Raw genomic sequence first — 72,089 nt, 5'->3', positions numbered from 1 at the left:
TATAAAAGAATTCACTGGAACACATTATTTAACTAATATAGTAGTTATAATCAGAATAAATACATATACGTTAACACTATAATTAACTAGGGTGGTTGCTTCACGATAAAAAAAAAGATTAGAATTAATCATTCACATGATAGATCAATTTCTCAAGGCCAATAATTTCTCATGAGTATTAGATAAGATATTCAGGGGCGAAGCAAACGACTACGTCTAGCAAACTTTAACATACATCAACTCAAAATAAATCTATATTGACCAATCTGATTATTTTCGAGTTCAAAGGATTCAATAAACAATTTACGCTCCGGCAAAACCTTTACCGTGGAACAAATCCATATATACTGTGGTTATAACTAATTATATAATTACACACTAAACAAAAAGTCACGGCATTTAAATTGCAACATACAGGAAGATGAAAATATATATACATGACTTCTAGCCCTTACCCACTTCATGATCAAAATAAAATAAAACACTATTAAGGACTTAAATTAATTGTTCATAGTTATATATATCTTTCTTGAAGCCCATTGCACCTATCTTAAAAATTAACATAGAAGCAAGGACAATTGGCAACATAAAAAAAACGAATGCTATGCCAAAAACAACAGGGTAACTTTCAATAAGAAGGAGGACACTTGAAAAATCAATCATGTTCATAGCAATCAAACAAATTATACTCTTATTGAAAAGCTAAATAGGTAGCATTATTACTAACTTTTATCATATATCAGAATTCTTTTAGTTTCATAAAAAGTAGCATCAATGTGCCTCACCAGATTTCTAGTAAAATAACAGTGTCGTGGCAGCATTTACAGAGCTTGCAATTGGTTTATGTAGTTATAGCTTAAGTCTACAATACACTACCCTAAAGTATGATACATTCTTTAAGTCATAATACACATATAGAATCAATTGCAACCATATAATGACCCAAAAGTTAATTTATACTAGACAGACATGAGTCAAAAGCATACATTAATACCAAATTGGAACAGCTCCTATTTTAGACTCAGTGGGTTCACAGCCAACACGAAAGCACAACATAGAAGCACAATTATAACATTAAGATCACCCTTTGGGTTCACTAAAGATTAAAGGAAAAGAATCATGGTTTAACTGAAAATCACAATTTAGTCTAGCATGCATATTTTTAGGTAAAATTTCCCTAGTTTTGTGAATATTGACAATTGCAGGTTGGTTCTCTAATCACGGTTACTAGCACCTTCCCCATAGAACACAATTAATTAAACACCCAGTTTTAATAATCCACCCAAAGGAATAAACCAGAAATTCAATCGTTAACATTCCTAATTTTCACCTCAAAAATCATCAATTTTCTCTCAAACCCTAATTCCTCGTAATCTCACAAACTCATCCTAATCATGCTAAATTCATCCTATAGAATTATACCCTTAATAATATTGAAAATTAGTCTCACCCTTACCTGATAATAGAAGAAATCGATAGTCTCCCTTTGTTCTTCTCTCTTTCTGACTTTTCTCCCTTTTTCTCCAAAAATGTACGTATTCTGTTTTCTAACTTTTGTTGTCTATTTATCTCTCCTAATTACTCTTCTCACTGCTAATTTACTCATCTCCCAACACAACCCCACTTTTAATATTTTTATTTTATTTCTTATATCTTATTTTATTTAATAATAAAATAAGTCACACCAACATAACAACTTCACAACATCAATATACTTCACATCAATCTAGAAAATCACATAATTTATCTATAAATCATGCAAACTATTTAAATTCTTAAATCATATATATATATATATATATATAAATATATAAATCCTCATTAAATTAAGTAAATAATTAAGACGGGCGTTACAACTCTCCCCAACTTATAGAATTTTCGTCCTAAAAAATTTACGTCAAGCAAACAACTCTGGATATGACTCCAGCATCTCACTCTCTAGCTCCCACGTCAAGCTTTCGCTAATCGCTCCATCCCAAACGACTTTCACAAGAGGTATCTCTTTGCCTCTCAACTTCTTCACTTCACGATCTTCGATCCTCACTGGTGAGGTTTCAACCGTAAGGTTGTCTCTTACGTGCACATCATCTCTTTGGATCACATGGGACGGGTCTGGAACATACTTCCTCAGTTGCGACACATGAAACACATCGTGCAAATTTGATAAATGCAGTGGTAAGCCAACTCTATAAGCCACCGTGCCAATTCTCTCAGATATCTGATAAGGACCAATAAACTTCGGAGTCAACTTCTTAGACTTCAATGCACGACCAACACCGGTCATCGGAGTAACTCTCAAGAACACGTGGTCCCCTTCTTGAAACTCAAGGTCTTTTCTACGCTTATCATGGTAACTCTTTTGTCGACTCTGCGACGCTTTCATCTTTTCTTGAATCATTTTCACTTTCTCAGTAGTTTGCTGAACAATTTCTGGTCCTAAAACTACACTTTCACCTGTTTCAAACCAACACAACGGAGTCCTACACTTCCGACCATACAAAGCCTCGAAAGGTGCCATCCCAATACTTGAATGATAGCTGTTATTATATTTGAACTCTATTAACGAGAGATGACTATCCCAAGTCCCACCTTGCTCAAGTACACAAACTCTCAACAAGTCCTCAAGTGACTGAATCGTTCTTTTCGACTGACCGTCTGTCTGAGGATGATAAGCCAAACTCAATCTCAACTTAGAGCCTAAAGCCTCTTGCAAACTCTTCCAAAATCTAGAAGTAAATCGTGGGTCTCTATCTGACACAATGCTCGAAGGAACACCATGCAGCTTCACAATGTCTCGAATATAAATATCTGCCAACTGAGCCACAGGAAAACTAATATTAATCGGAAGGAAGTGTGCCGACTTCGTCAATCTGTCAACAATCACCCAGATCGCGTCATTCCCTTTAGGAGTATTTGGCAAACTCGTCACAAAATCCATGGATATACTATCCCATTTCCATTCTGGTACATCTAACGGTGTCATCAACCCAGCAGGTTTCTGATGTTCTACTTTCGACTTCTGACAAATCAAACAAGAATACACAAATTGTGCTACATCATGTTTCAATCCTGACCACCAAAACAGCTTCTTTAAATCATGATACATCTTTGTAGCTCCTGGATGAATGCTCAAGCTACTCCTATGACTCTCTTCCAGAATCATCTTTTTTTTTTATTTATTATTTTTTTTATTTCATCATTGTCTAGAATACAAATCCTACATCGGAACCTCAACACACCTTGATCATCGACCTTAAAGTCACCATCTTCAGTTTGATTACTAGCAACCAACAAGTCCACAACTTCACATCCACTTTCTGCGCCTCTCTGATACTATCCAAAAATTCATTGTTGATCTTCAACATCCCCAATTCACACTCCTTGGCGACATTTCGCAAACCAAACTCAAGTCTCTGAACTGTTCAAGCAACTCCATCTTTCTCCTTTACTAGCAAGACTGGCGCTTCCCAAGGTGAAACACTCAGTCTTATAACTTCTTATCCAGCAATTCCTCCAACTGTTTCTTCAACTCAGCTAACTCAGATGCCGACATACGGTAAGGTGTCATAGACACATGCTTCGTTCCCGGAACAAGGTCATTGGAAAATTCAACTTCTCTCTTCGGCGGCAGACACTTCCTGATGTGCCGGTAAGATCAAACAACAATTCTCTTCAGGAAAACTTCGGGAAATCCTTACACAATTTGCAACTTATCACTCACTGCTTGATTCTCAATAGACAGTGACGCCATCAACGAAAACATCAAAATTCCATCTCGTGCTAACTACTTCAGCTGCTTAGTAGACAAAAACCCTGCTCCACTTTCTTCTTCGGTGGAAGAAAAGTACATCGATACTAAAACAATTAATACGAACATGGTTGTACTCCAACCAGTTCATACCAGGTATTGGTTCTCTACATAACAATCAACAATAAGCACAACTTAAATACAGCACAAAACTGTAAAACGACACAACTCGACTCACTACTTGGCCGGATGGACCGACCTGCTCTGATACCAATTGTAACACCCCGTTTTCCCAACATAAAAATTTCATTTAAAATCAGAGTATTTAATTCATAACGGAATGCCACACACTACTTTAACATCTCAAAACAGATAATAATAATTATCCTTTAAATTCAACATCATGAAAAATCTTAAACTGTTGCAGCGGAAAATAGTTCAACATTTAAAAGTCTTGGCACGCAGGCCTTATTGAAAAATCTCATAAATTAGTTCATAAACGAGACACGTAAGGAATAGAAGTAAAAGCAAGCCCCCATCCCGTTACGTATCAGAGCACCTAGACACCAACTGAGAGTCCACTCATGAACGCCTCTAATCTTTATTACCTGCACATTACCCACGGTCGAGGCAACATATACGCAGAAGGGGTGAGATTTCATAATCAATACATTAAGCATATAATCCAATAAAATGCATTTAACAACTTAAACATTAATAACATATCAACAATTAACAATTAGCATATTTTTCATTTCATAACAAATACAATCATCAAATATCATTACTAATTTTCATCACAAATCATAATCAACTTAACACTCAACTTGACGACACAACTCATCTTTGACCATGCAACTCTATCAACTCAACAACAACTTGACAACACAACTCATCTTAGACCTTGCAACTCTATCAACTCAACAACGACTTGACAACTTAAACATCATGAAACTTCTTGATATGCAAATGCATGTGGTACCAATCAACAACAAAATGAGCATAATAGGCTCCTCAACGTGTGAGCACAAAGGCTGCCGGGCCTAAAGCCCCCAACTTTAATGAGCACAAAGGCTGCCGGGCCTAAAGCCCCCAACTTTAATGAGCACAAAGACTGCCGGGCCGAAAGCCCCCAACTTTAATGAGCACAAAGGCTGCCGGGCCTAAAGCCTCCATCTTTAATGAGTATGCAATGGACTCAGCTCCTACATCCTAGACATCTTGAACTTCTTAAACAACTTATATGATATTAATGGTCAACAACAACAATTAGCAACAAGTGCAACATATAACAACTCTTATATAACACATCTTAAAATCACACAACTTCAAATAGCACATATTTATATAACTCATCTTTAAATTACACATCTTTACACATCATCAAATAATTCATCACCTAAAACTTATTTTTCGAACACGTTTAAATAATTGTAAAAATTATATCATTATCATTATCATTCTTATAAAAGAATTCACTGGAACACATTATTTAACTAATATAGTAGTTATAATCAGAATAAATACATATACGTTAACACTATAATTAACTAGGGTGGTTGCTTCACGATAAAAAAAAAGATTAGAATTAATCATTCACATGATAGATCAATTTCTCAAGGCCAACAATTTCTCATGAGTATTAGATAAGATATTCAGGGGCGAAGCAAACGACTACGTCTAGCAAACTTTAACATACATCAACTCAAAATAAATCTATATTGACCAATCTGATTATTTTCGAGTTCAAAGGATTCAATAAACAATTTACGCTCCGGCAAAACCTTTACCGTGGAACAAATCCATATATACTGTGGTTATAACTAATTATATAATTACACACTAAACAAAAAGTCACGGCATTTAAATTGCAACATACAGGAAGATGAAAATATATATACATGACTTCTAGCCCTTACCCACTTCATGATCAAAATAAAATAAAACACTATTAAGGACTTAAATTAATTGTTCATAGTTATATATATCTTTCTTGAAGCCCATTGCACCTATCTTAAAAATTAACATAGAAGCAAGGACAATTGGCAACATAAAAAAAACGAATGCTATGCCAAAAACAACAGGGTAACTTTCAATAAGAAGGAGGACACTTGAAAAATCAATCATGTTCATAGCAATCAAACAAATTATACTCTTATTGAAAAGCTAAATAGGTAGCATTATTACTAACTTTTATCATATATCAGAATTCTTTTAGTTTCATAAAAAGTAGCATCAATGTGCCTCACCAGATTTCTAGTAAAATAACAGTGTCGTGGCAGCATTTACAGAGCTTGCAATTGGTTTATGTAGTTATAGCTTAAGTCTACAATACACTACCCTAAAGTATGATACATTCTTTAAGTCATAATACACATATAGAATCAATTGCAACCATATAATGACCCAAAAGTTAATTTATACTAGACAGACATGAGTCAAAAGCATACATTAATACCAAATTGGAACAGCTCCTATTTTAGACTCAGTGGGTTCACAGCCAACACGAAAGCACAACATAGAAGCACAATTATAACATTAAGATCACCCTTTGGGTTCACTAAAGATTAAAGGAAAAGAATCATGGTTTAACTGAAAATCACAATTTAGTCTAGCATGCATATTTTTAGGTAAAATTTCCCTAGTTTTGTGAATATTGACAATTGCAGGTTGGTTCTCTAATCACGGTTACTAGCACCTTCCCCATAGAACACAATTAATTAAACACCCAGTTTTAATAATCCACCCAAAGGAATAAACCAGAAATTCAATCGTTAACATTCCTAATTTTCACCTCAAAAATCATCAATTTTCTCTCAAACCCTAATTCCTCGTAATCTCACAAACTCATCCTAATCATGCTAAATTCATCCTATAGAATTATACCCTTAATAATATTGAAAATTAGTCTCACCCTTACCTGATAATAGAAGAAATCGATAGTCTCCCTTTGTTCTTCTCTCTTTCTGACTTTTCTCCCTTTTTCTCCAAAAATGTACGTATTCTGTTTTCTAACTTTTGTTGTCTATTTATCTCTCCTAATTACTCTTCTCACTGCTAATTTACTCATCTCCCAACACAACCCCACTTTTAATATTTTTATTTTATTTCTTATATCTTATTTTATTTAATAATAAAATAAGTCACACCAACATAACAACTTCACAACATCAATATACTTCACATCAATCTAGAAAATCACATAATTTATCTATAAATCATGCAAACTATTTAAATTCTTAAATCATATATATATATATAAATATATAAATCCTCATTAAATTAAGTAAATAATTAAGACGGGCGTTACAACTCTCCCCAACTTATAGAATTTTCGTCCTAAAAAATTTACGTCAAGCAAACAACTCTGGATATGACTCCAGCATCTCACTCTCTAGCTCCCACGTCAAGCTTTCGCTAATCGCTCCATCCCAAACGACTTTCACAAGAGGTATCTCTTTGCCTCTCAACTTCTTCACTTCACGATCTTCGATCCTCACTGGTGAGGTTTCAACCGTAAGGTTGTCTCTTACGTGCACATCATCTCTTTGGATCACATGGGACGGGTCTGGAACATACTTCCTCAGTTGCGACACATGAAACACATCGTGCAAATTTGATAAATGCAGTGGTAAGCCAACTCTATAAGCCACCGTGCCAATTCTCTCAGATATCTGATAAGGACCAATAAACTTCGGAGTCAACTTCTTAGACTTCAATGCACGACCAACACCGGTCATCGGAGTAACTCTCAAGAACACGTGGTCCCCTTCTTGAAACTCAAGGTCTTTTCTACGCTTATCATGGTAACTCTTTTGTCGACTCTGCGACGCTTTCATCTTTTCTTGAATCATTTTCACTTTCTCAGTAGTTTGCTGAACAATTTCTGGTCCTAAAACTACACTTTCACCTGTTTCAAACCAACACAACGGAGTCCTACACTTCCGACCATACAAAGCCTCGAAAGGTGCCATCCCAATACTTGAATGATAGCTGTTATTATATTTGAACTCTATTAACGAGAGATGACTATCCCAAGTCCCACCTTGCTCAAGTACACAAACTCTCAACAAGTCCTCAAGTGACTGAATCGTTCTTTTCGACTGACCGTCTGTCTGAGGATGATAAGCCAAACTCAATCTCAACTTAGAGCCTAAAGCCTCTTGCAAACTCTTCCAAAATCTAGAAGTAAATCGTGGGTCTCTATCTGACACAATGCTCGAAGGAACACCATGCAGCTTCACAATGTCTCGAATATAAATATCTGCCAACTGAGCCACAGGAAAACTAATATTAATTGGAAGGAAGTGTGCCGACTTCGTCAATCTGTCAACAATCACCCAGATCGCGTCATTCCCTTTAGGAGTATTTGGCAAACTCGTCACAAAATCCATGGATATACTATCCCATTTCCATTCTGGTACATCTAACGGTGTCATCAACCCAGCAGGTTTCTGATGTTCTACTTTCGACTTCTGACAAATCAAACAAGAATACACAAATTGTGCTACATCATGTTTCAATCCTGACCACCAAAACAGCTTCTTTAAATCATGATACATCTTTGTAGCTCCTGGATGAATGCTCAAGCTACTCCTATGACTCTCTTCCAGAATCATCTTTTTTTTTTATTTATTATTTTTTTTATTTCATCATTGTCTGGAATACAAATCCTACATCGGAACCTCAACACACCTTGATCATCGACCTTAAAGTCACCATCTTCAGTTTGATTACTAGCAACCAACAAGTCCACAACTTCACATCCACTTTCTGCGCCTCTCTGATACTATCCAAAAATTCATTGTTGATCTTCAACATCCCCAATTCACACTCCTTGGCGACATTTCGCAAACCAAACTCAAGTCTCTGAACTGTTCAAGCAACTCCATCTTTCTCCTTTACTAGCAAGACTGGCGCTTCCCAAGGTGAAACACTCAGTCTTATAACTTCTTATCCAGCAATTCCTCCAACTGTTTCTTCAACTCAGCTAACTCAGATGCCAACATACGGTAAGGTGTCATAGACACATGCTTCGTTCCCGGAACAAGGTCATTGGAAAATTCAACTTCTCTCTTCGGCGGCAGACACTTCCTGATGTGCCGGTAAGATCAAACAACAATTCTCTTCAGGAAAACTTCGGGAAATCCTTACACAATTTGCAACTTATCACTCACTGCTTGATTCTCAATAGACAGTGACGCCATCAACGAAAACATCAAAATTCCATCTCGTGCTAACTGCTTCAGCTGCTTAGTAGACAAAAACCCTGCTCCACTTTCTTCTTCGGTGGAAGAAAAGTACATCGATACTAAAACAATTAATACGAACATGGTTGTACTCCAACCAGTTCATACCAGGTATTGGTTCTCTACATAACAATCAACAATAAGCACAACTTAAATACAACACAAAACTGTAAAACAACACAACTCGACTCACTACTTGGCCGGATGGACCGACCTGCTCTGATACCAATTGTAACACCCCGTTTTCCCAACATAAAAATTTCATTTAAAATCAGAGTATTTAATTCATAACGGAATGCCACACACTACTTTAACATCTCAAAACAGATAATAATAATTATCCTTTAAATTCAACATCATGAAAAATCTTAAACTGTTGCAGCGGAAAATAGTTCAACATTTAAAAGTCTTGGCACGCAGGCCTTATTGAAAAATCTCATAAATTAGTTCATAAACGAGACACGTAAGGAATAGAAGTAAAAGCAAGCCCCCATCCCGTTACGTATCAGAGCACCTAGACACCAACTGAGAGTCCACTCATGAACGCCTCTAATCTTTATTACCTGCACATTACCCACGGTCGAGGCAACATATACGCAGAAGGGGTGAGATTTCATAATCAATACATTAAGCATATAATCCAATAAAATGCATTTAACAACTTAAACATTAATAACATATCAACAATTAACAATTAGCATATTTTTCATTTCATAACAAATACAATCATCAAATATCATTACTAATTTTCATCACAAATCATAATCAACTTAACACTCAACTTGACGACACAACTCATCTTTGACCATGCAACTCTATCAACTCAACAACAACTTGACAACACAACTCATCTTAGACCTTGCAACTCTATCAACTCAACAACGACTTGACAACTTAAACATCATGAAACTTCTTGATATGCAAATGCATGTGGTACCAATCAACAACAAAATGAGCATAATAGGCTCCTCAACGTGTGAGCACAAAGGCTGCCGGGCCTAAAGCCCCCAACTTTAATGAGCACAAAGGCTGCCGGGCCTAAAGCCCCCAACTTTAATGAGCACAAAGACTGCCGGGCCGAAAGCCCCCAACTTTAATGAGCACAAAGGCTGCCGGGCCTAAAGCCCCCATCTTTAATGAGTATGCAATGGACTCAGCTCCTACATCCTAGACATCTTGAACTTCTTAAACAACTTATATGATATTAATGGTCAACAACAACAATTAGCAACAAGTGCAACATATAACAACTCTTATATAACACATCTTAAAATCACACAACTTCAAATAGCACATATTTATATAACTCATCTTTAAATTACACATCTTTACACATCATCAAATAATTCATCACCTAAAACTTATTTTTCGAACACGTTTAAATAATTGTAAAAATTATATCATTATCATTATCATTCTTATAAAAGAATTCACTGGAACACATTATTTAACTAATATAGTAGTTATAATCAGAATAAATACATATACGTTAACACTATAATTAACTAGGGTGGTTGCTTCACGATAAAAAAAAAGATTAGAATTAATCATTCACATGATAGATCAATTTCTCAAGGCCAACAATTTCTCATGAGTATTAGATAAGATATTCAGGGGCGAAGCAAACGACTACGTCTAGCAAACTTTAACATACATCAACTCAAAATAAATCTATATTGACCAATCTGATTATTTTCGAGTTCAAAGGATTCAATAAACAATTTACGCTCCGGCAAAACCTTTACCGTGGAACAAATCCATATATACTGTGGTTATAACTAATTATATAATTACACACTAAACAAAAAGTCACGGCATTTAAATTGCAACATACAGGAAGATGAAAATATATATACATGACTTCTAGCCCTTACCCACTTCATGATCAAAATAAAATAAAACACTATTAAGGACTTAAATTAATTGTTCATAGTTATATATATCTTTCTTGAAGCCCATTGCACCTATCTTAAAAATTAACATAGAAGCAAGGACAATTGGCAACATAAAAAAAACGAATGCTATGCCAAAAACAACAGGGTAACTTTCAATAAGAAGGAGGACACTTGAAAAATCAATCATGTTCATAGCAATCAAACAAATTATACTCTTATTGAAAAGCTAAATAGGTAGCATTATTACTAACTTTTATCATATATCAGAATTCTTTTAGTTTCATAAAAAGTAGCATCAATGTGCCTCACCAGATTTCTAGTAAAATAACAGTGTCGTGGCAGCATTTACAGAGCTTGCAATTGGTTTATGTAGTTATAGCTTAAGTCTACAATACACTACCCTAAAGTATGATACATTCTTTAAGTCATAATACACATATAGAATCAATTGCAACCATATAATGACCCAAAAGTTAATTTATACTAGACAGACATGAGTCAAAAGCATACATTAATACCAAATTGGAACAGCTCCTATTTTAGACTCAGTGGGTTCACAGCCAACACGAAAGCACAACATAGAAGCACAATTATAACATTAAGATCACCCTTTGGGTTCACTAAAGATTAAAGGAAAAGAATCATGGTTTAACTGAAAATCACAATTTAGTCTAGCATGCATATTTTTAGGTAAAATTTCCCTAGTTTTGTGAATATTGACAATTGCAGGTTGGTTCTCTAATCACGGTTACTAGCACCTTCCCCATAGAACACAATTAATTAAACACCCAGTTTTAATAATCCACCCAAAGGAATAAACCAGAAATTCAATCGTTAACATTCCTAATTTTCACCTCAAAAATCATCAATTTTCTCTCAAACCCTAATTCCTCGTAATCTCACAAACTCATCCTAATCATGCTAAATTCATCCTATAGAATTATACCCTTAATAATATTGAAAATTAGTCTCACCCTTACCTGATAATAGAAGAAATCGATAGTCTCCCTTTGTTCTTCTCTCTTTCTGACTTTTCTCCCTTTTTCTCCAAAAATGTACGTATTCTGTTTTCTAACTTTTGTTGTCTATTTATCTCTCCTAATTACTCTTCTCACTGCTAATTTACTCATCTCCCAACACAACCCCACTTTTAATATTTTTATTTTATTTCTCATATCTTATTTTATTTAATAATAAAATAAGTCACACCAACATAACAACTTCACAACATCAATATACTTCACATCAATCTAGAAAATCACATAATTTATCTATAAATCATGCAAACTATTTAAATTCTTAAATCATATAAATATATATATATATATATATATATATATATAAATATATAAATCCTCATTAAATTAAGTAAATAATTAAGACGGGCGTTACAGTTATTCCTTATTTCCATAACTCACCGTGCTTCAATTATTTTTTCTCCATAAATCACCATGAATAAGAAACTGCAAAATCATGAATTGGGATAAGAAATAAGGAGTTATATAGTTTGGGCCGATTTCTTGTAAAAGCCACACAAAACCTTCTTCAATTTTGCAGTTCTAATTTTTATTGTTGAACTTCTTAAAAAAAATTAAAGCTAAAGATTGATGTTGTGAAAACTCGAGATGAAATTATATAAATGTTGCTGAGATTGAATTCCAATTCCTTATTTCCATGATTGAGATTGAAAAAAAAAGAAGGAGTTGTTGCTTGTTGATTACTTAATTTGTTGAAGTTGTTTTATTTCCAGATCTAAGTGTAAAAGGAAGAAGAAAATAAGACAGAGAAAAGGAATGGTTGGCAAAGGTACATAGGCTGAATAAAAATGAATTCAGCGGTAGTTAACTACCGCTGGGGGCATTTAAGTATTTTACTTGTGTCATTGTGAAGTTTTCAGTGTTAGAAAATCAATTTTCTTTTAAATTAACTCTTTTTATTGTAAAGTGTGTATCGGGTACGTTGGCCAAAAGGACAAAAATTTCTTGTAAGTGAGAGAGAAGAAAACCATTTTTTTGTCTTTTTGTACACCTGTGACATTGTGGTTGGACAATGTCACATGACATTGGCACCCCAATGTTACTCAAGTGCTATCCGTGTATTTAGTTCTTTAAATCATCAAATATGTGGACATCTTCTTTTCATAAAACTCAGCTTTAATTTGAGACAAAAATGATCAAATTCTTTTGACAAAAAAAAAGAGAAGAAAATACTTGATTTATAATGTTGTTGATGAAATATTTAGTAATAAAATTAGAATTAAATTGTCCAGTGAGCATAGCTTAGTTGGTAGGACAATACATTATTATATGCAGGGGTCGGGGTTCGAACCCCGGACACCCCACTTATTCACCTTATAAGGTGAATTCTAGCCACTAGGCTACCTGACCAAAAAAAAAAAAATAGAATTAAATTGGAAATTCACCTTATAAGGTGAATTCTAGCCACTAGGCTACCTGACAAAAAAAAAATAGAATTAAATTGGAAATACACTGGTAGTGAATTCTAGCCACTAGGCTACCTGACAAAAAAAAAAATAGAATTAAATTGGAAATACACTGGTAACTAAACGTTTGATGTCATAATTTGGATCTATAAAAAAAAATCAATATTGAATGGTCGTGTATGTTTTTTTTAACAAAGTTAGATAAAAAAAAATGGGTTTATTTGTTACATCCTAAACGTTTGATGTCATAAACATTTTTTTGGATCTATAAAAAAAAATCAATATTGAATGGTCGTGTATGTTTTTTTTTAACAAAGTTAGATAAAAAAAATGGGTTTATTTGTTACATAAAAAAAAACAAATTAAAAGATAACATGTTCATATAAAAAAACCAATTTAAAACTGAAAAACTTAATCTGGTACAAACGTTAATTAATTTTAAAGGATCTGACAATCTATTTGGTGTAACTTTTAATATTTCGCTAAACTTTTATTTTTTGGGAAGAATGGTAATGGAGAAAGAAAAGGGGACACGACGTCTCCATTCAAAACCCTAAGACATTAAGTATACGAGTCATCTCTAGCGGCTTATCCTCTTAGGAGCATGTGGGTGTCATGGCATCCATTAGGTTAATTTATATATACTAAACTAGGTTGTGCATATGCTCATATGGCTAGGATCCGCCACTGGTGATATCTCTAATATATGCAATATTTAACTCATTTGATGCGCCAACATCATGGATAAAAAAGATGTAAGTGGAAAATTCGGGGTTTGAACCCCGACCTCTGAATATTACAATGTCTCTATCAACTTAGCTATTCTCATGAGATATATGATATTTCATGGGTAATTTAGAGTTCCAACTTTAACCCCTGCATACAATAATAAAACGAGTAAATAGGCAATTACCCCCTTGAAATTGTAAGTTTCGTCAATTACCCCCCTGAAATTAACAAAACTTCAATTGCCCTCAAAATTGCACAACGTTAATCAATTTACCCCCTTCATCAAATTTTTCTGTTAGTGAACATGACGTTTTGCAAATACCCCCCTGAAGTTTTGCACTTATGTGCAAAATGCCCCCCAAACTTAAAAATTTATATTTTTTTTTTATGTGTAATGAGAACTATTGCCCCCCGAACTTTGATCTTCTATAGAGATTGATTGAAAATCCATGATTGTTTAGCCAATTATACCAACAATACATTCATGAATTGTCTCCAAGGTCTTCCAAGCGACACTTTCCTAAGTAACTCTTAGTGCCACTGCTTGTGCCCCTAACTCTTGGCGGTGTTTGTGTACATACAATGTGTCTTGGTAACCATGAATTTCACGTGAAGTGCCACTGATAGGCTAGTTTCATGACCAGCGGTGAATTTTAGGTTTCATCTCTCTCTCTCTCTCTCTCTCTCTCTCTCTCTCTCTCTCTCTCTCTCTCTCTCTCTCTCTCTCTCTCTCTCTCTCTCTCTCTAGCCTATTCAATTATATTGATGCATATCTAAAATTGAATTCCGCTCATATTCAATTTTTGATAGGTTTTGATAGCATCTAGATTTGAATTCCGCTCTTCTTCTAACAAGTTTTGCTTACTCCCATCTGAACTTCCCAAAATACCACTGCGTGGTTAACTCACGCTGCGTGGGTTAACTCACGCAGGAACATTCACCGGAAGGCCAGACAAGTTATTCTTTTTCATCGTATGAATCTATTGCTGCTTTTTTTGTATCGTATTGTTTCCTTAATTTGTTTGTCTTGTTTTTTGTTTGGGATTATGCAGATGGAAACAAATATAAAGGGGGCATATATATGGTCTTCAATTATATGGAAACAAATTTGTTTGGGATTACTGTCCCCATTCATATACTAATTATTGTTATTTGAGAACTGCTAGCATCAGAACAAATCCATTATATGTTGAATCTTGTTACATAGTACCAATTTTGTGAAACTAGTTCTCTCTTTATTTGGATAAATTCTTATTTTTGATGATGGGTTAGACTGGAAGAGCACAGCAAGGTAGTGGCTGTGTGAGTGATGAAGAAGAAAGAAAGAAAGAAGGGCGTTGAAGAAGAAGAGCACAGCAAGGTTCTACCATACCAATATCATTTGAAAAACCAGCGTGAGTTAACTCACACGGGGGTATTTTGGGAAGTTCAGTTGGGCGCGAGTGATTTTTGTTGGGTAAAGAGCATAATTCTCTAGATTTTGTATTGGGCCCAATTGATCCTCATAAAACCGGCTTGGTAAGGCAATTCTGTAGTTCAGTTGCTGCAATGAAGGCAACCTACATACCGCAATTACGCGACTAAGGACGGACCGCAATAAAAGTGAAATTTCCATCAGACTTTAATCTCCGAAAGAAAGGTGATAAACTAGTTTTAATGTTATTTTTCGTTGACTGGAAATAGGTACTAAAATATACATGGACTTACATGTTGTGTAGCGGTAACTTGTTTAGATATAATGAGAAAAACAAAAGAGGAGAATGAAGACTTTTGCTTATGTTGTTGTCTATGTCTCTGTGTGTTCACAGTATTCAATATAACATTGTTTTGATATCTTTGGCAAATTTTAGTGTGAAAAATGTCAACTTTTGTAATATACACCCTCTGGTCACTATTATAAGCAAAAATCAACATTTTAGATTATTCATTAAATGAATGAATCTAAAAATCAAAGTTTTACTTATAATGGTGACCGGAGGGTGTATGATGTTTTCTATGTTCTCTCTAATTACTAAAAAGAAAAACAGTAGTGTAACTATATTAAATTGCACGATGTTTTCATTAACATGTTAATTTCTTATTGCAATATGATTTTAGTTAAGTTGTTTAAATAAATTACAGATAAGATGTGTTAAATTTACTGTTATTTTTATGATAAATGACATTTGTACAATTATTTCGTACCTCTCTCATACTCACATTGTGTTATAACTCTTTTTCTTTCTCTCTATTGTTTTTAGGGTAATGTTAACCGGTGCCCCCGGGGCACTGGTTAAGAAAGAAAAGCATAAAATGTGTTATTTTCATTTTAAAATTTCAATTTTTAGGTTCCTTAACCAGTGCCCCCGGGGCATTGGTTAACATGACCCTTTTATATGCAATCACATGCTTAGCTTAAGCATCAATTATCTTCGGTTGAAATTTGGATTTGTTTTTGGTATCAAAATTGAATATGATTGATATAATGATATGATTTGTTTTTGGTATCAAAGATTTTGTAATGTTATAATTTTTCAATGTAGTGATTGAGTTGCGATAGTGAAGCTGTTTGATTTTGAAGCTGAAGGTGCAACAACACTCAACAAGATGAATGTGTAACTATGGTTAGGAGTTTGTGCTGATGTTCCATTCCTAGAAATGGTGAAGCAACATTGTACAAAATTAATGTAAACTAGCTTTGAACATTTTTTTTTTCAAGGAAAATTCTAGCTTTGAACATGATATATAAATAAACACAAATTTAAAGAATTTCTTGAATTAAATTGAGGTATAATGATTTGTCTGAATCTCTTTCTATGATAATATTAACATAAATAAATAAATATCACCCTATACTCATATGATACATATACAATGCTGACATAAATATGTCATTTCAAAATGTAAAATAAAAATGCTGTTTTAGCCATTGCCTAGATTTTGTATTTGAATTTTCCATTCCTGTTCTAAGTCAGTAAAATTGAGCTAACAGGGAAATGAAATAATCAGAATTCCCAAAATTTCATGTTCTCTTCAAACCGAAAACTTCCGGTTCCTTCCCACATCAGTGAGTAGAGGAAAATCATATGTACGAGTTTAGAAGTAGTTATCGTTAAATTTAAATGGTTTTAATGATATAAAAATCACGACTGTGAAAAATCTTTACATGTGACGGCGCATATAAATTAAAATCATATAGGAAATGCAAGATGTTACCTGAAAAATATGATAACACATCATTCAGTTTTGTAAGGGTCTTTCCTTCCAGCAAGAATCATTGAAATCTGAAGTCCTCTACTAAATGCTTGATTGAAGAGCAACCGGGTTTGGAACTCCGACGCAAATGGGAACCACGATAAAACTGCTGTTGGCATGAAAATTATCAATCCCATTATATATTCATATGCTCTTGAAAGTTCTCTCACTGAAGCCCATAGTTTCGCCCACTTCAAGAGTCCTCTACATGTTTGTGCAATCTTGATTGCAAACGAGAAAGAAAAAAATGTTATAATTTCAGGGATTAAAATCATATTTAAACCGCAACTTCTGTTGCAGAGACTAAAACAAAAAGAAGCATATTTACATATCATACAATAGCAACTCGGAAAAATGAGCAAAAATGGTTGTTAGCTATGTTGCAGGAAATTTAGCTTACCAGAATAATGGCCCATCCAGAGGGCATGAAGGCAAGAACGGAAGCAAACAAATCTGATACAGTAAGCGCACACACAACAAATAACACTGCCATTACTGACAAGAAGCCGATAAACAGAAGTGCCTTGAGAATACGGAACTTGAGCTGAAAGTTGGTGCCAAATCTTCGTTTACCCATGGAAACCATCTGATGCCCATAAGAAAATTCATGCAAACATCAGAAATTAGATTTTTTATACTATAAGTTTGACTATGCAACAGCTACAATGGTCTATACTAAAGCTCGTCTTGCTTGATTGAAAATAAATGTTTTATGACTAAAATTTGAACTAAAATTTGTATGTTATTATGTTTTAATTTAGGCAAATAGGAATGGTTTTGCATATACAAAATCACATACCTTTAAGACGATAAGGATTATAACCAAAACTGCCCAAGAAAGTGCAAATACCTACGATAAAAAAAAACCTGAAGATAGTTAGATAGTGGGGTAAAACTTGCAAAAATTAATGTAGAGCAAAGAAAATGAGTTTTTGTACCCGAATATTTTTGCTACGATGAGCAATATTCAGGTGGTAGACGATTCCATATTGATAGATAAAGAAACGGCATGCAAGAACAATCTCAAGTATTTTCCCTCTGACATTTGAGTATTTCAGGTGTTCATTTTCTTCATCCCACCAAGATTCCCAGCTTTTATCAGATGGAAAACCAATACCACCCTGGTTTCCCATCCACCGCTTCCAATCTGTCCAGTCTTCCACAGTTTTTTGCCAATCAAAGCCAGAAGGATTGAACAAGAATGGAGCAAATAACCAAGAAATGGCCAAAAACCACATTGAGATTGTGATAAGGAAATTAAGAGCCGATCTTCGGTATGATTCGCCATAGACTTCATAAACGACTAACAGTATAAATATCTCGAGGCCCTTCACAAAGTGACTTCGCGAGTACATTCTGTAATTATCAGCAAACTTTGCGTGGAAGACGACGAAACCATGACCAGTTGGTCTATATTTAGAGCCTCCATGCAAGAGCGTTCTTCCATAATAATGAGCTTTCGTTCCAAGCTGAAAAGTAAAGAACACAGAGGCTAAATGCAGTTGCATGATAATGAAATCACCCAAGGCAGTCCAAAATCCCTTTTCCAAACCAATTTCCATAACGATGGGAAGCACCAGCAGCAAGCCTAACTGAACAATTGACTGAGATGCCAAGGCTTGTTCGAGGGCTTTGCTTTGATGTAAGTCTAGACTTTGAATAATTTCTCTCTCAACTCCACTCAGTACCATATATAATCGACCGTATAAGAACACATACCCAGTCAGCACGGTTATCTGAAAGATGTGTCGCATAAAAAAAATGTATCAGCATAAACACATTTTAATCAATGAAACATAGGATTTACGTGCTTTCATAATCAATTAAGTCCTACTGATATCATACTTAGTCGTGTAATGGTATTCGTAATTGTGTTTTACCTCACTCAAGTTGTATGAAAAATGGTCTATGACGTAGAAGTTCATTGAAATCAATTTATATAGCCCAAAACACAAAAGAATCAATTTACAAGTTAATTTATAGATTTGTATTATTCTTTATTTTGAAACTAGGCAGTGTATACTCAAATTCAGCAAAGTACATTCCACGAATGTAACATTGATATTAGTAATCACAATACGATCCTCAAAAGACAATTTAATAAATTACCATGATACTGAAATAGAAGCCAACTGTGGTGAAGTATAATGACAACATTCTGAAGAAATCAAACCGTCGTCCAAGACGATAAACATCACGGCAAAGTGTTTGTTCTCCATTTCCACTTGCTACCTTAGACTCGAAGAGTGAAATCTGATTCAGGCCAACCTCTACCCCCTTACCAACTTGTATGTACTCATGATGTGTAATATATCCTTGGCGTAGAGTTGAATTGTACCCTACAGATGTTAAAAAGCACATTAAATGAAAGTTTCCATTCATCGAATAGAGTGTTTCTACACAACCTTGACGTACCTGCAAATATATCCTCGCTTAAGTTGATAGTTTTTGATGCTTTGCTTATGCCACCTCTGGTAATGTGGAAGATTCTGTCAAATATATCTGGATGACCATAGTGAAATCGGACCCTGCAAATTCAGCAACGTGGATTACCTAACATATATAACAAAAATGTTTACTATGCAAGGAATAATACAAGAAAAGGATGTTGACGAAAAAAAATATATTTTTTATTTCTTATTTTCTTAAGTTGTGTTGCACAATCCTATAGTCTTTGTTTATGTAACCGAGCTGGATTGAGCACAGGATTGCAAACAGATAGGATTTGATCATGACCGGCCATTATATTAGCAGAATTGTGGGATTGCACAATCTATAGCAATCTAGAGTTGGACTGATAATTAACTTATGTGAGTAATAATCAAAGGAAGGGGATAAGTAGAAAAGACCCTATCTATAGAAACTTTCACTTATCAAAGCAAGGATACTGCCATTGCTGGTAATGCCACAAAGCTTACAACTACTTCCTCAATGCCAGATTTTACTATTCTTGAAGTATTCAATGTTTCTAACCACCCTCCAAAGACTCCAAACATTAGAGAAATCATATGGATGCCTCCCATTATGCACTGGACTAAATGCAACACAGGTGTTGCTGCTCATGGCTCTTCTGGCATAGCAGCATGCTCTTCATAACATAGGTGAAGATTTTAGAGATATCAATGCAATGTTCAAAGGGTGTTTCACTTACAATATTGGCCTAAAATATGCTCTTCATGCTGAATTAATTGTTGTCATGTATGATATTGAAATTGCTTAATCCTAAAACTGGCTCAATCTTTGGATTGAAACTGATTCTTTGTTAGTCTTATCTGCTTACAAATCTCCCCAAAATGTTCTTTGGCACATTTATAGAGAAGGAAACATTGTGGCAGACAAACCTCCTAATCTTGGTTTAGGATCCAATGATTTCACTTGGTTTAATCATAATAGGTAAGGACTCCTTTCTTTTAGATGGGTTTTGGTATGGTCCTTCCTTCTTTTGTTTGCTGTTATCTTCTTTTTCACACACACATGAGCGCACGCGCGCGCACACACACATATATGTATGTATGTATGTACGTACGTACGTATGTATGTGTGTATGCATGCATGCATGCATGCATGCATGCATGTATGTATGGATGTATGTATGTATGTATGTATGTATGTATGTATGTATGTATGTATGTATGTACGTACGTACTTGCATTCAGTATTCCCATTTAAAATTAATAGAAATTTAAATAAATTATTGATAAAATATGTTAAAAATTAAATCCCGAAGGGTTTATAACATTATAATAGCTTGCGTGTAAATTCAAATTTGAAAGCAGTAAATAAGGATAAAATTGGGACTTACTTTAAAGGATTTGCCAAAACTCGTTGGCCAATGGTCGCAAAGCTGCTTTCCTGGTTTGACATAAACCAAGCGAGTGAAGAAACACTGCAAAATAAGAAACATGATGAAAGAAAATATAATAAATAACATTTTTGATAATAAAAACATGTTAAATACAAGACTAAATACTGTAACAACTAACATCACAAACCTTCCAGTAAATATATGCTCTCTTAAACCCAATATAGTTGGTTTCCTTTGCCCTTTATGTGCATGAAATTCTTCCAATACATTTCTCATTTTGAAAGCTTCTTCATAGTAATTATCCTTTAAAAAAGTGTAAAGAGGAAATGAGCATTGAGTTATACAGAAACTACTTCCTAAATATCAATATTTTTTCCAAATTCAAGGCCAAGGAACAGTTACCTGATTCATGTCTATGGTCTGCAAAGCTTCTCCACGGGTAAATATAATGGCATGATTTTGGTTTTCAGATTTCCCTTCACCAATTTCCGTAGGAGGACCAGGAAGCTTGATGCGATATATTTCCTTTCAATATAAAAGAATCATTATGTCAAACCCTTAAACCAACTTGACCAAACTCAACCCAATCTAATTCGATAATACATTGATGTTAAAGTATTTCAATAATCTGTTACCGATTTTTAATCATGGAAATAGTATTTGTTTCATCGCTTGTGTATCTGCTTCTTATTAGCTTGTAGATAACCAAATGACTTATTGAAAGACGTTAATACTAGACTTATTTAAAGACTATTTAAAAATTTAGGCCAGTTATAAAAGAAATCTATCATAGGTGTTTGAACATGCCTATTTTCACCCTACCAATAAGGTAAAGACCCAAATTCAATTTATAACTTCTTTTAGTAAATAGTACTCAAGAAAAAAGTAAAACGTCAAGACAAGAATTTTTTTGTTAGTACCTGATCATACTTCTCCCCTCCCTTCACAAGAACGGAGTAATAGACCTTTCCCCCTGATTCGTCATTTGTTTCATCTATGTAAGCAACACGAAGGGCTGAATGCCTGCATGGAAAGTTCCATTTTACCATCATCGATCCGATTTTTAGTTTACAAGGACCTTACACAGTTGACCAAAATAGTTGTATAGACTTACCTGACCATCAGATTGAGAATATTATTGTAGCAGCTTCTGTCAAAAGTATTTTTAGACTTTTTTTGAGAACCATACACTTGACAAGAAACAACATAGGTGAACTTTAAATCAGCCCAAGCTTTCGCTTGTTCAAGAAGCCTCCTATCTCTTTCATTGTAATCTACTGTCTGGTTGCCTTCAGAAATACAGTGTATAATTATTTCTTAAATGAATGGTTTCCGCCAAATCTTGGGATTTGAATTAAAAAAACAGCATGTTAAAGAGAAAACAAATAGAAAAAACAGCATGTTAAATAGTGAACTGACCATTTTCAATGAGGTACTGATGGATCAAGGATTGCTGATAGTACATCATTCCTCTCACTACAAGAAAACAAATAGAAAAATTCGGATAATTAACATCTAAGTTGGAATATCCACACACACAAATATATATATATATTTGTGTGTGTGGATATATCACATTCACACTCCGATCAAGACCTGTTCGAGAGAGTGTCTGTCCTCTGTAAGATGCCCACTGACGAACATACTCCTCCCTATCTTCTTCAAGATTTTCACTTTTTATGCGCTCATCAAAATTGGCCCATTCATCTGCATTGCATTAATGTATGGAAATAATATGAGTGGAAATGCGTTAATGAAAAAGAAATGACAATGAAGAATATAAAAGCAATACTCACCAGGATATATCTTTGTTAGGTAGAATAAAATTGAAATTCCATCTTCATTTTCCTCTTTGAGTTCATCATTTGAATATTGAACATTCTCTTTGTAATACGGTGTTAGAACACTGAAGCAGAAATCAGAGAAATTATACAGTGTTGGAATATTTTCAATTAAGATGCAATTATACACAGTGCTGATTAACCACAAATCCGACAGAACCAGATATGAGAGTAGAAAGGAAAAACAGTGCTCATTAACGAAAATAAAAAGATAAAGATGATGCATCAACCCACTGCATTTGTTCACGTTTCAAGCTCGACGAGCTCGTGTTATGCGGTGTGTAAGATATAGCAATGACTAACCTAAAGGACAACATATCCTGAACTTTAGGAGCCTTTGGCATATTCATAAATAAGGAGTTTGCAAAGAATGTAATACGGCTGCGGGCTTCAATATTTTGGGGCACATCTATAGCTGATTCTTTGACTGTTAAAAGCAAGTGAAGCCTAATAACCTAAAGAAATGAAACGAAACGAATCGGATAATAATAAGTCACAGCTTATTTGAAAAGAATAATGTAATATGTTTAGTCGAGTATGGATTTCAAGAGAATATTACCTTCTCCATCACTGATCTCTTCTCTGTAAAAGAAGTGTCAATGTTAACAAACTCCTTAGGTGATTGTAAAATTCTGAAGAATAGAAGAACCAAGCAAATATCATAACCATTATATATTTTAGTTTTTTTTTTTTTTAATTTTTAAATACACTAATATCTATCCAACTCAATATTTCAAACATACTCATGGCCATCGACCATAACATCCTTGATGATAATTTCAACAATATCCAGCAGCACATTGACTATCTGAGACTGCAGATTGCTGTCTTCAGCTCGCTGCCAACATAAAGGGGGAAAAATATTATAAGACCTCAATAACTTCATCAGGAAGTAATGGAACTATAGTAACAAAAATATGGTAAAAAGTTACCAATAGAGATAAGAATTTCTTCAACTTCTCAATGAGTGAAGGCAACCCGCTCATCTTGAATTCTTTGACAAATACTTCGTCTTCTATGCATTCTTCAACTTTGGCGCATATGAGCTCTATGAAACTATCTCATACAAGAAACAAACCAAAAATCATGAGGATTATATTAAGAAAAAATCAAACGGGCAAACAGAGGCTATCAAGTATTTTTTTCCGATACTTACTGCCTATCTTCTGCACCTAGCAGAAGGCTCAGTATGATGTCCTTGAGAGTCTCATAGCATTCGACAACTGCTGAGTACATATAACCATCACTCTTGATCTTTTTAAACAATTCAGCATCTTCGTCCTTCTTATAATCTTTCGCCATGTCCACAGCTATAGGAATCTATCACATAATCAAAGCGGTTTAGGAAAAAACCAAAAGACACTTCAAATCAATTAATGTAAACAAGTGTTGTCAAACATCGGCCATAGTGGATTTCTTGACAACCACCATGACCAATTTCTGAAGGATGGTAGCGACATGGTGTTTTATGCCTTTAAGTCATGGTCGTCTATCTGCAATCGATAACACTGATATAAACTACTGGCCTTACAGAGCAACTCAAATGACATACCTTGCTAGCAAGCAAGAATGGAGGCCACTGGATGACAGAAACATCAATTGAACTGTATGGAACAAGAAGCAAATCTCTGTCCCTGGAATGTTAGTAGTCAAGAGATATTATTAAACACTTGAAATTCAAGTATCTCGAGAAAGATATTTTAGCGAAGAAGCGGTTTGAATTTGAACCTGTTACTGATGAGGTCTTCCTCTCTCATAGAATTTATAAACTCATTCCAAACCTGAGAGAAGTATGCAATATTATCCCGTTCATATGCATCATCCTGCAAAAGAAACTCCATTGTTAAGAGTCCTAGTAAATTCTAACTAGCATCTATGTGGTCATATAATTTCATCATGAATAACTACAGCATGTTGAAACATGAAATGCCGTACCGATTCCTCTTGTATATTCTTTCTGTTTCTTCCAGTCAAAATGCTTTCACTGAATGCTTTTGCTACAGATTGGAATCTGGATCGGAGCATTCCAATGGTCCTTATCTAAGAGATGCAAAGTTATTTAAGAAGAAACTTCTCGAGGATATAAATCCCATAAGAAAGGTGGAAATTACAAGGATGTTATGTAACTTATTGCAAGTGATTAGCTACGCATACCTCACCCAAATGGCTGAAGGCTCCAATAATCCCACCAAACAAAGTGGCATAAATGGCATACCATATTTGAGTATCCATAAAATAAACCTATATTAAAGAAACATTTAAAAACGGAATGAATTAAGTCAAAAAAATGTTGAAAGCACTGGAAATAGATAAAGTTTGTCAATCAAAATTGCTGTTTCACAACTCACCAAGATAATTGGAGCCCATATTGAAATGACAACACTTAAATTGTGCATAGCTGTAACATTTACAGAATGTGATTTGTTGAAATAGATATAAATTTATAACAGAATATCAACATAGAATGTGGAAATTAAGTGTTACCATTCTCTGGAAAGACTTCGTGCCACTGGTAGTTATCTATATGCATTGCCATGATCAATTTTGTTGGTTCAACAAGGGGTGATATCTATTTAATGCATAGTTTAGTAGATCACCAAAACAAAAATGATGAATAAAATTTAAAATAAATATTAGGTGAGAATCTGTGCATTTTAGTCTATCTATAAACGGTGCTTGATTTGGAAATAGTAGTGGACTGAGATGTGTGACGAAAAAAAAACACGATTTACAGACATAGTACCTCCACGTAGTAACTGAATGCCAGTTTGCTAACCAGAATCATGATCCAGAAGAGGGTGTACCTGCCAAAACAATATGTATTTTATAGCCGAAATAGTATAAAGAGAGGAAATTGATAAATATTTCCCAATAATAAATGGACCCGACTAAGAGTAAAACATGGTTCACTTGACGCAAAAGGAATGTTTCCATCTTGACATTCTACGACGTAGTCCCATTTCCCACGCTTTCATTTACTGTATAAATGGTACTGAATTGAATTTGCCAAACTTTATCACTTACTTGACTAGCGAAAACATGCTCTCGTGCATTCCCTGGCCAACATACAATTTTGGCTGAAGTAAAAGTCAAAGTTAGATAAGTGAAGCTCTGGATAAAGGTAAAATAGTCTAAAAACATAAATGCTTGTGTTTCTGACCTGAGCCCACCACATTAAAAGCGTAACGATTTGCATGTTCGAGCGCTCCAATGTTCTCCGGATAGGTGGAAGGAAAAAAAGTAGTGCAGCCACTATATTTGGAATCATATAAATCGCAACAACCCAATAATAAATTGACTGGGTCCCGAAGTCCCCAGTTGGATTCTTCAGAGATCTGCTAAAACTGACTGGCAAAACAACAACCCAAACTACTGCTACCACAAACTTCAGAAAATACCGAAGCAACTGAGTAAATTTCATGTTCCTCATTGCATTCAAGATAAGAATAATATCAATAGTTACTGCAATTAGACGATACATGAAAAAATGTTAAAAAAATCACAATAGAAATTGCACTTGATACTACATAAAGAATAAAGATACCTAAAGACACTTGATACTACGTAATGGCACTTGATCCCACAAACTTCGTTTCTGATTTTAATGTTTTTTTTAGCTGAGTGTATGTTGTGGATATTTCATTTAAGGATGTTTCCTGATATTGTTTTCCACACTTTGACATTTTTCCTGCTATTATTGTTTTCTGCTATTGTTTCCTACTATTGTCATGACCTAAGCCTTCAGGTTGAAGCAAACACATGATATGATATGATACTATTATACTATCCAGTTTTTTATCAGGTTGCATCAAATACACGAATGAATAAGACATAATCAAGCCTAATCCTATCATGTCATTATCAAGCTCTCTTATCCTATTTGTCTCTAAAGGGTATTTTACCCCTCAGTATTGTTTTCACTCCTTTAAGTCACCTTGTGTTGACAAAAGTAGATTCAGAAAAAAAAAATAGATATATAGGAATTGAGTACCTTGAAAAAAATTGAGGATAGCATATGTTATAAATATACTAGAAACATTTTTAAACACATCATCATCAGTGATCACTCCAATAAGTCCAAAGTTACTCCATGAAATTATAATCATAGCCTGTAATAAATGATTGTCATAAATGAAAGAAAATTTGCATGGTAAAATTCCAAGTCTTAACCAAATACATTGGTTTTCAGGTAAAGGCAACATAAAAAAAACTGCAAGTCCAAGTATTAAGGTTACCTGTAAAGCCAATATGAAAAAAATCCACATTCGATCAAAACTCCTATAAAGATGCAAATACGTCCGAACTTCAACAAAATTGGTTTTAGGCTTCTTCTTCCCAGCTGCAGTGCTGGTTTGGCCTCGGGCCTGCCATATGAATTTGTACTTCATAAATGTCTCTAACAAAGTAATGTAGGTGCCAATTGAAAAAAGATTATAGAAACCTATCAAAGAAACTAGAACAAGTCTAATGCTTCCCAAAAATACCAAAAAAGTTTAATTCAGTTGAACCACACAACCATGTTAATTTATGTATTCACATTGCTTGTTAGAAATATCAAAGCATTTCAATGGCTTCACTTATCAAATGCCTTCACTTATCAAATAGTAGTTTTACGATTCAGGAAGGTTAGCCGCAATCAGAGGCATCGCAAAGGTGAGGAATCGACCAACGGTGCTTACAGATCATATCTTTCTATTCATATCCTTTTGTTTATGTTTAGAATAGCATGAGTACTAATTTCATAGGGTTAGGTCATGTAGATGACCCTCTGTGTAACTGCTTGAACTATGCATCCTATTGGTCTTATTGAATACAATCTCTTTCCTTAGATTTTCATTCGTTAAGAACTTGTCCTTAATTCTTTTTGTGTGTGTACGAATGTCTATAAACTGATCCAATTTCAGCCTACCGCTAACCCCCGCTGATGCAACTTGCACTAGTCATTATTCGTTCTATTTGCAATAATTATTCCTTCTAATTTTTGTCAATTTATTCTGTCCCTTCTAATACCACTGACATGAGCTTTAGGGGAATCACGCATGAACTAATTACTTTTTCTCTTTATTTGCGTCAACTTAACCATTGCTAAGTGCAACCCCCTTTTAAACTCACAGTTTCAAGTAGGAATTTCATTACCATTGTAAAGATGAACTTTAATAAATATTACTACTTGACGACACATTTGGTACACTTGCTAAATCCATTATAATTTCTTAAAATCTCTGATGAAATTTAAAAAACACAGTTATTTTGCCAAACACAGCATTACCATCCAAATTTCTGGTGGATGTCCATCAAAAGGATGGAATTTAATAATATATATCAATTTTTTGATGAATAAAGTGCATGACATGCTCACACAAAACAGACCAATTTTCATTTACTTTTAACTATATCCAATACCTGCGTGTTGTGAGTAAAGTATTTGGCAGAATAACATACACAAACAGAATGCATTAGAAAAGAGAATGAGAAAATAGATATAGACCTGATTGGTGGTCTGTGTCTCATCTTTATGCCTGAAAAAATTTGAGTAGAGATTCATTGGCCAACCAAGCTTAAAACATTCGTCAGACCTGGAAAAGGAAATATTTGAGCTTATTGTTATCCAAAGAACGTAAAAACAGTTTCTAGCAATGCTTTGAGTATTTTATTATACGATATAATTAAAATATCAGTGGAAGATTTACCAAAAATATTCATTAAGATCATCATAGTTTCTCCAGTTGGAATGACTTGCCTTGCCTTTGTTACTTCTTTTTGCTTCCTTTACCCCCAAACACAGAAAATGAGTTTAAGTAACAATTTGAAAACATGCATAAACGGCTAATGAATCATTGATGTAGCATACATACCATCATTAAAACATCATATAGTGGTGTTATAACTTGTCTCAGAAAATAATTATCATCACGCGTTACTATTTGGCATGCATCCCTACTCACATCATTGGCATTGCTATGTAAAATCCCAAAGAGTACATCATTGCACATCTTTGGGAGGAGAGAAGAAAAAGTAAAAGACTTGTTATCATAGGAATGACATAAGAATGTTGAATAGTACGGCATTAATAATGTTTGAATTATGGTTATGGAAAACTTACATGATGGAAAATATAGCAAAGACATTCAGGCATAAAGCGAATATTTGAAGCTTCTCCCCATATTAGAAGATAAAGTGCAATGTAAATCAGTTCTAATTGTTGTCTGTCTTGACCATCTGAATACCTATTGTTAAACAAATTGCATATACCGAAATGAGTCAGAGTGAAATTTAGGATACACACATTCACTTCTATAACTCGTAAATCATTGTAGTACCTAATATTTGATTTACAACGCACATAATGACACCATGACTTGTAATTCTTGAAAGTTGTAGCCATCAACTTCTCTACAGTTTCTTCACGGATCTGCAACAAACTTATTTTTAGTACTCAATAAGATGATTGATGAGTAGAAATAAAATAAAAAAAAAAATTAAATTTGTCCCTACCCTGGCCGTCAAATATATTACGTTAAAACAGAAACTTTTTGAAGAAATAATAATTTACCTCATCAGATGCAGTCCTATTCCTTATGTCTGTGTTGGCAAGTAATAGTATAAGGTGCTCCCTTTGATTTGCCACGTTTCCTTTCTTTTTATTCCAAAATTCACAACACATAAAAATTAAATATTACCCTGGATGTCCAATATATTACGTTGAAAAGCATAAGTAAAAAACAGAAACTTTTTGAAGAAATAATAATTTACCTCATTAGATGCAGGCCTGTTCCTTATGTCTATGTTGGCAAGCAATAGTATAAGGTGCTCCCTTTGATTTGCCACATTTCCTTTCTTTTTATTCCAAAATACACAAACATTAAATTGGATTATTCACCAATTATGTACATGAAAATTACATATAAACAAAAGAGATATCCAAATTGAAGGGTAAACTATACAGAGAAGAGAAATATTCATTACCTGAAATCCAAAAATGGAGGCAATCCAATCAAGTATATCATTTACATTTTTAACCCTCTCCATAGGCATTGTAGAACCATCATTATCAGGTCTTGAGTGAATGATAGGAATTGGAAGATTATCCACCTTACTTAAAACAGCAATTGCAGCTTTGATCTATAATTTCATTGAAAAGAGGAAAAAAAAAACACAAACAAGATTATAAACTTAAGTTATAGGTAGACAATATTATTAGCAGAAGCAAGAAGCAAAGATGACGATGCATGTATGCAACATACAAACCTTGGGAAGTTTCATGATCTCCGGTTCAACACCGATAACATGTAACGGAAGGATATTATAATGCTCATACTGTCCATTCTTATTCTCAACATCTGCAGCATATCTTTTTGTCTGGTCAAAAAAATAACATTCTCAGGACATCTCCGTGATATTTTTATTTAAAAAAAAATTGGCGAAGGGGGCAAATTTTCATCAACTAAAGTGGCCCTCCCCTAATCGCTATTTTACAACCTTCCCCATGAGGGGATTTAAACCTTGATGTTTTAAGGTCGGACTGCTATCACTGAGATGAGACCTCATGGACCCACTATGTTTTGATGTATTGCACAAATTTAAGTTATGGTAATATAATCAAGAAAAGCAAACCTTCTCCTGAATATTTTGTGGACCTAGCATAGTCTTCAGTGCTTCAAACAACACAGTTGCAATCTGAACATTCTTAACCATTTCCTCCCTTCAAAAGCGACAACAGAAGAATAAGACAAATATAAAATTATGTGATTCACACCACATGAGAGAGCAAGTTTAAGCAAGATCAATCAAGCCTTACGGTTTTTTAGTATTTTCACCATCCCGGATTCTCTTCTCGTAGAAATATTGGTAGTAACTCTCTAGCTCTTTGGCATCACTTCTTTTATTATTATATCTCTGGGTAAGCTCATGGTCCTGCCAGCAAGATATTTTTTTAAAATATTTAATATATCACCAACTAGCGCTTTCTTTCTTTTTTCTTTTAGAAATTAAGATATGAAAAATGTTGTTGCTCATAAACTATATTTACATATGTTGAGTTAATCTAGCTAGCTGGTTATTATTATCCATAATAAGTTATTAATATATTTTCATACGTTATTCTATCAATTGTTGCCTATTAAACTTTTATACTTTTTCCCAGCATTTTCCATCACTTTTTATATATTTCCCAACATGTGGAGCCTCGACTCTGGAAACTTTAGCATCTCATGCATTTGTAGCTAACCTGCACAAGTGTAGTTTTAGAAAGAATAGAATGGCGTATTTGGGGCATTTCATAATGGGTCAGGGGGTAGCAGTTGATCCCTCAAAGATCAAATGCATTCCATGATTGGCCAACTCCGCGTACGGTGAAAGGAGTAGCGGATTTTTCGGCCTCACAAGCTATTATCGGAAATTTGTCAAGGATTATGGGAAGGTGGCGAAATCCTTGACAGAATTAACCAAGAAGAACAATTTTCATAGGGAAAATGAGACAACTGAAACTTTACAAACCCTTAAGAGAAAAAGACGCAACCACTGGTGCTTGCCTTACCAAACTTCACCATACTCGTTGAGGTAGAATGCGATGCATCAGTCAAGGAATTGGGGCGGTGCTGATGCATAATATTTCCACATTCAGTTCAATATATTTCCCAATTTTCTTTTTTTTACTCTTCCTAATGAATTTCCCAATTTTCTTTTACTCTTCCTCTGTATTTCCACATTCAGTTCAACATATTTAACGAACATTCTTAGCTTTGTGGTGATCTAAATTCCTATATGCATCACAGCTATCTGTTGGGACTTTTCTGTTGAAGATTATTGCCTCCTTTTATAAATTATCGCAAAACACCTCAAGCATAATTGTGAGCCTTATTCTAGTTTGTATTAAAATGATAAAGTGAAAATAATATCATGCTGAATTTGTACTATTCAATTATGAATGAATAAATTCACAAGACACACATCATTACCAGTTTGTAGACAAATAAGAAGTAACATACAACCTTCAAAATATTGAAGAATTGCGATAAATTCAAATTAGTCTCTTTACCCTTTCGAGTTTGTGCAACAGGTTAGTCTTGAATGCACGAACACCACTCACATTTGACATTGGATCCATTTTATAAGCCATTTCGAATGCATGAAAGCGACCTAATTTCACAAAGAAAATATATCAGTATACTACACTCTTCTGCAAACATAGGTTGACAACATCTTTAACATGCTTATTAAGTAACTAGTTAGGTTTCCATTTCTGTTTTCTCATTTCTGCTTATCTACTGGAAATTCGAAAATGTGCTTCCATGTTGCTCTACAACCAAATCTTTACCGATTAATTACTTAATGTATTAGGAAAGTGCTGGATTCTTCTCACAATTTGAATCAGCTTCTTTTGATCAACTCCAATGACCATGGAAAAGAATTAACATAGGAAACTATATTTTTTTAAGCATGATGATACCTAATCAGCTTCTAATCTTTTTCCAACGCATAAAATATTTCTTCTTTATATCGTTCCCCCCAAAAAAATTATAATCATGCAATAATAAGTGATACAAACTTTAGATTTCAAGTGTTTTCAACTTGGTCTAGATTATAGATTTTTACAACTCTATATTAGGATATTCAACCCCTAACTCCAATCAAATTTATTCTTCTTAAGAGAATTACACAAAATGGTCAAGAAATCCACACAACATATAATATAAGTTATTTAACTTCAAAACTCAACACACTCAGAATTCAGAAAGATAATTATTTAAAAAAAAAACAAAAAATGGCAGAAACAATTGAAAAAATTACTCACAATTGCAAAAACAATTGAAACAGACATAAATATTGAAAAAATTATAATCATGCAATAATCTTTGACACAAATTTTAGATATTCAAGTGTTTTCTACTTGGTCTAACTTAGATTTTTACAACTCTTAATTTACATATTCAATCACTAACTACAATCAAATTTATTCTTTTAAAAATTAAAACTAAATTGCACAAAATGGTCAAGGAAATCTACACTCATAAAGATAATTAAACAAAACAAAAACAAAAAATGGCAAAAGCAATTGAAAAAAAAACTCACAAAGATAAGCAACTCTTGGATTCTCCTCCTCAATCTCACTAGCAGCTCTAAGAATAGGCACAATAGATGAAAGTGAAGAAGGAACAATCTCACTATCCACAATATTTTCTTCATTTGGCAACTCATCAACGGTCCATCTTGGTTTCCTTATCATCCGCTTTTTTCTACTCGTACTAGCCATGTTTCTGCCACACCTCAAATAGCAAAAACACGATCACAAATGCAATGTAAAAGTTTCTTCTTTTCTCATTATTGTTCTTGTTCTTGGAACAAAAACCAAAACAGCATTTGTGTGTTGAGTGACGAGTTAAGGAAACTAAAGTTGTCATCTTTTATAAATGGGGTGGAAGAACTATACAAAAAGATTAATACTTTGATTGAGAAAGAGGTTCTGGAATTGCTTTAATAGCAAGGTAAAAAGAGGTTCTGGAATTGCTCTAATAGGTAAAAAGAAAAAGCTATTGAATAAAAAAATAAGAACGGAACAGGAAAGAGATATTGATTGATAATGTTGTTTTTGTGAGTGCTATTTCATCTTTTTGGTGACAATAAGCAAATGTTTACAAGACATGGATTAAGGCTAGTGTTACACTCATACATATCATCACAACAATGCTTTTTTGTGTTTTTTAATATTACTTTTTTGAGAAAAGTTTGGTCTTTGGGTTTGACGAATTGGTTTTGAATCCTTACATAAAACCGTACCAAGGTAAAATAACATTGAACTAGCCAATTCTTTCACATTAAAGTGGGGAAACCGTAGGATTGAACCTGATAACTAACTACACATCCAACTTGGTTTACCAACGTAGTGTCTACTGTCTAACTGGCTCCGGGACAATAGAAAGGTAGAGAAATAGAGAAACTCTATAATTTGCTTAAAGAAAGTTGTTATTGTTTGGATGTCTTAGAAATCACAAAACCGACTTGTGAGGTGAGGATGAGAATTACCCCACTTATCAATAACACATTTTATCCGAATAAAACCAAATAAAAGAGAATAAAAACAAATAAGAAAGAAGATGAATTCCTATTTTTTCTTATTAAAACCAAACAAATGTGAGTTAACGTGTGGGAAACACTTTGAGTGACATTTGTTGAATTGCATTAATAATTGTTGAGAATTGACTCAAAATTTAGAATCAGAAATCTGCCAAAATTGGGACACGATTTGGAGAAATCGGGCCATGATTTTGGGTGCAGTTTCAGGAGTTTTGCTTCGTAAAAAATTGGGGCACAATTTGCGAAAATCGGGCCACGATTTTACGTCGAAGGAGAAAAATAAAAACGTATTTTCAACATTATATTTGTTCCTAATTTTGAGGGTTTTATTTCTCTATAAATTTAGTAGAAGTAGTAGAAAAACAGGGTTTAGAAGCCAACAACAAACTAGGGTTTATAGAGTTTTCTCTTAGCAAACAAAACTAGGGTTGGGATTGTAAAGAAACTCATTATAGTGGAACGGAGAGGTGTTCTCTCCCCTAGAGTAGGTCAATATTGGACCAAACTGGGTAAACAAATTCTTTTTATTAGAGAATGAAGAAAAGAATAATAAGTCACCTAGTGAGATTACTTGATATACAAGTAACTATGTTTAGCTTAGTAAATAATTGAGATTAGCTTGTTATTAGGAGCTTTGTATACATGTAAATACTCCTTGTACTTGTTAATTCATCTATGAGAAATGAGAGTTTATTCATTTTGCACATTTCATAACATTGTATTGTTAGCCTTTAAATTTAGCAGGCTCATTTAATATGGTCAACATTTGTTTGACCATCAACTTTGAAGGAATCGGAGAGCTTTCTCGTTTCATTAAAGGAGTTCGAGGAGACATCAAGCCTAGCACGTATGGTCAAGATTTCGACAGAACAAGACCGTAAAAGAAAAGCGCGTCGAAGTGAAGCATCCTAGGCAGGAAAGCACGATTTCAAGCATTAAGGCGGTTTTCAATAGTGGAAAACATGGGACAAGCAGCTGTCCAAGATGGAGGAAGTGCTGATCATGGGCTTAGTGATTCGCCATCTAGTTTTTAGTATAAAAAGTAGTTTCCAAGCCGGAAAGTGGGTCGCAAATCATATACAAAATTCTATAACACTCAAACTACCGACGTCTAGGGAAATGAGTTATACAGAACATATGTAAACTGATTTGTAGACCGCCCCTTTTATTTTAATGCATTGCATTATACCTTTTCCTTGAGTTTTCGTGCGTAAACTTACTTTTTATCTTACTTTATTTTAAGTTTTTTACTTGCAAACTCAAACCTGTCGAGAGACAGTGCCTTTTCATTCAAACCTGTCATGCTCTCTAAGCAACCTGAGTGCATTTCGTGACCTTATTTAAAACTTTTTCCTATAAAAAACCTTTGCACAACGGTCTTGAGATTTCTAGTTTGATCTCTCTTGTATTAATCAGAACTAGCCCCCATTTGCCAAAATCACAGGCAAACAAATTGGCACGCCCAGTGGGACCTAGTTTGTGCAATTGATTTTCAAAAACTTTTTCAAAATCAAAACCGTTTTCAAAAACTTTTTCAAAAATCCATCTCTTTGAAGAGATCCGTTTTTAGGATTTTGTTACTATTTTTAAGTAACTTTATTGCTAAAAACACCAAGTTGTTCGTGTATGGATTTGAGAAGTGGTAAAACTATGCCTCGTGCCGGTTCATCATCTTCACAATCATCTTCACAAGCACAACCTTTACAAGAGACCTCTCCTTTGGGAGATTTAAACGTGTCAAACCCTGTGGGGGCAACCATGGCTATGCCAGCTCGACAAAAATGGGAGTAACCACTCCTTCGACCGTTTCTACGTCCACTCAAATGACACGACCAGAAATGAGAACAGTTATACCCCCATTCACCGCTGGTGTTCCTTCGACTACCAACATGCCAAGTACTAGTGCTCCTTCAAATAGGCCTAGGCTTGATGATCGAAATGTAAATGTACAGAACATTTTGAGGGAACAAACGTATGGTATGCCAACTTCGATGATGGCAAATGTACATAATAGTGTTGTCGCTTTTGCAGACCAAGCAAATCCGTTCACAATGCACAACGTACATAGTCCCTCAAGTTCTAGCATTTTTGGTCGGAATACTCTACCACCGTTGACAACAGATTCGATGAATTTGTTAAGACAACTAATGGATGAGAATAACCACGAAATGGTTAATTTGTTAACACAACAAATTGGTACCGTGTTTAATCCTTTAATAAGGGACACAAACCGGAGTTACCAAGCCTTAACCACACAAATGGGGAGAATAACAGATTTCTTTGCACCCCCACAACCGGTTACACAAATACAAAATCAACAACCGTTGCGGTTAGTTGAACAAATGGTTCAGAGGCAACAACCTGTGACTCATCCCCAACCGGTCGAACCAGTAATATAGGGTCAACCTGAAGTGATATTGATAAATCGAAATGATAATGCCGATGAAGTTGTTCGGAATGTTCGACAACAAAACATAGGAGTACATAATAATATAGCCAATTTGGTCGAAAATATAAAGGCTCAAAACGGTTTAAATATTGTCCTGCATGAGCCAAACTTTGTTCCTCCTTTGTCGGAATTGGTGTTACAATCTGAACTTCCAAGGGGTTATAAAATTCCTAAGTTCACCAAATTTGCAGGGGATACCAGTGAGTCCACTATCGAACATATCACAAGATATTTGACGGAGGCATGAGACCTAGCAAATGATGAGAATTTAAGGTTGAAATTCTTCCCCAATTCTCTAACAAAGAATGCCTTCACATGGTTTACTACTCTTGCACCGCATTCGATCCAACATTGGACTGAATTGGAAAGGTTATTCCATGAACAGTTCTACATAGGCCAATCTAAAATTAGTCTAAAAGAATTAGCGAGTGTTAAGAGAAGTTCTACTGAATCTGTTGATGATTATCTCAATAGATTATCAATTCAGTTTCACCACAAATTGCTCAAACATTGGTTTTTCATGAATACGCCATTGATGCTTGGTTAGATCTCAAAGAGCATTTTCTAAAGCTGATAGAATACGCATTGCTACACTTTGATCCACAATCAACAACTTGAAACAAGGTTCGAAATCAGTTTTAGATTACTTTACTGAGATGCGTACTATATGGGAGGAGTTGAATTCTCATAGACCTATGTTTCACTGTACTTGTCCCCATCCTTTCCATTGCGCCCCCATGAGAGAAGCTCGTAATTTCAGACATGAGGATCGGGTCATTCAATTTCTTACTAGATTGAATGATCAATTTGCAGTTATTAAGACTCAAGTTTTGATGATGGATCCTCTTCCATCAATTATAACAAGGTTTAGTCCTTGGTGATTCAAGAAGAAAGCAATAACCATTTAGTAGCTTCTTCCATTGATGAGCATGTTTCTTTGGTGAATGATTCTAATTCACGCAATAAGCCTCAAGGGAGGGGAATAGGGTATTCTAATGGACCAAAACCTCCTAGGCATTGCAGTTTTTGTGGGAGAAATAATCACATAGTTGATTATTGTTATGCTAAGCATGGCCACCGTAATTTTCTGAAGCGGGCACCTTCTATCAATGCTTCAAGTAGTACTAAAACAAATGAAGCTACACCAGGATGTTGCATTGATGCATCTTCACCTAGTTCTAGTATTTCACAGGAAAAGTATGATCAACTTGTTAGTTTGCTTCAATAAGTGAATTTGCTTCCTCCATCATCAACACCTCCTACCAGTGCCAATCATATCATTTCACCCTCTATGTCAGGTATATCATCTATCTTCTCTTGCTTTTAGACTCAGGTGCTAATGACCACATAGTTCCCTCCACACACTTTTTTTCATAAAATTATCCCTTAGCTTGTTAATTTACCTAATGGAACTTCTGTTCTAGTTCAATATGCTGGTACCATTCAGCTTTCACCTCAATTTTACCTTTATAATGTCTTGTATTCTCTTTCATTCAATTTGAACTTCATTTCAATTTCTAAACATTGTCAGTCTTTAAATTGTCATGCCATTTTTCATGATAATAAATGTTTCTTACAGGATCTTCACTCCCAGAAGATGATTGGTTTGGGTGATCAGATTGAAGGTCTTTACAGATTAGCTTTGGATTCCTTTAATCTTCCTTTATGCAATAATTTTTTTGTCGATCATTTTTCCACCAATACAAATTTAACCATTCCTTCTTCCGCATTATGGCACTTCAGGTTATGTCATGTATCTCATAAGAGATTATCTCATATGTCTCACCTTTATCCTAGTCTTACTTTTGATCATAATGCTACTTGTGACATATTTCATTTTGCAAAACAAAAGAAATTACCCTTTCCATCTAGTTTGTCAGTTGCTTCCAAAGAATTTGAACTTTTACATTTTGACATTTGGGGTCCTTTGTCCACTACTTTTGTACATAATCATAGATATTTCCTTATCATACTTGATGATTACAGCAGATTTGTTTGGATTATTGTTTTAAAATCTAAGTGTGAAGTCTCTCAACATGTCAAAAACTTCATTTCCCTCATTGAAACTCAGTTCCATATCACTCCCAAAGCTATTCAAACTGATAACGGCCCTGAATTTTTATTTTCAATTACTTTATGCCTCTAAAGGTATACTGCACCATAGATCATGTGTTGAGACCCCCAACAGAATGGTAGAGTAGAAAGAAAACACCAACACATTCTCAATGTAGGTAGAGCCCTTCTATATGAATCTAAACTTCCACCTTGTTATTGGTCATATGTTCTCCTGCATGCAACTTTCATCATCAATAGTGTAACTTCTCCTAACCTTCATAACAAATCACCTTATCAGTTACTCTACAACAAAATTCTTGACATTGATTCTTTCAAAGTTTTTGGTTCTTTATGTTATTCCACTACTCTTCAAGCACAAAGATCCAAACTTTCACAAAGAGCTAGAAAATCTGTGTTTCTAGGTTACTCTGTTGGTTTTAAAGGATCAGTTCTTTTAGACATCCACTCTAGAGAGATTCACATATCTTGACATGTCAATTTTCATGAACATATATTACCATATCCATCTAATCCTTCATCCATAACCACTACTTGGAACTACTTTTCTTCAGATTCTTGCACTGCAAGTAATCCTTTGCCTGATAACTCAACTACTCTTCCCACACCTATTATAGACCCTGACCCACCATATACTGAACCTACATCACTTACACCACCTATTTCTCAACCTATTATCAGAAAATCATCCAGAACGATAAATTCACCATCACACCTACAAGACTATGTTTGTAATCATGCATCTTCTTCATTTCCTGCTTTATCTGTCAATGTTAAATATCCTATTTCAGATTCCCTGGCATATACTAACTTGTCTCCATCTCATTGTGCTTATTCTCTATCCATTGATTTACACATTGAGCCAACAACCTATGATGAAGCAAGCAAACACACTTGTTGGTAGCAGGCAATGCAAGCTTAGCTTACAGCTCTTCAAAATACTGGCATTTGGAAACGGGTGGATTTACCACCTAATATCAAACCTATAGGTTGCAGGTGGATATAAAAAATGAAACATCATGCAGATGGCACCATAGAGAGATATAAAACAAGATTGGTTGCTAAGGGTTGTAATCAAATTGAGGGACTGGACTACTTTGACATTTACTCACCAGTTGCTAAGCTTACCACAATGAGAACTGTCATTGCCTTAGCCTCCATAAGCAATTGGCATATTCATCAACTAGAGTGAATAATGCATTTCTTCATGGTGACTTACAGGAAGATGTCTACATGATTGTGCCTCATGGTGTCCCTACTACCAAACCTAATCAAGTCTGCAAAACTCATGAAATCTCTTTATGGACTCAAGAAAGCTAGCAAATAGTGGTATGAAAAAACTCACTTCCCTCCTTATTAACCATCAATACACACAATCCACATCAGATCATTATTTGTTTATCAAACACATTGCTACTTCTTTCACTGTGCTTTTAGTGTATGTTGATGATGTGATCATTGCTGGCAATTCATTGCATGAATTTCAACACATCAAAACCATTCTGCATTCCTCCTTCAAGATTAAGGATTTGGGTCAGCTAAAATACTTCCTTGGTTTAGAGGTTGCACATTCTTCTCAAGGCATTTCCTTATGTCAGAGAAAGTACTGGATTGATTTTCTTACTGATTCAAGAGACTTAGCCTCTAAACCAGTCTCTACACCCTCTGAACCATCATGTAAGCTTCACCAAGACTCTAGTGCACCTTACAATGATGTCCCTTTATACAAAAGATTGATTGGTAGGTTGATTTATCTCACTAACAACAGGCCAGATATTACTTTTGCCACTCAACAACTCAGGTAGTTCTTATATTCTCCTACTGAGAAGCACTTCACTGCAACTACTAGGATAGTAAGGTACTTGAAGAAGTGTCCTAGTCAAGGTCTCTTCTTCCCCAGAGATTCACCTTTTTGCATTTCAGGCTTCTCTAATGCTGATTGGGAAGGGTGCATAGATTCCAGAAGATCCATATCTAGCCAATGTTTCTTCCTTGGGAAATCACTAATTTCTTGGAGAACTAAGAAACAATTGATTGTTTCTATATCCTCATCAGAAGTTGAGTATAGAGCATTGGGTGCAGCTACTTGTGAACTTCAATGGCTCCTATATCTACTTAAGGATCTACATGTTTCACCTATCAAACTTCCTGTGCTTTATTGTGACAATCAAAGTGCCTTACACATAGCTGCTAATCCTGTTTTCCATGAAAGGACATAGTTGCTAATCCTGTTTTCCATGAAAGGACTAAGCATCTTGAAATTGATTGTCATCTAGTTAGGGAAAAACTTCAAGCAAGGTACACATTGTCTGGTCATATTTTTTGTTGGATATTTGTATGTTGACTTCAGTTTTGCCTAAAACAAATATTCACTTTAGATGTAGAACACAATGTTCAAACATCCAGGCTTGGTATGTATGTTATGTGCCTTGCCTATGTTTACGCACGTGTTCGCTTGATTTAAGGAATCCACGCCAGCATGTGTTGGTGAAAACCGTGTGCAGTTATGAAAGGATCAGAACGTATGTGATTTCCTAAGGAAGTGGTAACGACTTAGGAAAGTCTTTTGAAGGTGATCATAATGTTCCTATTAATGTGCCTACTTTTTAGGAGTTTCCTTATCTGGTCATGTTGACTGAGTAATGAATCACCGGTTTGATATGAAGCCCGATTATGTTTATGACCCGCTTTACTTCAGTATTTAAAGGAGACTGCAAGACCTGAAGAATCATTCAAGCCATCATTTCAGAAGTATAGTTTATCTAGGGTTTTGAGTCTCTTGTTTGTGAGCCTTTCGTGTATAATAATGATGCATGTTTAGGAATGTATTTTGAGTTGTAAATTGTGAACTACTCCGAAGCTTTTAAACAAGGAGTTAGGTAGTCTGTGAACTGCACCAAAGCTTTTAAGCACGGTTGCAAGTTGTTGTGTCTTGAAGGTAACTTCATTCTATAAGTGTCTGTAATATGAGAATCACAAGGTTTGTGATCAGTTGTAAGGGAGTGAGATGGGATCTCAGATCTAGGAGTTCCTAGGTTGAAATCTTGTTGGGGTAGGTCCTAGGTCATTAGTGCAAACGTGGTTTGCTGAGAGCTTTTGAATACGGACTGCACTAGTGGATTTCCTTCCTGGCTTGGTAGCCCCCAGAGTAGGTGACGTTGCACCGAACTGGGTTAACAATTTCTCTGTGCCTCTTTTCTTTCTTGTCTGTTATTTTGTTTTATTATGTTTATGTTAGTTAGCTTAATGTTCTAAACATCGTGTACAACATCTGCTTTTCTGTGCTTTGTGTTGAAACATCACTTAGAACATCTTAAGTCTAACGTGCCAGAATTTCAATTGGCATCAGAGCAGGCACCCTGCCTGTTATTGGGTGAGATCCAGAGGAGATTTATTCTGGTAATATGGAGAAAGAGGGAGGTTTTGTTAACAGACTACCTTTACTGGACGGAACCAATTATGACTACTGGAAGTCACGTATGAGTGCCTATCTCAAGTCTATTGACAGCAAGACTTGGAAAGCTGTGATGAAAGGATGGGAACATCCGATTGTTCTTGACAAAGATGGCAATAAAACCACAGTTTTGAAGCTAGAAGATGAATGGACCTTACCTGAAGATGAACTGTCTCTTGCAAACTCCAAGGCCCTAAATGCTTTCTTTAATGGAGTGGACAAGAATATGTTCAGGCTCATCAAAAAATGTGATGTTGCCAAAGATGCTTGGGACATCCTTAAAACAGCACATGAAGGTACTTCCAAGGTAAAAAGCTCAAGGATTCAAGTCCTGACGACCAAGTTTGAAAGTCTGAGAATGCAAGAGGATGAGACTATACAAGAGTACTATATGAATGTTCTTGAAATTGCCAATTCGTTTGATTCTCTTGGAGAAAAACTGTCAGATGAGAAGTTGGTAAGAAAAATTCTCAGATCTCTGCCAAAGAGATTTGACATGAAAGTCACAGCCATTGAGGAAGCGCAAGACGTGTCCAATATGCAGGTGGAAGAGCTCATAGGTTCTATTCAAAACTTTGAACTTGTTGTTGATAACAGGTCTGAGAAGAAGGGTAAAGGCCTTGCCTTTACAGCAAACACAACTGATGATGAAGGACTCGAAGAGAGTGTGGAGGATGAGAATATAACAGAAAACTTGGTGATGCTCGGAAGACAGTTTAACAAGATTCTCAAACAGGTAAACAGCAGACCTAGAGGTAATGGGAAGAACATCAGATGGAACACTGACAGGCAACAAGGTAATCAAAGGGATGATAGAAATGAAGATAAGAACAGCCGTTACAAAGGAGTGCAATGTCATGAGTGTGAAGGTTGTGGTCACATCAGAACTGAATGTGCAACTTTTCTCAAGAAGCAAAAGAAAGGGATGATTGTGTCCTGGTCTGATGATGAGGGAACAGATGGGGATGGTGAGAGTGATGTTGCAAAACGTGTCAATGCTATGACAGGGAGAATAGACTCTGAATCAGAATCTGAAAATGAAGATCCTGACTATGAGAAAGTTATTGTTCCGTACTGCTATCAAGAGATTCATGATGCAAACACTTCCACGCGTCTGATAGAGCAGGAAGAAATCATTAATCAACCTCAGGAAGAAAGAACTGGTCATCTAGCCCAAATCACTAATATAAATAAAGAGGTAATGTTACTCAATTCTCAACTTGATAATGTCTTCAAACAAGTTAGAATGATGACCACTGGAACTGATGTTCTAGATAGGCTGTTAGAGGGTCAAGTGATAGGCAAAACAAATGGCATAGGCTTTACACATGAACACCTGAAACAGGAACAACAAAACAGTAGTTATGTTCAGGCTTTAGAACACTATCAGAAGGTCAAGAAGGGAAAACCATTTAAGAAAATTAAATTTGTAGCATCAAGTAGAACTGGTAATATCACTGGTAAGGGTCTAAAGTTGGAACATTCTGTAGAACATCCCAAAACTGAGTTAGCAAAGGAGAATCTCTCTTGGAGGTGTCACTTTTGTAATAGACAGGGTCATAAAAAACCCTTCTGCTATGATTTGTATGGAGCTTCTAGACTATATCAACCTAGTCCAACCTTGAGAGGGGTCAAGAAAGAGTGGAGACCTAAGTGTCTAGGACTAATAGCCCATACCTCCCTAAGAGCATCTTCTAGTGAAGATTGGTATTTTGATAGTGGGTGTTCTCGTCACATGACAGGGGCGGACAACTTTCTAGGAAATGTCAGACCTTATGCCAAGAGCTATGTCACCTTTGGGGATGGGGCTAAAGGAAAGATTGTTGGTATTGGTGACTTAGTCAGTGAAGGATCCCCAAGACTGAATAATGTTTTGTTGGTCAAAGGGTTGGCAGCCAACTTGATTAGTATTAGTCAGCTGTGTGACCAGGGGCTAAGTGTAAATTTCAGTAAAACTGAGTGTCAGATCCTAGATGGAAAGGGTAAGGTGAGTATGAAGGGTACTAGGTCAAAGGACAACTGTTACTTATGGACCTCTCAAGAACAGGCTCTCTTATCCTCATGCATGTTGAGCAAAGTTGATGAGGTTAAACTTTGGCATCAAAAACTAGGTCACTTGAATATGCAAAGAATAAAGAAAGCTATCTCTCTAGAAGCAATCAGAGGTATACCCAAACTGGAGATCACTGATAGAAGCATTTGTGGTGAATGTCAAGTTGGAAAACAAACTCGAATGTCTCATCCTAGGTTGGAACATCAAGGAACCTCAAAAGCTCTTGAACTTCTTCATATTGATTTAATGGGACCCATGCAAGTGGCCAGCATTGATGGAAAGAGGTATGTTGTAACACCTCGTTTTCCCAACATAAAAATTTCATAATAAAAATCAGAGTTTCTCAATCATAACGGAATGTCACATTCTTTTTTTAAAATCATAAACTGAATAAATAAATATTTACCCTTGAAAATCCAACAGCGTAATTATTTTAAAACTTCGCAGCGGAATAATTCAACATCTTAAATAATCTATGGCACAAGGGCCTCAACATAAAATCTCATAAAATCTTAGTTCAAGAATAATTCTTGAAAACTTCTAAAATAATACGTAAGGAACAGAAAGTAACAACAAAATTCCCATCCCGTTACGTATCAGAGCACCTAAGACACACACTTGTGAGGAGTCCACTCACGACCGCAAGTAGTCTTGGTTACCTGCAAGTTACCCATACGAAGAGCAACATTTTCAAGCAGAAGGGGTGAAATTTCACAAACAACAATATTAAGCATATAATTCATCAATTACATTTAACAACATAAACATCATCAACATATCATAATAATAATCATGTAACATCATGTCATCATCATAAACAACTTCATATTCAACTTCGTAAATTAATCTTTAACTACTTGACGACTTTGACTCGACTATGCAACTTCAACTCGACAATGCAACTCTTAACATCTTAAATCATCATGACAATGCAAATGCATCTGGTACCAATCAGGGCATCAAGCCCTCAACTTAATTAAGCGTAAAAAGGCTCCAGGGCATCAAACCCCCAACATAATTGAGCAAAAGCTCCTTGGCATCAAGCCCCCAACATAATTGAGCAAAAGCTTCAGGGCATCAAGCCCCCAACGTAGTTGGGAAAAAGCTCCAGGGCATCAAGCCCTCATCTTTAAATGAGTATGCATGGACTCAACATCTTACATCTTAAACATCTTGAACATCATGAACATCTTATATGACTCCAATAATTTGGACGACATCTCACAACTTTACAACTTAGACCGACATTTACAACTTTATGATATTAATAGTCGACAACAGCAGAACAGCAACATAGGCAGCATATGACAAGTCTTATATATCATATCATCATTAAAGAATGAATTGCATCAACATGATCATCATAAGTAATACTTAAGGTGCATATTTAACAACATCACATTACTATTAATATTAATCATCTTAATTCAGGTCTTCTGGACAGCTTCTAACGTCATCAATAACTTTCATTTCCTACCCCAAGGTCATCTCAAGACTACACGTGCGAAAAGGATCGCAAGGCAACAATTCAAGGCAACCTACCACTAGTTAGACTCATAACAGCATAGGTTAAATACTCTTAAACACCTTAGTTAAACTCACAGTACACAAGCTTTGAAGTTTGGAGACAATCCATAAGTTTTGGTTTAACTTAGAAATAGTTATGCCGAATTTTCATAAAGTTTTACTAAGACCCACTTGGAGTATTTTCATCATAACTCAAAATCTAAAAATCATTTTTGAGCCAAACCAAGACCATTAGAAAGCTAACACAATTATCTAAAACTTTCATGTTTACACCGAAGGCAAATTCAAAACGGAAAAGGGTGAAAAATGTGAATGTTTTATAAATTGGCCCGACAGAAAATCGGTGGCCGATTTTGACAAATCGGGGGCCGATTTTTGCAGAACTAAAACTGGAAATTCAGATCAGAAATTGGTGGCCGATTTTGGGCTTCTCAGCAGTTCAAAAATTACTTTAACAATGCGTTTCTCTCTTAAGAATCACTCTTAAATCCCAATTTTCATCAACCCAAATTCCAAAATTGATAGAAACCTCTACCCATGATTATTCTACGAGCTGAACACCAACTGGACATGAATTTGATAGTGTAACACCCCGTTTTCCCAACGTAAAAATTTCATAGTAAAAATCAGAGTAATTCAACTTAAACGGAATTCACATTCTTTTTCTAAAAACATAAACTGAATAAATAAATATTTATCCTTCAAAATCCAATATCATATTATTTTAAACTTCGCAGCGGAATAATTTCAACAACTTAAATAATCTTTGGCACAAGGGCCTCAACATAAAATCTCATAATATCTTAGTTCAGCAACAATTCTTAAAAGTTTCATAAGGTAATACGTAAGGAATAGAAAACAATAGCAAAGTCCCCATCCCGCTACGTATCAGAGCACCTAAAGACACACTGTGAGGAGTCCACTCACGACCACGCCTAATCTTGATTACCTGCCAGTTACCCATACGAAGAGCAACATTTTCAAGCAAAGGGGCGAGATTTCTCAAACAATAATATTAAGCTCATAATTCATCAATCACATTTATCAACTTAAACTTCATTAACTAGTTTCATTAATCTTCCTACATTAGTCATAAACTTCATCTTATATTATCATAATAAATACTCATAAACATCATATATCATCTTAATCATAACATCATATATATCATCATAAATATCACAAACATCATCACATATCATCATTAGTAAACATGTAGCATCTTATCATAAATCACATAGCATCATATCATAAACAACTTCATAATCAATCATCATAAGCAACTTCATAATCAATCATCATAAACATCATAATCATTCATCATCTTAAGCATCATAATAATTCATAAAGCACTTCATTAATAGCTCATCAACTTGACATCTTAACAACTTCGACTCGACTATGCAACTTCAACTTCTCAAATCATCTTGACAATGCATCTAGACTCGACTATGCAACTCTTAACGTCTTAGACCATCTTAAATCATCATGAAATGCAAATGCATGTGGTACCAATACAGGGCATCAAGCCCTCAACATAATTGAGCGTAAAAAGGCTCCAGGACATCAAGCCCTCAACATAATTGAGCAAAAGCTCCAGGGCATCAAGCCCTCAACATAATTGAGCAAAAGCTCCATCGTCGTGGTTGAGTAAAAGCTCCATCATCGTGGTTGACCAAAAGCTCCATCGTCATGGTTGAGCAAAAGCACCATCATCGTGGTTGAGCAAAAGCTCCATCGTCGTGGTTGAGCAAAAGCTCCAGGGCATGAGCCCTCATCTATAAATGAGTATGCATGGACTTAACATCTTACGTCTTAGAAACTTCATGAACATCTTACAACTCTTTGACTTAGACCGACATTTACATCTTAAATAAGATCGACATCAACTAATGATCTAGACATCCTTCCTTTCCTACTCCAAGTTCATCTTAAAACTACACGATCTTTAAATAGTAACACATCTTTATATAACACTCTTTAAATCACATATCTTCAAATAACACATCTTTATAAAATAAACACATCTTTGAATAGCATCATTATCAAATACACATCATTAAATAGCACTTCAGTTATACATCATCAATTAACACAACAATTTCACATCATCACATAATTCACCGATCACATTTAATTAAATAATTCATCAATTAATATCTAACCAATTCAAAAAGATATGATAATGAAAACAATAGACATTTATTCATGCTTTTAATCAATTCCAAGATAGAGTTACGTAATTGATAAAATAAAAATATTAAAATCAAGTAACAATTAGAATATCACATGGAATTTAAATAAAATAGACATGGCAACAAGGAACTAGCACGACAATATGAATTGAATGGAACAGCAAGCAACGAAAGAACAAGCAGCAAATATATGGGTCACGACTGGCAGTAAGGATCAAAAAAACTTTTTAATTGAAATTGAAACAGGGAAGCAACATCAAGTAATTGATTTGGATTCGCACGACACAGTTATGATTTTCCAACAATTAAAACTGAATTAAACAGCTAGGAATTCATATATAATACGACAACAACATTAAGAAGTAACACGCGGGAGTAGTAAGATTAAAGTACACGGCAAACAATTAGAGCACGAATTTAAACATAGATTCATCAAAAGAATAAGAAAACAACGAAAAATAACAACCCTTCACTACCCACATGAGTACACAACCCTAATTTCTCATAATCTCACAAACTCCCAACAAGTCTTCGAGTGACTGAATCGTTCTTTCCGACTGACCATCTGTTTGAGGATGATAAGCCGAACTCAATCTCAAATTAGAGCCTAAGGCCTCTTGCAAACTCTTCCAAAATCTAGAAGTGAATCTTGGATCTCTATCTGACACAATGCTTGAAGGGACACCATGCAGCTTCACAATGTCTCGAATATAAATTTCTGCCAACTGAGCTACAGGAAAACTAATATTAATCGGAATGAAGTGTGCCGACTTCGTCAATCTATCAACAATCACCCAAATAGCGGCATTCCCTTTAGGAGTATTCGGCAGACTTGTCACAAAATCCATGGATATACTATCCCATTTCGATTCTGGTACATCTAACGGTGTCATCAACCCAGCAGGTTTCTGATGCTCCACCTTCGACTTCTGACAAATCAAACAAGAGTACACAAATTGTGCTACATCACGTTTCATTCCAGACCACCAAAACAAATTCTTTAAGTCATGATACATCTTTGTAGCTCCCGGATGAATACTCAAGCTACTCCTATGACTCTCTTCAAGAATCATCTTCTTCATCTCATCATTGTCTGGAATACAAATCCTACCTCGAAACCTCAACACACCTTGATCATCAACATTAAAGTCACTATCTTCAGTTTGATTACTAGCAACCAACAAGTCCACAAATTTAACATCAACTTTCTGCGCATCTTTAATACTTTTCAAGAAATCATTATCAATTTTCAGCATTCCTAGCTTAACACTCCGAGACGATATTTCACAGACTAAGCTCAAATCTCTAAATTGTTCAAACAATTCAAACTCTTTAACCATCATAGCAGACATATGTAGAGTCTTCCTACTTAAGGCATCTGCAACAACATTAGCTTTACCCGGATGATAATTCAAACCAAAGTCATAATCTTTCAACAATTCTAGCCACCTTCGTTGTCTCATATTCAATTCCTTCTGATCAAACAAATACTTCAAGTTCTTGTGATCACTAAACACCTCGAATCTCGAACCGTACAAGTAATGTCTCCAAATTTTAAGCACAAATACAACTGCAGCTAATTCAAGATCATGCGTAGGATAATTTCATTCATGAATTCTCAATTGTCTTGATGCATAAACAACCACTTTACCATCTTGCATAAACACACCACCTAAGCCCAACTTGGAAGCATCACAATACACCACAAAAGGTTCTTCGGGCTTCGACAAAATCAAAACTGGGGCCGTCGTCAACCGCTTCTTCAATTCATTAAAACTGTTCTCACGCTGAACATCCCACACAAAGGCTTTTCCTTTACAAGTCAACTGCGGCAACGGAAGTGCCAACTTAGAAAACCCTTCTATAAATCCTCTGTAATAACCAGCTAATCCCAAAAAGCTTCTAATCTCAGTAACCGACTTAGGAGTTTCCCATTGTGATACTGCATCAACTTTAGATGGATCAACTGCAATACAACTCCTAGAAATAACATGGCCAAGAAAACTTACCTCTTCAACCAGAATTTACACTTAGACAACTTAGCATAAAGCTTCTTCTCTTTCAGCACTTGCATAACAATCTTCAAATGCTCAACATGTTCTTCTTTAGACTTGGAGTATATCAAAATATCGTCGACGAACACAACCACGAAGCGATCCAATAATGCATGGAAGATGCGATTCGTATACTCCATAAACACACCAGGTGCATTACTATCACCAAAAGGCATCACCTTATATTCATAATGTCCGTAACGCGTCCTAAAAGCCGTCTTCTGCATATCTTCATCTTTTACTTTAATCTGGTGGTAGCCCGACCTCAAGTCAATCTTGCTAAACACACGTGCACCCACTAACTAATCCATCAAGTCATCAATTCTTGGAAGTGGATATCTATTCTTTATAGTTACTTTTTTCAACTATCGATAGTCAATACATAACCTCATACTACCATCCTTCTTTTAAACCAACAATACCAGCGCTCCCCAAGGTGAAACACTCGGTCTTATAAACTTCTTATCAAGCAAATCCTCCAACTGTTTCTTCAACTCAGCCAACTCAGAAGCTGACATACGATAGGGTGTCGAAGATACAGGCTTCGTTCCCGGAATAAGATCAATAGAAAATTCAACCTCCCTCTCTGGCGGCACATGAGGAATCTCATCAGGAAAAACTTCGAGAAATCCTCACACAATTTGCAACTTATCACTCACTGCTTGATTCTCAATAGATAGTGACGCCATCAACGAAAACATCAAAATTCCATCACGTGCTAACTGCTTCAGCTGCTTAGTAGACAAAACTCTGCTTCACTTTCTTCTTCGGCAGAAGAGAAATACACCAACTTACTAAAACAATTAATACGAACATGGTTGTACTCCAACCAGTTCATACCAGGTATTGGTTCTCTACATAACAATCAACAATAAGTACAACTTAAATACAGTACAAAACTGTAAAACGACACAACGCGACTCAACTACTTGGCCGGACGGACCGACCTGCTCTGATACTAATTGTAACACCCCGTTTTCCCAACGTAAAAATTTCATAATAAAAATCAGAGTAATTCAACTTAAACGGAATGTCACATTCTTTTTCGAAAAACATAAACTGAATAAATAAATATTTATCCTTCAAAATCCAATATCATATTATTTTAAACTTCGCAGCGGAATAATTTCAACAACTTAAATAATCTTTGGCACAAGGGCCTCAACATAAAATCTCATAATATCTTAGTTCAACAACAATTCTTAAAAGTTTCATAAGGTAATACGTAAGGAATAGAAAACAATAGCAAAGTCCCCATCCCGCTACATATCAGAGCACCTAAAGACACACTGTGAGGAGTCCACTCACGACCACGCCTAATCTTGATTACCTGCAAGTTACCCATACGAAGACAACATTTTCAAGCAAAGGGGTGAGATTTCTCAAACAATAATATTAAGCTCATAATTCATCAATCACATTTAACAACTTAAACTTCATTAACTAGTATCATTAATCTTCCTACATTAGTCATAAACTTCATTTTATATTATCATAATAAATACTCATAAACATCATATATCATCTTAATCATAACATCATATATATCATCATAAATATCACAAACATCATCACATATCATCATTAGTAAACATGTAGCATCTTATCATAAATCACATAACATCATATCATAAACAACTTCATAATCAATCATCATAAGCAACTTCATAATCAATCATCATAAACATCATAATCATTCATCATCTTAAGCATCATAATAATTCATAAAGCACTTCATTAATAGCTCATCAACTTGACATCTTAACAACTTCGACTCGACTATGCAACTTCAACTTCTCAAATCATCTTGACAATGCATCTAGACTCGACTATGCAACTCTTAACGTCTTAGACCATCTTAAATCATCATGAAATGCAATTGCATGTGGTACCAATACAGGGCATCAAGCCCTCAACATAATTGAGCGTAAAAAGGCTCCAGGGCATCAAGCCCTCAACGTAATTGAGCAAAAGCTCCAGGGCATCAAGCCCTCAACATAATTGAGCAAAAGCTCCATCGTCGTGGTTGAGTAAAAGCTCCATCATCGTGGTTGAGCAAAAGCTCCATCGTCGTGGTTGAGCAAAAGCACCATCATCGTGGTTGAGCAAAAGCTCCATCGTCGTGGTTGAGCAAAAGCTCCAGGGCATGAGCCCTCATCTATAAATGAGTATGCATGGACTTAACATCTTACGTCTTAGAAACTTCATGAACATCTTACAACTCTTTGACTTAGACTGACATTTACATCTTAAATAAGATCGACAGCAACTAATAATCTAGACATCCTTCCTTTCCTACTCCAAGTTCATCTTAAAACTACACGATATTTAAATAGTAACACATCTTTATATAACACTCTTTAAATCACATATCTTCAAATAACACATCTTTATAAAATAAACACATCTTTGAATAGCATCATTATCAAATACACATCATTAAATAGCACTTCAGTTATACATCATCAATTAACACAACAATTTCACATCATCACATAATTCACAGATCACATTTAATTAAATAATTCATCAATTAATATCTAACCAATTCAAAAAGATATGATAATGAAAACAATAGACATTTATTCATGCTTTTAATCAATTCCAAGATAGAGTTACGTAATTAATAAAATAAAATATTAAGTTGTGGGGTTGTTTTATAAATTTAGAGAGTTTAAAGGTAGAAAGGGGGATATAAATAGAAGAGGTTAGGTTTAGAAAAGTTTTACACAGAACGTACGTTTTTGGAGAAAAAGGGAGAGAAGTCAGAAAAGAGGGGAACAAGAGAGAGATAGCTGCGATTTTCATCAAACAAGGTAAGGGTGAGACTAACTTTCAACATTATTAAGTGTATGATTCTGAAAAATGGATTTAGCATGAATTGGGATGAGTTTTGTGAGAATTAAGGATTAGGGTTTATGACCGATTTTGATGATTGAACCATAAAAACTTGTTAGATTGATGTGGAACTTGTGTACAGACCTTAGATATTCTATAGGGGGATAATTAGATGCTGTTGGATGATAGAACCATGAGATTTGATGAAAATTGAGATTCTGAGAAAAAGTGATTTTAAGTGTTTTTGAGAAATAAGTGATTCTGGAATAAGCTGTTTTAGAGATTTGAAAATATGATTTTTTTTCAGTAAAATATAATAGGATTTGTCGAATAGAACGCGTAGGCGAAAACAGAATTGGAATCGGGGTAACAGTTAGGTTTTTACGGACGAAACGGTAAAACCGGGAAAAAAACCAGAACTGCACAGAGCTGCAGCGCAGGTGGGCTACTGCCTTCCCATGTCTGGGCGTTGTTTTCCACGCCTGAGCGCAGCAAGGCAGCCCCTCATGGGTGACTGCTTGTTGTGCTTTCGTTGCGTGCTGTCAGAACTTCGATTTTTGCGTCTTGCGTCTTTTTCACCCGTTTCTGTTTTGAATTAGCTTTCGGTGTAAACATGAAAGTTGTAGATGTTTGAGTTAGCTTTCTAATGGCTTTAGAGTGACTAGAAAATTATGTGTAGATTTTGAGTTATGATGAAAATAGTCCAAGTGGGTCTTCAGAAAACTTTAAGAAAACTTAGCATAACTAATCCCAAGTTAGTCCAAAAACTTATGGTGGTTTCCCAACTTCAACTTAAGTATTAGGGATTTAGTTGAGGTGTTTTATGAGTATTTGGCTTATGTCTCATTGATCAAACTTGATTTGCTTTTGAAGAATGTTTTGGACTTTGATAAGAATGTAATTGATTAATGTATATGTGGTTATTGTTGTTGATATGTTGGAATACATTATGTGAGTATTGTATGATACATAATATTATTATGTTTTATGATGTTAAGTTGATATGATTATTCCTTTAATGATGATATGTTATTCAACCACTGTTATATGCTGCATTTGTCGTTGTTTGCTGCTGTTGCCCATTTAATGTCACAAAGTTGTATGAGTCGGTCCAAGTTGTAAATATCTAAGAAGTGGTCCATGTTAATGGAATTATAAGAGATGTTCATGATGTTGTCAAAGTTGTAGGAAGATTGAGTCCATTGCATACTCATTAAAGATGGGGGCTTGAGACCCGGCAACTTAATGCTCAAACTACGTTGGGGGCTTGAGACCCGGCAGCTTTTGCTCACTTTGTTGAAGAGCCTATTTACGCTCATATATGTTGGGGGCTTGATGCCCTGAATGGTACCACATGCATTTGCATATCAAGAAGTTTTTACGAAGGTTTAAGATGTTAAGAGTTGCATTGTCAAGTTGAGTCGCATCGTCGAGTCAAGTGTTGAGTTGAATAAGATGTCTGATGATTTTAAGATGATATTTGCTTATGTTTTAAAGATGATATTTGCTTATGAATTAAAGATGATATTTGATTATGATTTGATATGATGCTAAATGATAAATGTTTGATATGTTAATGAGGTTTTATGTTGTTAAATGCATTTTGATGAATTATATGTTTAATTTGTTGACTGTGACATCTCACCCCTTCTGCTTGAAAATGTTGCCCTTCGTATGGGTAACTTGCAGGTAATAAAAACTAGTGGCGGTTGTGAGTGGATTCCTCACATTGTGTCTAGGTGCTCTGATACGTAACGGGATGAGGCTTGCTTTTACTTCTATTCCTTACGTGTCATTTATGAACTTTTTATGAATAAATATTGAATCAGAACTTATGAGATTTTTATGATGAGGCCTGCGTGCCAAAGACTTTTATTAATATGTTTAACTAATTTCCGCTGCGAAGTTTCAGATTTTATGATGTTGAATTTTGAAGGATAATTGTTATTATCCATTTTATGACTTTTAAGAAGTGTGTGACATTCCATTTATGATTTAAATACTCTGAATTATTATGAAATTTTTATGTTGGGAAAACGGGGTGTTACAGATAGACTCTTATTCAACTAACAACCTATAACGACTTCAAACCCTAATTCTCAAATTCTCACAAACTCAACCTACAACATGTTAAATCTAATTATCAGAATTACAGACTTAATAATACTGAATGTTAGTCTCACCCTTACCTTAGAATTACTGATTGACAGCCTCCTCTCTTGGTTCTTCTCTCCTCTTGTTCTCTTCTCTCTAAACCTTGTTTTCTCCAAATCTTTGTCTTTGCATCTGTTCCTCTTTCAACCTAATATCTCCTCTATTTATAATACTAACTCCTCTTCTTAAATCTAATTAGGCCCAATAACTCTCTCCTTTCTATTTCAACCCCCAAATCTACTTATTCTAATAATTACAATTCTCTACTAAATATAGTCTAATAAATAATAAAACCACCCAATAAAATACCAGCATAATTAAATAAATCATATAATTCGACTCTATTTCAAAAATAATAATTAAATAACAAAGAGGGCGTTACATATGCTCTGGTGGTTGTTGATGATTTTTCAAGATTCACCTGGGTAAGCTTTATCAGAGAGAAATCAGATACCTTTGAATCACTCAAGGAACTTTCCATTCAACTTCAAAGAGAGAAAAATAGAGGTATTGTCAGGATAAGAAGTGATCATGGAATGGAATTTGAAAACTCCAGATTTCATGAATTCTGTACAGATGATGGAATCATGCATGAATTCTCATCTCCCATAACACCTCAACAGAATGGAGTGGTGGAAAGGAAGAACATGACTCTACAAGAATCAGTCAGGGTCATGCTACATGCTAAGCATCTCCCTCTTTACTTCTGGGTTGAAGCTATGAATACAGCCTGTCATGTTCATCACAGTCACCTTGAGAATAGGTACTACAACTACCCTGTATGAAATATGGAAAGAAAGAAAGTCTACTGTAAAATATTTCCATGTCTTTGGTAGCAAGTGTTATATTCTAGCAGATAGAGATTACAGAAGAAAAATGGATCCAAAAAGTGATGAAGGAATTTTTATGGGTTACTCCACTAACAGCAGAGCCTACAGAGTGTTTAACAATAGAACTCAAGTAGTTATGGAATCCATCAATGTGGTGATAGATGATGTGTCTCAAGAACCAATTCTTGAAGTTGTACCAGGTGTTGAAGCATATCCTGAAACATCCACTCAAGAAGAAGTAATGCCTGAAACTGTTGAAGAACCTGAAACTAACTCTGAAGATATTGAGCTGGAACATGCAGAAACAAGTAAAGGACCTTCAATTAGAATTCAAAAGAATCATCCTCAAGAGCTCATTATTGGAGATCCAGATCAAGGAATCAGAACCAGAAGAGCTAATGATGTTGTCTCCAATTCCTGTTTTGTGTCCAAATTTGAACCTAAAAATGTGAAGGAAGCTCTCACTGATGATTTCTGGATTGAAGCAATGCAAGAAGAACACAACCAGTTCAAAAGAAGTGAAGTGTGGGATCTGGTGCCAAGACCAAGCGACATAAATGTCAGTGGGACAAAATGGATCTATAAGAACTACTCAGATGAAAATGGTACTGTTACAAGAAACAAGGCAAGAATGGTAGCACAAGGTTATACACAAGTAGAGGGATTATATTTTGATGAAACATTTGCACCTGTTGACAGACTGGAATCCATAAGGCTACTCTTGGGAGTGGCTTGTATTCTAAAGTTCAAATTGTTTCAGATGGATGTGAAGAGTGCCTTTCTCGATGGGCACCTTCATGAAGAAGTCTATGTTGAGCAACCAAAGGGATTTGTTGATCCAAATTTTCCTGATCATGTGTACAAGCTGAAAAAGGCACTGTATGGGTTGAAGCAGGCTCCTAGGGCATGCTATGAAAGACTCACAGAATTTTTAACCCATCAAGGGTACAAGAAGGGAGGAACAGACAAGACGTTGTTTGTTAAGAAGGACAAAGGAAGACTCATGATAGCACATATCTATGTTGATGACATTGTGTTTGGAGGAATATCGAATCAGATGGTTCAACATTTTGTTCATCAGATGCAGTCTGAATTTGAGATGAGTCTTGCGGGAGAACTGACTTACTTTCTTGGTCTACAAGTCAGGCAAATGGAAGATACAATATTCATCTATCAGAGCAAGTATGCTAAGAATATTGTAAAGAAGTTTGGGCTGGACAATGCCAGTCACAAGAGAACACCAGCAGCCACTCACTTAAAGTTATCCAAAGATGAAAATGGTGTAGATGTTGATCAAAGTCTGTACAGAAGCATGATTGGAAGCCTTCTATATCTTACAGCAAGCATACCTGATATAACTTTTGCTATAGGAGTTTGTGCTAGATATCAAGCAGAGCCTAAAATGAATCATCTGGTTCAAGTCAAGAGGATTCTGAAGTGTATAAACGGCACCACAGACTATGGAATTCTATACTCTTACAGTGAAAATTCCAGGTTGATTGGCTATTGTGATGCAGATTGGGCAGGTAGTGCAGATGACAGAAAAAGTACTTCAAGAGGTTATTTCTTCCTTAGGAACAATCTAGTGTCTTGTTTCAGCAAGAAACAAAATTCTGTGCCTCTATCAACAGCAGAAGCAGAATATATTGCTGCAGGAAGTAGCTGCTCTCAGTTAGTCTGGATGAAGCAGATGCTGGAAGAGTATGATGTTCAACAAAGTGTTCTCACATTGTACTGTGATAATCTGAGTGCAATCACTCCAAGAATCCTATACAACACAGCAGAACAAAGCATATTGACATCCGACATCACTTCATTAGGGATCTTGTTGAAGACAAAGTAGTAACTCAGGAGCATGTGACTACTGAAGAACAACTGGCTGACATCTTCACAAAGGCTTTAGATGTCAAACAATTTGAGAAACTGAGGAACAAGCTGGGTATTTGTGTTCATGAGGAATTATAGCAGCTAATGTTCAAAGTCTCAGGTACCCTCAGCTATAAGTTATGCTTTTCTCAACTTCTCATTTGACATATTTTATGGCTAAAAAGGGGGAGTAAAAATAGATGCCATGATGGGTATGTGTCAGGTGATGTTGAAACATTTGTTTCTGATATTCTGGTATTTGCATTGGATCTGTTTACACATGCATGTTTTTATGTTGCTCTATTAGTATGAACAAAATTCTGTTTAGTATGCATGTATTCAGGGGGAGTATTAGAAATGTTGTTTGCGCTCCTTGAGGGGGAGTATTTATCTGTGTCCCTGAATGTTTCTATGGATGTTGGAACATCCTGTTTGAGCTACTGAATATTGTCTGGGAGTTTACCTTTTATGATTATTTGAGTAGCGTGTTGTGACAGTTGACTGTCTGTTTAGGATGTTATAGGAATTTATTTTTCCTTATATGTCCGCTGCTGCAAGGCTCTGATTTTTCACGTATGGTACCTATTTCTCTTATCTACTATTGCATATAATGATTTGTGAAATATTGCGAAAGTAGGTTCAGAGATCTGTAGTATACTTATTCTCTGTCCTGAAGATTATGTGTGATGACTGAAGAATTGTATTTTGGTATCTGTTGATAATCTGAGATGTGAACCTTTCTTCAAGGTAGTTTTTTTTTGTGAAGATTGAAGGAAAGGTTGCGTGTGTTATCTCTCTAGTTTGATTGGATTGGCCTCGAGTTGTTTTAGCCAAAAATTTGCCAAAGGGGAAGATTGTTGGATATTTTTATGTTGGCTTCACTTTTGCCTAAAACAAATATTCACTTCAGATGTGGAACACAATGTTCCAACATCCAGGTTTGGTATGTATGTTCTGTGCCTTGCCTAAGTTTACGCACGTGTTCGCTCGATTTAAGGAATCCACGCCAGCATATGTTGGTCAAAACCGTGTGCAGTTATGAATGGATCAGAACGTATGTGATTTCCTAAGGAAGTGGTAACGACTTAGGAAAGTCTTTTGAAGGTGATCATAATGTTCCTATTAATGTGCCTACTTTTTAGGAGTTTCCTTATCCGGCCATGTTGACTGAGTAATGGATCACCGGTTTGATCTGAAGCCCGACTATGTTTATGACCCGCTTTGCTTCAGTATTTAAAGGAGACTGCAAGACCTGAAGAATCATTCAAGCCATCATTTCAGAAGAATAGTTTATCTAGGGTTTTGAGTCTCTTGTTTGTAAGCCTTTCGTGTATCATATTGATGCATGTTTAGGACTGTATTTTGAGTTGTAAATTGTGCACTACTCTGAAGCTTTTAAGCAAGGAGTTAGGTAGTCTGTGAATTGCACCAAAGCTTTTAAGCACGGTTGCAAGTTGTTGTGTCTTGAAGGTAACTTCATTCTATAAGTGTCTGTAATTTGAGAATCACAAGGTTTGTGATCAGTTGTAAGGGAGTGAGATGAGATCTCAGATCTAGGAGTTCCTAGGTTGAAATCTTGTTGGGGTAGGTCCTAGGTCATCAGTGCAAACGTGGTTTGCTGAGAGCTTTTGAATACGGACTGCACTAGTGGATTTCCTTCCTGGCTTGGTAGCCCCCAGAGTAGGTGACGTTGCACCGAACTGGGTTAATAATTTCTCTGTGCCTCTTTTCTTTCTTGTCTGATATTTTGTTTTATTATGTTTATGTTGGTTAGCTTGATGTTCTAAACATCGTGTACAACATATGCTTTTCTGTGCTTTGTGTTGAAACATCACTTAGAACATCTTAAGTCTAACGTGCTAGAATTTCATTTTTCCTTTATTATTTTTTTGGTACAACTGCAGAATAGTTCGGAATCCTTTAAAAGAATCAACATTATCACTCCTTTTGAACGATATCATCCGCTCTTCTAAATAACCTTGGTTGCCAACTTTAGCGCAAGAATTCTGCAGTCCTTCATAATAAGTTACTTGGATGGTCTTTCTCATCCTGTTGGGATATTGCATCAACCACCATACTAGCTAGGGACTCTACTTTTCTCACTGTTGGGACGCCGAATCAACATGCTTAACATTATCACTGCATAAAACATCACCAAAAGGTAAAGAGCAAGACCAAGGTATATTATGTGCCCCATTCAAGCACTTCATTATTTATTTATTGTTGTCAACTATTTTTTGTGAATCAAATTTTTGTGGCTTTGTGTAAAATTTAAAATTCGGACCTCGAAGAAACTGGAAAAAATCATCATCAGTAGTGCCACAACTTCCAGTTGAAGCGCTGCAACCTGGTGTGGACAAGTTGCGATAAGATGAAAAGATTATCTTTCTAGGGAATAAAATAGCCAATTGAAACAATGAGCAAGCAATTGACAACACTTTCAACTGATCACTTCTTCCATCCAAGTACTCAAGCAATCTGTGATCAAAGCTTACTCAAACCATGTAATAAATTTAGAAGGCATTGTGTTGTGAAATTGTTACCAATAAAATAATTGATGTGTGGAGAGAGCACACGAAATTTGTTTACCCAGTTCGGTCCAATACTGACCTAGTATGGGGGAGAGAGCAGCCCTCCGTTCCACTATAATTGGAACAAATCTGAGCCCATAAAAATACGTTCTATTTTTTTCTGCTGACAAAATCGGGCACCAATTTTACCTAATCGGGCGCCGATTTTTGCCGTATGAAAAGGCTCAAAACACTGAGCAAAATCGGGCCCCTATTTCCATTTTTTGGCCACCGATTTTGGCACTTCCGGAATTCCAATTTTGAGTCACTCTACAAAACATTGGAAAAAGTGGAGCATTGTTCATAATAAACAGTTACAATCCTTATCTTGATATCATAGTTTGGTAAATCTCCTGAAAATTTAAAATATACTCTTTATTTGACTAGTTTTAGGGTTTAGGAAGAAGTGGTTGTATAAAACAGTATCTATGAAATTTGAAAATGAGTCCATGACGTTCCTGGTAAACCTCAAATGTCAAACATTGGTGTTTCCATTGTTCTACACACAGAACTTCCATTGCTAAAAGAAGTGAGTTATTTCCTGCTTTGAGACTGCTCTTAGAATATTATCAACTTCCAAGACACTAGGAATGACTTGGATGCTATCACAAGTTCTTTTATTCAAAAGAGTTTACCATACATAGAAGCATACTTCTGATGTGGGGTGTTCATAAGGTGGCTAACATGGTTTGTTCATAATGTCAAATATTAGATTTGATTTTTGAAAACTGTTGTTAAACTGGTTTACATATTTGTGGAAATATTGTAGTAAGTAACTACCTTGATCAAGTCATGTATTGGCTTCAACAGATTCTTTGAGCTGGTCACGTATTTTCTTGCACGACTATGCTTCGAGTAAAATATTTTTTTCAACTGTGCTATTCGTACAATGGATTTTTTCGCACAAAAGAATATCGAAACAATTCGTATAATTTACACAGCAAAGTTTTCAACAGTGTGTACTAAAATAATATCTAGAAACTTCAAGTAACAACTGACAGTTGTGAAGTTAGATTTGTCAGTTATTGGATGGGATAAATAGAGCAACAAAGCTATGAAAGGTTCAGCTTCCGAAAATCTTCATACACTTTAGGTTCCCTTTAAAATTCCATCTGAATGTAACTCGCTTGAGCATAATATATAAGAAAAAACAAAATTAAAAGAATTTCTTGAATTAAATTGAGGTATAATGATTTGTCTGAATCTCTTTCTATGATAATATTAACATAAATAAACCTTATACTCATATGATACATATACAATGCTGATATAAATATGTCATTTCAAAATGTAAAATAAAAATGCTGTTTTAGCCATTGCCTAGATTTTGTATTTGAATTTTCCATTCCTGTTCTATGTTCTAAGTCAGTAAAATTGAGCTAACAGGGAAAGGAAATAATCAGAATTCCCAAAAAATCATGTTCTCTTCAAACTGAAAACTTCCGGTTCCTTCCTACATTGGAAAAATATGGAATCAGTGAGTAGAGGAAAATTTACACAATCAATCATATGTACGAGTTTAGAAGTAGTTATCGTTAAAGTTAAAAGGTTTTACATTGACGGCGCATATAAATTAAAATCATATAGGAAATGCAAGATGTTACCTAAAATATATGATAACACATCATTCAGTTTTGTAAGTGTCTTTCTTTCCAGCAAGAATCATTGAAATCTGAAGTCCTCTACTAAATGCTTGATTGAATAGCAACCGGGTTTGAAACTCCATCACAAATGGGAACCACGATAAAACTGCTGTTGGCATGAAAATTATCAATCCCATTACATATTCATATGCTCTTGAAAGTTCTCTCACTGAAGCCCATAGTTTCGCCCACTTCAAGAGTCCCCTGCATGTTTGTGCAATCTTGATTGCAAAAGAGAAAGAAAAAAAATGTTGTAATTTCAGGGATTAAACTCATATATAAACAGCAACTTTTTTTTGCAGAGATTAAAACAAAAAGAAGCATATTTACATATCATACAATAGCAACTCGGAAAAATGAGCAAAAATGGTTGTTAGCTGTGATGCAGGAAATTTAGCTTACCAGAATAATGGCCCATCCAGAGGGCATGAAGGCAAGAACGGAAGCAAACAAATCTGATACCGTAAGCGCACACACAACAAATAACACTGCCATTACTGACAAGAAGCCGAGAAACAGAAGTGCCTTGAGAATACGGAACATGAGCTGAAAGTCGGTACCAAATCTTCGTCTACCCATGGAAACCATCTGACGCCCATAACAAATTTCATGCAAACATCAGAAATTAGATTTATTCATACTATAATTTTAACTATACAGCCGTTACTATGGTCTAAACTAATGCTCGTCTTGCTTGATCAAAAAGAAATGTTTTTTGAATAAATTTTTGATGTTATTAGGCTTTAATTTAGGCATAAGTACATCAGAAATGCTCTGAGCTACAAAAAAAATACCTTCAAGACGATAAGGACTATAACTAAAACTACCCAAGAAAGCGCGAATACCTACGATAAGAAAAACCAAAGGTAGTTAGATGGAGGGGTAAAATTTGCAAAAATTAAGGTAGAACAAAGAAAACAAATTGTTGTACCAGAATATTTTTGCTACGACGCGCAATATTCAGGTGGTAGACGATTCCATATTGGTAGATAAAGAAGCGGCATGCAAGAACAATCTCAAGTATTTTCCCTCGGACATTGGTGTATTTCAGGTGTTCATTTTCTTCATCCCACCAAGATTCCCAGCTTTTATCAGATGGAATACCAATACCACCACGGTTTCCCATCCACCGCTTCCAGTCACTCCAATCCTCCACCGTTTTTTGCCAATCAAAGCCAGAAGGATTGAACAAGAATGGAGCAAATAACCAAGAAATGGCCAAAAACCACATTGAGATTGTGATAAAGAAATAAAGAGTTGAGCTTCGGTATGATTCGCCATAGACTTCATAAATGATTAACAGTATTAGTACCTCGAGGCCCTTCACAAAGTGACTTCGGGAGTACATCCTGTAATTATCAGCAAACTTTGCGTGGAAGACAACGAATCCCCGACCAGTTGGTCTATATTTAGAGCCTCCATGCAAGAGCGTTCTTCCATAGTAATGAGCTTTCGTTCCAAGCTGGAAAGTAAAGAACACAGAGGCTAATTGCAGTTGCATGATAATGAAATCACCCAAGGCAGTCCGAAATCCCTTCTCCAAACCAATTTCCATAACCATGGGGAGCACCAGCAGCAAGCCTAACTGAACAACAGACTGAGATGCCAAGGCTTGTTCGAGGGCTTTGCTCTGATGTATGTTTGAACTTGAAATAATTTCTCTTTCAACTCCACTTAATACCATATATAATCGTCCATATAAGAACACATACACAGTCAGCACGGTTATCTGAAAAATGTGTCACATCCAAATAAATGCGTTAGTGTAAACCCATTTTAATCAACGAAAAATAGGATTTATGTGCTTTCATAATCAATCAAGTCCTATTGATATCATACTTAGTCGTCTAATCAAATTTGTGATTGTATTGTACCTCACTCAAGTTGTAGGAACAATGATGTATCACATCATGAATACATATTAGTTCATTGATATCAATTTAATAGCTCAGAGCACAGAAGAATCAATCTGCAAGTTTATTTATTGATTTCTAATGTTCTTTATTTATTCTTTATTCTGAAACTAGGAAGTGTATGCAACAAAGTCTAACTCTTACATCGGATGAAAGCATGATATACTCAAATTCAGCAAAGTACATTCCATGAATGTAATATTACTATTAGCAATTAACTATCATGATACGATCCTCAAAAGACAATTTAAAAAATTACCATGCTACTGAAATAGAATCCAACTGTGGTGAAGTAGAATGACAACATTCTGAAGAAGTCAAATCGTCTTCCAAGACGATAAACATCACGGCAAAGTGTTTGTTCTCCATTTCCATTAGCAACCTTAGCCTCAAAGAGTGAAATCTGATTCAGGCCAACATCTCGCCCCTTACCAACTTGTATGTACTCATGATGTGTAATATATCCTTGGCGTAGAGTTGAATTGTACCCTATAGATGTTAAAAAGCACAATAAGTGAAAGTTTCCATTCATCGGATAGACAGTTTCTACTCAACCTGGACTGGACGTACCTGCAAATATATCCTCGCTTAAGTTGATAGTTTTTGATGCTTTGCTTATGCCACCTCTGGTTATGTGGAAGATTCTGTCAAATATATCTGGATGACCATAGTGAAATCGGACCCTGCAAATTCAGGAACGTGGATTACTTAAAACATGTAACAAAAAAATTTACTATGCTAGGAAAAATACAAGATAAGACTGTTGATAATAAATTGCATGTAGAATCAAATTTGAAAGCAGTTAAGGAGAAACAAATTGGGACTTACTTTAAGGGATTTGCCAAAACTCGTTGGCCAATGGTCACAAAGCTGGTCTCCTGGTTTGACATAAACCAAGCAAGTGATGAAACACTGCAAAATAAGAAACATGATGTAAGCATATATAATAAATAACATGTTTGATAATATTAAAATAGTTAAATACAAGACTAAATACAGTAACAAGGCAAACCTTCCAGTAAATATATGCTCTCTTAAACCCAATATAGTTGGTTTCCTTTGCCCTTTATGTGCGTGGAATTCTTCCAATACATTTCTCATTTTGAAAGCTTCTTCATAGTAATTATCCTATAAAGAGAAAATGAGCATTGAGTTATACGAAATCACTTCTTAGCTATCAATATATTTTAAATTAAAGTCACAGTTACCTGATTCATGTCGATGGTCTGTAAAGCTTCTCCACGAGTAAATATAATGGCATGATTTTGGTTTTCAGGTTTCCCTTCACCAATTTCCGTCGGAGGACCAGGAAGCTTGATGCGATATATTTCCTATCAATACAACATAGAATCATTACGACAAACCCGTGCCAACTTGATCATACTGAACCTTATCTAAACAGATTCTTTTTTAATTTTTTTTATAGATTTGTCCATACCTGATCATACTTCTCCCCTCCCTTGACAAGAACAGAGTAATAGACTTTCTTTCCTCCTTTTGTGTCTTCTGTTTCGTCTATGTAAGCAACACGAAGGGCTGAGTGCCTGCATGGAAAGTTCCATTTTACCATCATCGATCCAAATTCCGTTTACAAACGACCCTATACAGTTGATGAAAACAGTTGTATGGACTTACGTGACCATCAGATTGAGAATATTATTGTAGCAACTTCTGTCAAAAGTATTTTTAGACTTTTTTTGAGAACCATACAGTTGACAAGAAACTACATAGGTGAACTTTAAATCAGCCAAAGCTTTCGCTTGTTCAAGAAGCCTCTTATCACTTTCATTATAATCAAATGACCGGGGGCCTTCAGAAATACCTACATTAGACATGTTGTATAGTTCTTTCGTCAATGAATTGTTTCCACTAAATCTTGGGATTTGAATTCGAAAATCAGCACGTGAAATAGTGAACTTACCACTTTCGCCCGCATTTTCTATGAGGTACTGGAGGAGTAAGGCTTGCCAATAGTACATCATTCCTCTAACTACAAGAAAACAAACAGAAAAAGTCGGAAAATTAAAATCTAAATTGGAATATCCGTACATGCATGTATGTATATATGTGTGTGTGTCTATATATATATATATATATATATATATATATATATATATATATATATATATATATATATATATATATATATATATATATATATATATATATATATATAAACACACACACACACACACATATATGCATGTATGTTATGTGTGACATTCACACTATGATCAAGACCTGTTCGAGAGAGTGTCTGTCCTCTGTAAGATGCCCACTGACGAATATTCTCCTCCCTATCTTCTTCAAGATTTTCACTTTTTATGCGCTCATCAAAATTGGCCCATTCATCTGCATTGCATTAATATATGGCAATAATATGAGTGGAAATACGTTAAAGACAAAGAAATGATAACGATGCATATAAAAGCAATACTCACCAGGATATATCTTTGTTAGGTAGAATAAAATTGAAATTCCATCTTCATTTTCCTTTTTGAGTTCATCATTGGAATATTGAACATTCTCTTTGTAATATGGTGTTAGAACACTGAAAGAGAAGTAAGGAAATTACACATCAAGGAAACATGAGAAAATGAAAAATAAAAAGATATAACAATGACTAACCTGAAGGACAACATATCCCGAACTTTAGGAGCCTTTGGCATATTCATAAACAAGGAGTTTGCAAAGAATGTGATACGGCGGCGGGCTTCAATATTTTGTGGCACATTTATAGCTGATTCTTTGACTGTTAAAAGCAAGTGAAGCCTAATAACCTAAAGAAATTAAATGAAACGAAACGGAGACTAATAAGTAACAGCTTAATTGAAAAGAATAATGTAATACGTTTAGCAGAGTGTGGATGGAAAGATAAGACTACCTTCTCCATCACCGATCTCTTCTGTGTAAAAGAAGTGTCAATGTTAACAAATCTCTGCTGTTTGTCTACATTATGCTGAGGTGTTTGCAGAATTCTGAAGAAAAGAAGAACCAAACCAATATCATAAACCATTATATATTATAGTTTTTAAAAAGAAAATCCATATACCAATATCTGTCCAAATCAATTCAAACGTACACATGGCCATCAACCATAACATCCTGTATGATAATTTCTACAATATCCTGTAGCACATTGACTAGAGATTCCGGCTTGCTGTCTTCAGCTCGCTGCCAACGGAAAGGGTAAAAAAATTAGAAGACCTCAATAAGTCCATCATGAAGGAATTGAACTATATACTATGAAGAACGGATACGGACATGGACACCGGACACGACACGCACACTGACATGCCGACGCCGCAAATAATTTGAGAAAATCACATAATTCAGTGTAATTATATGTGTCGGTGTCGGACACGTGTCCGACACGTGGACACACATCATCCGAGGAGTGTCTGTGCTTCATATATTAACAAAATAATGGCAAAAAGTTACCAATAAAGTTAAGAATTTCTCCAATTTCTCACTGAGTGAAGGCAAGCCACTCATCTTGAATTCTTTGACAAATACTTCGTCTTCTATGCATTCTTCAACTTTGGCGCATATGAGATCTATGAAACTATATCATACAAGAAACAAACCAAAAGTCATGAGGATCATATTAAGAAAAAATCAAAATGGAAAACAGAGGCTATCAAGTATTTTTTTTCCGATCCTTACTGCTTATCTTCTGCACCTAGCAGAAGGCTCTGTATGATGTCCTTGAGAGTCTCGTAGCATTCGACAACTGCTGAGTACATATAACCATCACTCTTGATCTTTTTAAACAATTCAGCATCGTCGTCCTTCTTATAATCTTTTGCCATGTCCACAGCTATAGGAATCTATCACATATTCAAAGCGGTTTAGGAAGAAACCAAAAGACACTGTAAATAAATTAATGTAAACCGGTGTTGTCAAACATCGGCCATAGTGGATTTCTTGACAACCACCATGACCAATTTCTGAAGGATGGTAGCGACATGGTGTTTTATGGCGGATTTTTGCCTTTCAGCCATGGTCCGCTATCAGCAATCGATAACACTGATATAAACTATTGGCCTTACAGAGCAACTCAAATGACAAACCTTGCTAGCAAGCAAGAATGGAGGCCACTGGATGACAGAAACATCAATTGAATTGTACGGAACAAGAAGCAAATCTCTATCCCTGGAAAGTTAGTAGTCAAGAGATATAATTATACACTTGAAATTCAAAAATCTCAAGATATTTTAGCGAAGAAGAAGTTTGAATTTGAACCTGTTACTGATGAGGTCTTCCTCTCTCAAAGAATTTATAAACTCATTCCAAACCTGAGAGAAGTATTGAATATTATCCCGTTCATATGCATCATCCTGCAAAAGAAACTCCATTGTTAAGAATCCTAGTAAATTCTAACTAGCATCTATGTGGTCATATAATTTCATGCAGCATGTTGAAACATAAAATGCCGTACTGATTCCTCTTGTATATTCTTTCTGTCTCTTCCAGTCCAAAAGCTTTCACTGAATGCTTTTGGTACAGCTTGGAATCTGGACCGGAGCATTCCGAGTGTCCTTATCTAGGGATGCAAAAATGTTTACGAAGATAATTAACAGAAAAGATAACATCAATATGAATTTAGTACTGTCATTATCAGAAAAAGGTCAAATATTTTAAGAAGACTCTGCGATATTTTTGTTCTCGAGGATAAAAATCCCATAAGAAAGGAGGAAAATTACGAGGATGTTACATAAGTTATTGCAATAGATTTACTACACATACCTCACCCAAATGGCTGAAAGCTCCAATAATTCCACCAAACAAAGTGGCATAAATGGCATACCATATTTGAGTATCCATAAAATAAACCTATAATAAAGAAACATTTAAAAAAGGAATGAATTAAGTCACAATAATGTTAAAAGCAATGAAAATAGATAAAGTTTGTCAATCAAAATTGCTGTTCCACAACTCACAAGGATAATTGGAGCCCATATTGAAATGACAACACTTAAATTGTGCATATCTGTAGCATTTACAGAATGCGAGTTAAAGATATAGCTATAAGTCGATAACAGAATATGTACACAGATAGTGAAAAGAGTCGTAAAGTGATACCATTCTCTGGAAAAACTTCATGCCACTGGTAGTTATCTATATGCAATGCCATGATTAACTTTGTTGGTTCAATGAGGGGTGCTATCTATTAAAAGGATAGTTTATTATTAGATCAGAGAAACAAATATAATGGATTACAATTTAAAATAAGTATTTTGTTTGATTCTGTGTATTGTAGTCGATCTATAAATGGTAGTGGAGTACTTTGAATCAAATTCAGTACTAATACTGGACTGAGATATGTAACAAAAAAAAACAAAGCACGCAATTTACGGAAATAATACCTCCACATAGTAACTGAATGCTAGCTTGCTAATCAGAAGCATGACCCAGAAAAGAGTGTACCTGCCAAAACAAAATGTATGTTATAGCGGAAATGATATAAAGAGAAGAAATTAATAATAGAAGCATAATATATGCGCGCAACAGTCAGAAGCATGTAATTGGCACTAAAAGGAATTTGCTAAGAATTTATCTCTTACTTCACTAGTGAAAACATGCTCTCATGCATTCCTCGGCCAACATACAATTTTGGCTGCAGTAAAAGTCGAAGTTAGATAAACGAAGCATCTGTATAAAGGTAAAAATAGCCTAAAAACATAAACACGGCTTGTGTTTCTGACCTGAGCCCACCACATTAAAAGGGTAATGATTCGCATATTTGAGCGCTCCAATGTTCTCCGGATAGGTGGAAGGAAAAACAGTAGTGCAGCGACTATATTTGGAATCATATAAATCGCAACAGCCCAATAATAAATTGACTGGGGCCCCCAGTCGCCAGCCCAATTGGTGACAAATTGTATAAGACCAGTTGGATTCTGCAGAGAACTGCTAAAACAGACTGGCAAAACAACAACCCAAATTGCTGCTACCACAAACTTCAGAAAATACCGAAGCAACTGAGTAAATTTCATGTTCCTCAATGCATTCCAGATAAGAATAATATCAATAGTTACTGCAATTAGACAAATACACGAATGAATAAGACATAATCAAGCCTTAATCCTATCATGTCATTATCCAGCTCTCTTATCATATTCGTCCCTATTCGACCCTGACCATCGAATGGCGCCTAAAGGATATATTTTACATTTCTTTAAATAACCTTTTGACAACAGTAGGTGCAGAAAAAAGCAAAGATATATCGGAATTGAGTACCTTGAAAAAAGTTGAGAATAGCATATGTTATAAATATACTAGAAACATTTTTGAACACATCCTCATCAGTGAGAACTCCAACAAGTCCCAAGTTACTCCATGAAATTATAATCATTGCCTGTAAAAAATTACTGTCATAAATGATAGAAAATTTGCATGGTAAAATTCCAAGTCTTAACCAATTGCAAGGGTTTTCAGGTAAAGGTAACATAAAAAGAAGTACGGCAAGTCCAAGAATTAAGGTTACCTGTAAAGCCAATATGAAAAAAATCCACATTCGATCAAAACTCCTATAAAGATGCAAAAACGTACGAACTTCAACAAAATTGGTTTTAGGCTTCTTCTTCCCAGGTACAGTGGTGGTACGGCCACGGCCCTGCCACATGAATTTATACTTCAATAAAGGTCTCTAAAAAAAGTAATGTAGGTTCCAATTGAAACAAGTTTATACAAACTTATCCAAGCAATTAGAACAAGACCAATGCTTCCCAAAAATACCAAAAAGTTTAATCACACAACCATGTCAATTTATGTATTAGGAAATGTAATGAGAAAATAGATATAGACCTGATTGGCTGTCTGTGTCTCATCTTTATGCCTGAAAAAGTCTGAGTTGAGATTCATCGGCCAACCTAGCTTAAAGCATTTGTCAGACCTGGAAAAAGGACAGATTTGAGCTTATTGGTATCCAAAGAACGTAAAAACAGTTTATAGCAATGCTTTGAGTATTTTATTATATGATATATAATTAAAATATCAGTGGAAGATTTACCAAAAATATTCATTAAGATCATCATAGTTTCTCCAGTTGGAATGACTCGCCTTGCCTTTGTTACATCTTTTTGCTTCCTTTGTCACCAAACACAGAAAACGGTTTAAGGAACGCATTTGAAAACATGCATAAACGACTAATGAATTATTTATGTAGCATACTTACCATCATTAAAACTTCATATAGTGGTGTAATAACTTCCCTCAAAAAATGTTCATCATCACGCGTTACTATCGGATATGCATCCCCACTCACATGATAGGTATTGCTATATAAAATCCCAAAGACATCATTGCACATCTTCGGAAGCAAGAAAAAAAAAGAGTTATCAAGATAGGCTCGTAGGAAAATATGATGAATAGTATGACTTTAATAAAGTTTGAATTACAGCTACGGACAACTTACATGATGGAAAATATAGCAAAGACATTCAGGCATAAAGCGAATATTTGAAGCTTCTCCCCATATTAGAAGATAAAGTGCAATGTAAATCAGTTCTAATTGTTGTCTGTCTTGACCATCTGAATACCTATTGTTGAAAAATTGCATATACAAAAATGAGTCAGAGCTATTGTAGTATAAGCATTATACAGAGTGAAATTTAGGATACACAAATTCACTTCTATAACTCGTAAATCATTGTAGTACCTAATATTTGATTTACAACGCACATAATGACACCACGACTCATAATTTTTGAAAGTTGTGGCCATCAACTTCTCTATAGTATCTTCACGGATCTGCAAAAAACTCTTCTTTAGTGTTCAATACAATGATTGATGAGAAGTATAATTAAAGAATTTAAATTTGGCACTACCCTGGCTGTCCAATATATTACGTTCAAAAAGCATACATAAAAAAACGAAAACTTTTTGAAGAAATAATAATTTACCTCATGAGATGCAGGCCTATTCCTTATGTCTATGTTGGCAAGCAATAATATAAGGTGCTCCCTTTGATTTGCCACATTTCCTTTCTTTTTATTCCAAAATACACAAAAACATTAAATTGGATTATTCACTGATTATGTACATGAAAATTACATATAAACAAAAGAGATATTCAAATTGAAGGGTAAACTATACAGAGAAGAGAAATATTCATTACCTGAAATCCAAAAATGGAGGCAATCCAATCAAGTATATCATTCACATTTTTAACCCTCTCCATAGGCATTGTAGAATCATCATTATCAGGTCTTGAATGAATGATAGGCATTGGGAGATTATCCACTTTACTTAAAGCAGCAAGTGCAGCTTTGATCTATAATTTCATAGAAAAGAGAGGAAAAAAAATACACAAGCAAATTATTAGGAAGGTAATATCATTAGCAGTAGCAAAATTGAAAATGCATGTATGCGACATACAAACCTCGGGAAGTTCCATGATCACTGGTTTAACACCGACAGCATATAATGGAAGAATATTGTAATGCTCA

At 35.1% G+C, this 72,089-nt stretch overlaps 3 protein-coding genes across 4 annotated transcripts in view; 1 reads left to right on the top strand and 2 right to left on the bottom strand.

The window, feature by feature from the left end:
- Window positions 1-16,803: 16,803 nt before the first annotated feature.
- LOC146937788 (callose synthase 7-like) lies at window positions 16,804-33,408 on the bottom strand. Of its 2 annotated transcripts, XM_085751912.1 has the most exons (44): window positions 33,016-33,330; window positions 31,982-32,082; window positions 30,743-30,858; window positions 30,559-30,646; window positions 30,193-30,303; window positions 29,911-30,066; window positions 29,698-29,781; window positions 29,498-29,581; window positions 29,265-29,356; window positions 29,048-29,171; window positions 28,800-28,937; window positions 28,635-28,711; window positions 28,433-28,520; window positions 27,180-27,308; window positions 26,936-27,053; window positions 26,105-26,406; window positions 25,969-26,021; window positions 25,688-25,748; window positions 25,429-25,513; window positions 25,293-25,342; window positions 25,099-25,185; window positions 24,880-24,984; window positions 24,673-24,767; window positions 24,497-24,578; window positions 24,101-24,264; window positions 23,877-24,000; window positions 23,688-23,782; window positions 23,504-23,576; window positions 23,248-23,399; window positions 22,900-23,009; window positions 22,700-22,810; window positions 22,523-22,579; window positions 22,218-22,392; window positions 22,024-22,126; window positions 21,506-21,628; window positions 21,291-21,406; window positions 21,101-21,184; window positions 19,714-19,826; window positions 19,408-19,637; window positions 18,237-19,034; window positions 18,098-18,148; window positions 17,699-17,884; window positions 17,260-17,519; window positions 16,804-17,098 (listed from the first exon to the last, which is right to left on the bottom strand). In XM_085751912.1, exons 1-43 carry the CDS (start codon window positions 33,194-33,196, stop codon window positions 17,280-17,282), a joined length of 5,712 nt encoding a protein of 1,903 aa, XP_085608038.1. In that variant the 5' UTR covers window positions 33,197-33,330; the 3' UTR covers window positions 16,804-17,098; window positions 17,260-17,279. The 2 variants fall into 2 exon arrangements, with proteins under 2 accessions (XP_085608038.1, XP_085608039.1); XM_085751913.1 differs by lacking the exon at window positions 29,698-29,781 and having other exon boundaries at window positions 33,016-33,408.
- An 8,535-nt stretch (window positions 33,409-41,943) lies between these two features.
- LOC146937787 (uncharacterized) lies at window positions 41,944-55,599 on the top strand. Its single transcript, XM_085749522.1, has 2 exons — window positions 41,944-44,330; window positions 55,230-55,599. The coding sequence occupies exons 1-2, from the start codon at window positions 41,944-41,946 to the stop codon at window positions 55,597-55,599; spliced, it is 2,757 nt and encodes a 918-aa protein (XP_085605648.1).
- A 5,637-nt stretch (window positions 55,600-61,236) lies between these two features.
- The window catches only part of CALS7 (glucan synthase-like 7), a 13,234-nt gene continuing 2,381 nt past the window's right edge, over window positions 61,237-72,089 (bottom strand). Inside the window, exons 5-43 of the mRNA XM_085751911.1 lie at window positions 72,023-72,089; window positions 71,759-71,914; window positions 71,544-71,627; window positions 71,300-71,391; window positions 71,057-71,180; window positions 70,817-70,951; window positions 70,652-70,728; window positions 70,447-70,534; window positions 70,127-70,255; window positions 69,880-69,997; window positions 69,345-69,676; window positions 69,204-69,256; window positions 69,006-69,066; window positions 68,722-68,806; window positions 68,580-68,629; window positions 68,386-68,472; window positions 68,078-68,182; window positions 67,882-67,976; window positions 67,710-67,791; window positions 67,303-67,466; window positions 67,078-67,201; window positions 66,719-66,810; window positions 66,521-66,614; window positions 66,265-66,416; window positions 66,078-66,187; window positions 65,878-65,988; window positions 65,558-65,626; window positions 65,272-65,458; window positions 65,075-65,180; window positions 64,845-64,967; window positions 64,649-64,764; window positions 64,465-64,548; window positions 64,207-64,319; window positions 63,896-64,125; window positions 62,655-63,452; window positions 62,518-62,568; window positions 62,126-62,311; window positions 61,685-61,944; window positions 61,237-61,533 (exon numbers count right to left, since the gene is read on the bottom strand). The exon at window positions 72,023-72,089 is cut by the window's right edge and continues 44 nt beyond it. Of these exons, the coding sequence (XP_085608037.1) occupies window positions 61,705-61,944; window positions 62,126-62,311; window positions 62,518-62,568; window positions 62,655-63,452; window positions 63,896-64,125; window positions 64,207-64,319; window positions 64,465-64,548; window positions 64,649-64,764; window positions 64,845-64,967; window positions 65,075-65,180; window positions 65,272-65,458; window positions 65,558-65,626; window positions 65,878-65,988; window positions 66,078-66,187; window positions 66,265-66,416; window positions 66,521-66,614; window positions 66,719-66,810; window positions 67,078-67,201; window positions 67,303-67,466; window positions 67,710-67,791; window positions 67,882-67,976; window positions 68,078-68,182; window positions 68,386-68,472; window positions 68,580-68,629; window positions 68,722-68,806; window positions 69,006-69,066; window positions 69,204-69,256; window positions 69,345-69,676; window positions 69,880-69,997; window positions 70,127-70,255; window positions 70,447-70,534; window positions 70,652-70,728; window positions 70,817-70,951; window positions 71,057-71,180; window positions 71,300-71,391; window positions 71,544-71,627; window positions 71,759-71,914; window positions 72,023-72,089 (5,170 nt within the window). The 3' untranslated portion in view covers window positions 61,237-61,533; window positions 61,685-61,704. The remainder of the gene's footprint in view (window positions 61,534-61,684; window positions 61,945-62,125; window positions 62,312-62,517; window positions 62,569-62,654; window positions 63,453-63,895; window positions 64,126-64,206; window positions 64,320-64,464; window positions 64,549-64,648; window positions 64,765-64,844; window positions 64,968-65,074; window positions 65,181-65,271; window positions 65,459-65,557; window positions 65,627-65,877; window positions 65,989-66,077; window positions 66,188-66,264; window positions 66,417-66,520; window positions 66,615-66,718; window positions 66,811-67,077; window positions 67,202-67,302; window positions 67,467-67,709; window positions 67,792-67,881; window positions 67,977-68,077; window positions 68,183-68,385; window positions 68,473-68,579; window positions 68,630-68,721; window positions 68,807-69,005; window positions 69,067-69,203; window positions 69,257-69,344; window positions 69,677-69,879; window positions 69,998-70,126; window positions 70,256-70,446; window positions 70,535-70,651; window positions 70,729-70,816; window positions 70,952-71,056; window positions 71,181-71,299; window positions 71,392-71,543; window positions 71,628-71,758; window positions 71,915-72,022) is intronic.

Source organism: Medicago sativa, chromosome 3, assembly GCF_051527215.1.
Source record: "Medicago sativa cultivar Bolivia chromosome 3, Bolivia_mono, whole genome shotgun sequence".
NCBI lineage: Eukaryota > Viridiplantae > Streptophyta > Magnoliopsida > Fabales > Fabaceae > Medicago > Medicago sativa.
The sequence above is the reverse complement of the archived record's forward strand: the minus strand, read 5'-3'. Positions and strand labels throughout refer to the sequence as shown.

Bases quoted from the DNA above. Each gene is read 5' to 3' on its own strand.
- LOC146937787 (XM_085749522.1), top strand. From the start codon at position 41,944: ATGGAGAAAGAGGGAGGTTTTGTTAACAGACTACCTTTACTGGACGGA. The intron at 44,331-55,229 runs GTATGTTGTAAC...TGATTTTTCAAG, and splicing joins GCCAGCATTGATGGAAAGAG to ATTCACCTGGGTAAGCTTTA.
- LOC146937788 (XM_085751912.1), bottom strand. From the start codon at position 33,196: ATGGCTAGTACGAGTAGAAAAAAGCGGATGATAAGGAAACCAAGATGG. The intron at 30,304-30,558 runs GTTTGCTTTTCT...TTTTTTGACCAG, and splicing joins CACAAAATATTCAGGAGAAG to ACAAAAAGATATGCTGCAGA. The intron at 30,067-30,192 runs GTTTGTATGTTG...ATGAAATTATAG, and splicing joins AGATCATGAAACTTCCCAAG to ATCAAAGCTGCAATTGCTGT.